The 72,089-nt window shown below is 42.2% G+C and overlaps 1 pseudogene across 1 annotated transcript; it reads right to left on the bottom strand.

The window, feature by feature from the left end:
- Window positions 1–22,619: 22,619 nt before the first annotated feature.
- Window positions 22,620–70,833, bottom strand: LOC146614570 (prestin-like; annotated as a pseudogene). The gene is made up of 26 exons (XR_014906993.1): window positions 70,705–70,833; window positions 69,472–69,735; window positions 68,285–68,433; window positions 68,004–68,114; window positions 64,351–64,532; window positions 64,038–64,202; window positions 63,723–63,958; window positions 63,470–63,617; window positions 62,890–63,003; window positions 62,698–62,775; window positions 62,513–62,608; window positions 62,165–62,271; window positions 61,985–62,054; window positions 61,818–61,910; window positions 60,313–60,419; window positions 59,948–60,148; window positions 59,771–59,825; window positions 55,339–55,510; window positions 51,853–52,077; window positions 50,154–50,272; window positions 48,664–48,803; window positions 34,285–34,426; window positions 31,828–31,980; window positions 29,295–29,666; window positions 25,637–25,705; window positions 22,620–23,095 (listed from the first exon to the last, which is right to left on the bottom strand). The product of XR_014906993.1 is annotated as a prestin-like (transcript).
- Window positions 70,834–72,089: the final 1,256 nt, after the last annotated feature.

Genomic DNA, 72,089 nt, shown 5'->3' with positions numbered 1-72,089 from the left:
CTGTTTGACAACTACTCTTTCAAGGATTTTTGATATGAAAGGAAGGTTGGAGATTGGCCTATAATTAGCTAAGACTGCTGGGTCTAGAGATGGCTTTTTGAGTAAAGGTTTAACTACAGCCAGCTTGAAGGCCTGTGGTACATAGCCGATTATTAGAGATAGGTTGATCATATTTAAGATCGAAGAATTAATTAATGGCAGGACTTCTTTGAGCAGTTTTGTAGGAATGGGGTCTAAAAGACACGTTGAAGGTTTGGAGGAAGTAATTATTGAAGTTAACTCAGAAAGATCAATTGGAGAAAAAGAGTCTAACTTAACATCAATGGTACTAAGAGTAGCTGTAGATAATATTACATCTGTGGGATGATTACTGGTAATTTTTTCTCTAATGATAAAAATTTTATTTGTGAAGAAGTTCATGAAGTCATTACTAGTTAACGTTAAAGGGATGGTTGGCTCAAAAGAGCTCTGACTTTTTGTCAGCCTGGCTACATTGCTGAAGAGAAACCTGGGGTTGTTCTTATTTTCTTCAATCAGTGATGAATAGTAAGATGTTCTGGCTTTGCGGAGGGCTTTCTTATAAAGCAGCAAACTTTTTCTCCAGGCTAAATGATGATCCTCTAAATTTGTGACACACCATTTCCTCTCCAGATTACGAGTCATCTGCTTTAGGCTACGTGTTTGAGAATTATACCACGGAGTCAGGTACTTCTGATTAGAGACCTTAGTTTTCACAGGAGCTACAGTATCCAGAGTCGTACGTAGTGAGGAGGTGAAATTATTAACAAGATAATCGACCTCTGTTGGGGTAGCGTTCAGATAGCTGTGTGTTGGTACAGGGCATTGAAGATGATAACAGTGGGTGGATTATATTCTTAAACTTAGTTACAGCGCTTTCAGAAAGACATCTACTTTGATAAAGTCTACTCTCCACCGCTGTGTAATCAATTATTGTAAATGTAAATGTTATCAGGAAATGATCAGACAGGAGAGGGTTTTTAGGAAACACTGTTAAATGTTCAGTTTCTATGCCATATGTTAAAACAAGATCTAGAGTGTGATTAAAGTGGTGGGTGGGTTCTTTTACATTTTGAGAGAAGCCAATTGAGTCTAATAACAGATTAAATGCCATGTTGAGGCTGTCATTTTTAGCATCTACATGGATGTTAAAATCACCCACAATAATTATTTTATCTGAGCTCAGAACTAAATTAGATATAAAGTCTGAGAAATCAGACAGAAACTCTGTGTAAGGCCCAGGTGGACGATAGATGATAACAAGTAAGACTGGTTTCTGAGTTTCACAGCTGGGGTGGAGAATGTTAAGCATCAGGCTTTCAAATGAATTAAAAGTCTGTCTTGGTCTTTCATTAATTAACAGGCTGGTGTGAAAAATTGGCCTGTGCTTCGAGGTTTCTGGTAGTTAGAATGACTCGGGGGTGTTGATTCATTTAAACTAACATAATCATCCTGCTGCAACCAGGTTTCTGTAAGGCAGAGTAAATCAATTTGTTGATCAATTATTAAGTCATGTACTAACAGAGACTTGGAGGAGAGAGACCTAATATTTAATAATCCACATTTCACTGTTTTACTCTTTGGTTCAGATGTGGATACTTTATTGTTCTTTCTTTGTAATTGTTTATGTTTAAGTTGTTTGTTGCTGGTTTTTAGTTTGTTTTTTGTCTGTTTGGGAGCTGACACAGTCTCTATGGAGATGGGTTTTTGGGGGGGTAGCAGAAGGAGAGAAGCTGCAGAGAGGTGTGTAAGACTGCAAGTCTGCTTCCTGGTCCCAACTCTGGATAGTCATATTTTGGGGGGTTTAATAAATTTGTCCATATTTCTAGAAATGAGAGCTGCTCCATCCAAAGTGGGATGGATGCCGTCTCTCCTAACAAGACCAGGTTTCCTCCAGAAGGTTTGCCAATTATCTATGAAGCCCACATCGTTTCTGGGACACCACTCAGACAGCCAGCAATTTAAGGAGAACATGCGGCTAAACATGTCACTCCTGGTCTGATTGGGGAGGGGACCAGAGAAAACTACAGAGTCCGACATTGTTTTAGCAAAGTTGCACACCGATTCAATATTGATTTTAGTGACCTCCGATTGGCGTAACCGGGTGTCATTACTGCCGACGTGAATTATGATTTTACTGAATTTACGTTTACCCTTAGCCAGCAGTTTTAAATTTCCTTCAATGTCGCCTGCTCTGGCCCCTGGAAGACAATTGACTATGGTTGCCGGTGTCTCTAGCTTCACATGTCTGAGAACAGAATCACCAATTACCAGAGTTTGACCCCCGGCGGGTGTGTCACCGAGTGGGGAAAAACGGTTAGGCACATGAACGGGTTGGTGGTGTACCTGGGGCTTCTGTTTAGGACTATGCTTCCTCCTCACCGTGACCCAGCCGCCCTCTTTCCCCAGCTGCTTGGGGTCTGCCGGGGAACAGCTAGCGGGGCCTATGCTATCTTCGGCTGCACCAGCTACAGGGGCCTGGCTAGCTACAGGTGAATGAAGGGTGCGAAGCCGAGTCTCCAATTCAGTAATCCTGGCCTCCAGAGCTGCAAATATGCTACATTTGTTACAGATATCATTACTGCTAAAGGAGGCCGAGGAGTAACTAAACATCTGACACAATGAGCAAGAAAGTGCAGGAGGGACAGGTGAAGTAGCCATGGTGCTAACGAGTCGGCTACGAGCTAAGCTAAGCTAGCGAAACAGTACAGAGACTGTGAGTGAATACTTTGGCTATAAATTAGGTAGTGAGTACACAGAAAGTGTGCTTCGGATGAAGCACGTGAAAATTATACTATGAAAGAAGAATGTATTTAAAAGTTGTTAATTAAATTGCTAAGCAAATAAGCTACTCAGAAACACCACTGTGTTTGAGCAGGAACAGGAAGTGATACTCTACCGCAGAGCGCTTCCTTCGGACATTCGTTTTTTTGTTTTGCCTTTGTTATTTTCGGAGCAAACCCGGGTGGGGATTAATTCTCTGAGGGTAGGCTTTTCGGTGCCTTTGACACTTGATGATTTGCCTTTAAAGTGGCCTCGAGCCTGGTACGCTCCAGAAGCTAGGTCAGGCTAAATTCTGAGTAGGCAGGACTGGGGGGAGTGTGGGCAGAATTTTAGTTAATGGTTGACTTGACACAACACATTTTATTTTGCCTGTTTTTGGTTCTGTGGTGAAGGTGTTGTGTGGCCCTTTAGTGGTTAGCTTGTGTTTTGCAGGTTGTTTTGAGTTTTCATGGCCACTTTTGATATTTCTGGGTTTACGGCAGAGCCGTCGCTTGCCCTGCTGGATGTTTGTAGGAAGAGGGATCCACATGAGGTGGCAACATATTACGGGATCAGTGTCTCCACTGGTCTACGCAAAGCGGAGCTGAAGGCCGCTCTGGTGTCTGGGTTGTTGGAGAAGGTGGTTGTAAGGCGAGAACCCCCGAGCGCACCTGGTCCGGCTGGACAGGTGCGCTCCTTCCTGGATTTCGCGAGGGAAAAGAGTGTCCTCTTTGACCGATGGTGTATGGCCTGTAAAGCTGCAGACCTAGTTTCGGTACGGGAGTTAATTCTCATTGAGGAATTTAAAAACTGCATCTCCGAGCGATGGCAGTATATCTGAACGAACAGAAGGTCTCCACGTTGCAGCAGGCCGCGACACTGGCTGACGAGTTCGCACTCGTCCATGTTAAGCATGAGCGATGCGACACACTAGTGAAGGCTAGTGGTGAGCAAGACACAAGGGGAGAGGTACCTGTGCCTCGTCCCAGGTCAGACCGGAAATGTTTCTACTGTTTTAAATCTGGCGCTTCAATAGCAGACTGCGAGGCCTACAGGCGAAGACAGCCAGCTTTAACACCACGTAAGCCAAAAGGGATAGGGCTGATTAAAATCACTTCTCCTGTTAGCAGACCCCTTAGCACTGAAACTCCTGATGAATGTTTTAAACCCTTCATTTTCAAAGGAGCGGTGTCACTCTCTGGTGAGCCTGAAGATGAGCGTACTGTGACCATTTTACGTGACACAGGTGGCTCACGGTCCCTCATACTGGCCAGTGCACTTGCCTTTGATGAAAAGACTGCCAGCGGCACTGATGTTGTTGTTAGAGGCGTTGGAATGACTTATGTGCCTGCCCCCCTCCATCGAATTTGGGTGCAGAGTGACCTAGTAAGTGGTATTTTTCCTGTAGCTGTGTGTCCTTGCTTCCCAATTGATGGTGTGGATTTCATAATGGGCAATGACATTGCAGGCGGGAAGGTTTATCCTACCCCAGAGGTCACAAAGACTCCTGACCCAAGTCCTTTGTCAGATGTTTTAAGCCGGCAGCACCCGGATGTATTTCCTGTAGGTGTTCTTACCCGGTCACACGCCCATCGGCAGGGAGAAGTGGTTGACTTGTCAGAGTCAGTGGTCGGCTCTATTTTGGAAAAGGATGTGATGCCCTCCGAGGAGGAGGTGGGTCCTGACGCCAAGGAACTGGCGCAAGAAGTAGCTGAGCCTGCTCCTGAACCCGCAGCCCCCCTCTCCTCACACGGGAGGCCCTTATTATCGCTCAGAAAGAGTACCCGTCGTTAGCCAAATGTTTTGCCGCCATAGATGAGAGTGATTGTCCGACAGGAGACAGGAAGCAGACGTTTGTTGTTTGTGATGGATTGTTAATGCGCAGGTGGACCTCAAGTCCAGGGGAGGACTGGAGTGTAGCCCAACAAATAGTGGTCCCGGCTAGTTTGCGTCAGCACGTGCTACAATTAGCCCATGACCATTCATGGTCAGGACATTTGGGGATAACTAAAACATATCACCGTATTCTGCAGCACTTCTTCTGGCCGGCAATGAAGGAAGATGTTGCGAAGTATTGTAATACTTGTCATACGTGTCAACTGGTGGGCAAACCAAACTGTGCCCCCCGCCCCACTATGTCCAATACCTGCTGTTGGTGAGCCATTTGAACACGTTTTGGTCGATTGTGTTGGTCCGTTGCCAAGAACACGGGCAGGTAATCAGTTTTTATTGACCATAATGTGCTTGTCCACGCGGTTCCCCGAAGCAATTCCTCTTCAGAGGATCACCACTGCAAACATTACTAAGGCGCTAATCAAGTTTTTTATCACCTTTGGTCTCCCAAAAACAGTGCAAACAGACCAGGGAACTAACTTCTTATCCCGAGCATTTAAACAGACTTTAATCTCTCTTGGTATTTCTCATTCTGTGTCCAGTGCTTATCACCCAGAGTCGCAGGGCCTGCTGTGTGTGACCAGCCCCACCGTGCGTGGCTCTTTGTGAGTAGTTCTTAGCTGAGTGGTGTTTTCCCTTAAGTGACGGCGGCCTCCATTAGTTTGTTTGGCCTGCCTGGGTATTGTTACTAGCAGCGTTGCTGTCTTTTTCCGTTGAAGCCTTGTTGTTTTCTTTTGTCGAAGTGGTCACTATCTCTTTGGGTTGACCTGTCTGATTTATCATTAAAGCAGCGGTGCTGTCTCCTTTTGTTGTTACTATTTATATGATTGTTGAGTTAATTGATTATAATAAAGATATATTTTGTGTTAACTACCTCTGCCTGGTGTTCTTTTTGTTTCACCCGGATCCAACTGTTACTGTCCCCCACCCTCTTCGCCTAGCTTTCATGTGGGGACGTAACAAAGTGAATGATGCAAAGCTACTTTAATAGAGTCTAGAAATAAATAAAGGAATAGCCATGACTGTTAAAACTAATATTCACATCGGAACTTCAGCTGCAGCATTATTACAGCACAGCAACAGTGCAGTAGATGCGTTGTTTATAACAGGCAACACAAATTTCTGATATTAATCCTGTGCATCCGTCAGCGTAAGATCAGCTGATGATTTTGATGGGACAAAATGTCAAATGCTTCAGGATATTCCACAGCAATCAGTCTCCTCTGAAGAGCAGAGTTCTTTTCTTCCACTTGTGGAAGCAAACATAATGAACAATTAGGAGTGCCAATCATCAGATAACCTTGATGATAAGCCATGTTAACCACTTGATTTCCTCAGGGGCAACGCCTGTGTGAAAACACCTGCTATCAATCAGCATTGTATTCTTCTTTTCTTAAAAAAAAATAAAAATTCCTTTGTTCGCGCTGTTGCCTGCGATTACTGTAGACTCGGTTTTCCCTCGTCTTTGATTCCATTAATGCTGTAAATGTTCTCCCTTATTGATTCGTTAGATTATCAAGTCACTCTAGGCAAAACATTTTTATGAAAAATACAGCTATTATAATCACTCTATATTACAAGTGAGGGCACAGTACAGAAAATGATCTAATTTGTACTAATGGAGGAAGCAGTGTGCTCTTTTAAAGTGTCGGTTTCATGGATATTAAAAGAAATGAAAATCAAACAAGTGATAAACTCATTTAAAGTGCATTTCCCTTCGATGGCTTAATGTTGACATTAAAACAAGGCAGCTACAAAGCATAATAAATTAAAGACTGACTTTCAAACCCTAAAAGCTCTTTATTTCATCTTCTTTACCGTTCACATTCTCCCAGATACAGCTGCAGCAAACAAACAATGAGACAGCAAGTGAATAAAGCTGAGCTGGACCGACTATTATATGCTAGTGTAAAAATTACATCAAATCTATTACGGTAGTTTTCTTATCATACCAACAATTGACACATGAAAAAAAAATCACATCAATAAAAATACTTAGTTGGGTTGATTTGATTACATCAGGCTGGAGATTGGTTTTTACAGGAGACAAATGGCTGTTTTACAAACAGAGAGGCGGGGAGTGATGAAGCTTTTAGCTGTAGTGGATGATGTACTGTTGTGTTTGAGTTGTTCCGCTTGCAATCATTTTACACAAACATCTTTTGCCCGTGTGCACAAATATACGCACAATAGTCCACGATTTTAAAGAACATTATATTAATTTAGTTTCATTTCCTGCTGACTTATTCTAACCCTAACCCTAGCATAACCATAACATCACCCTTAATCCCGTCCCCATACATCAATCCGTCCATCCATCCTCTTCCGGTTGTCTGGGACCTGGTCTTAGACTAGCAGCCTAAGCAGAGAAGTCCAGACCTTCCTTTCCCCAGGCTAACGGAGCGACGTAATCTCTCCAGCATGTCCTAGGTCTGCCCTGGAGCCTCCTCCTGGTGGGACATGCCCAGAACATCTCACCCAGGAGGTGCCTAGGAGGCATCCTACTCAGAAGCCCAAACTACCTCAAGTGGCTTCTTTTGATGTGGAGGAGCAGTGGCTCTAATCTAAGCCGCCATTGAATGACTGAACTCATCACCCTATCTCTAGGGGACATACTGCATTGTGCCATATGTCCATATTTTAACACCTGCTAAAGATTAGATCAGTGGTTCTCAAACTTTTCACGACGAGTACCACCTCATAAAATATATGGCTCTTAATGTACCACCCTTATGACCGACATTAAAGTACAGTAGTATAGGCCTGTTTAACAACATATAGTTTATATGAGGCAATTTTATTTCTTATATAAATGTTATCTATTTTAACTGTCATAAACAGGATGTGACAAGTTATAATAATAACAATTGTACTGCACTAAAACATTCACAGCAGGTGGGAAATCTGGTCTTTAAGTGGTGACGTATGAACAAACTACTCTGTGTTTATTAAGGCTGTTGTGTTTTTAACATGTTTTAATGCTTTGTATCTTGTTCTAGTTAATCTAAACAAGAAAATAAAAAAGGCATTGATCACTGTCACCCTCTCTCGGTTTTTATTACCACTTTTCATTTTAAAACTCAGTTTTTCAAACATTACGATGTAACTACAGCCCAGCCCATGCAGCAGTAAGTTAATGACTAACCTCATATTGTGGATGGATCTCAGTTGTTCTCCTGACTGAAGTTTGGTCCGTTTACAGCATCCTGCGATTGCATTTATCCCTAAGCCTTGGGAACCCTCACGTTAACGTTTACTGAGTGGAAAAGTTAGTGTTCATCCTCCAGCTTCACTGTGTTTATGTTATGCTAACATAGCTGTGTAGCTAGCCACCACATTGCACATCATTATATACCAGCTAGCCCAACTCCAGTAACCCTACAAACGTCACTGCTGTTTAGTTTTCCGTCTTAATTTATGTTGGAAGTGATAGCAGAGCTGTACATTTTAATTTTTCATAAAAAAAAAAGTTCCCTCAGTCCGAACATGGTATATTATTTAATCTGGAGACTTCCCGCGTACCACTAGAAGGAGCCCAAGTACCACCAGTGGTACGCGTACCACAGTTTGTGAACCACTGGAGTAGTAATAAAGGATAATAAAGGATAATGAATAAAAACAATCATCAGCAACTATTTAGAGGTCTGTGGATTGCAAAGATAAGGCTTAAGAGAAAAACCTTTGTTATCAGGATCTGAACCTCCTTGCCTTTCCCAGCAGGCAAAAAATAATAATTAGATTAATTTTTCACAATTATGCAAAATATAATATCTGTAGGACAAAAGGGTAAAATATTAGCTTTGTTCTTTTTATGTACCCCCATCTTACACATGCGCTTGTTCCTGCTGCTGACTGCGGGTGTGCACCACAGATCACATTTAGGAGGAGGATAAGCCCCTCACAGAGAGTGAAGAGTGAGCCCATTACAGACATCGCTGTGTAGAGTAAGGATGCCCTCAAACTCAACTCACACAGAGGCCCCTTACCAGCCAATTAAACTGATGTACAATGTTCATATTTGTGTGTGTGTGCACCCTCACACATGCAAATGCTCTCTAAGAGGCTGTTTTTTTTCCTTTCTTTTTTAAATTTCAAATGTGAATCTGTCGCATGGACAGGACAAGAGGAAGAGAGGAACAACAAGGGAGGCACATAGTGAATGCACACACATAAAGCGAACATGCAAGTGCTCCTAATCTGAATTGCAGATGTTCTTTGTGGCCTCTCTGTCTGCCAGCACCATAATGATGAGCCGTCCTCGTTAGAGACTTTTAGCTGTAATTATCTGGTAATGGCACTTAGCCCATCAACTCCTCCTCTCGCGTGTCCCACTGCAGGCACGGTAGCTCTCTCTTCTCTCTCTCTCTCACACACACACACACACACACACACACACACACACACACACACACACACACACACACACACACACACACTCACATTCACACTCAGACAGAAACACACATACTTGCATGTAGTTAGACAGAGAGACACATGTACACATCCAGCTGGGAGGACATCCATGAACACAGAGATGGAAAAGACAAATACTGAGAGCTGCACAAGCGGTTAATCAGAAATCCACAAATACAATCACAAAAAACACACACACAAATGCACACACGTGCTATGCCATATCCCCGCTCCCCTGTCTGCCCGCATGGCTAATCTGTGCAACTTATTATCCGGGAGATAATAGAAACTGTCATCCATGAGGCAGAGGGAGGAGGGAGACAGTGGCAGAGGGGCGGCTGTGTGTTCACTGCATTTTTAAACAGAGACAGACTTCATCGCAACAACTTTATGAGGCCAGATGTGGCATATTAAAAGCAAGCTTCCCAAAGCAGAAACACCTTACCACTGCAACAAATGATGCCACGGCGGGAAAGTAGGAAGCAGCAAAAACGCTGATGGAGGTAAAATGAAATGGACCAAGAGAGACCAGGGTGAAAGACGGCGCAAGAGGGAAAGCACGGGGAAGGATATGAGGGGATAAACTGAAGCAAATTGAAAGGGCTGAAAAGCATGATTCTTTACAATTAAGTTTTAATGCGATGGCTGTGAAACACTTCAATTGTTAATCCTGTGAAATTATTCTCACGCAGGAGCACCATAAACCTGCTTCTCAGTGGCAGAAACAATGGAAGACAGGATGATAATTAGAGGAGAAGAAATAAGGGAGCTGAGCAAGAGCAGGCAGTAACGTAGAATAATCAAAAGAGAGTTACTAGTGAAATGTAAGCACACAGATCCAGCAGTGTGTCACTATGTTTCCAAGTGTGTGATCTGAAAATAAAAGAGCAGATTAGTTGGTCTTTGGTTGGAAAGAGGCAATCAGATTAGCAGCCTGGGTCTTGTTGTGTTCCTGCCATCTGTGCCAGATGCTGCTGTTGAGTCAAAACCTTAGCCAAAGTATGCACAGGGTACCTTTTGGGGTCAGACATTAGCAGAGTGCCAGTAGGGGCAGCAAAGCATACAGCCTGCCTAAAGAAATAATGCCTAACTTAAGCTCATAAACATGCTTTTTCTTGCTGTCATACTTATACAGGTTGTTTTGTCTGTCCAAAGAAAGCAGGTCCAGGGTTTTAAAGATGTTTCTGGGATTTTAATTCGTGAAGCCTTTGAAGACTTGTTGTTGTTGTGAACCCTCTTTATTTGCACTTCTTCACTGAGTCTTCTCTTCATTGAAGATATAGATAATGCTATGACTAACTGCTGGAGAGAAAAAGGATTTCTTTGCATCTTCCATGGATGTCTAGGTCTTTATGACAAGGTGTGCGTTTCATTTTGTCGCGTATGTGCTCATTCAGACACTCCAAATGTTTCCACTGTCTCTCTGATGTTTTGTTTTTGCAGTATATCTTTGTCATTTACATTAACAGGTCCTTTGACTGCCTCATATGGTTTAACAGCTGCAGTTTCAAATCTGGAATTGACTCCACAATCAGATTCAGTGTATTTGTCTGCAATAATTCATAAACAGTCACTAAGTGGGGCACTCCCGTTCATAAAAGCATCTTTTGACTGAACTGTCCTCAGTGTGGAAACATGGCTGTAATTCCTCACCAGTTAGCAATGAAATTAAGGTGGAACATTTAAAAAATATTGTCATTGTTTCATTTTAAATGTACTGTGCAGGCACACAGAGTACTAGCACAACTACATAATGATTTGATGTTAAAGAATTCAGTTTGAAAAGATACTTCAGGAAATCTGTACCTAAAATTTTGCCAAAATTTCAGACAAAACAGTTTTCCAGAGAGAGCGAGGGAGGTTAGACATTGAGGTCAGCTGTGCTACTTCATTTTCATAAGTACAGGTGTCACTCCAGGCACCCCAAATATTTTATTCATTTTAAGTGACAGGTGGAGAGAGGAGATTTTTGCACTCAGACACCTGGATGCCCTACTAACTCCGAATGGTAGCTAATAGAGTCCGACATGAGCTCCATTTAGCAGAGGAGAGGGAAATAGTTGAAGAGAGAGAGAGGGAAAATGAGAGCGGTAGCTTGCAGGTGTGGAGTGAGGCTGGATTGCCACCACAGTGCTGTGAAAGTCGACTGCTCGAGGGATTCTAGCAGGTCAAACAGAGAAAATTAATATGTTCTTTAGTAGTGTGGATAGTGTTGAAAAATCTGGATTTTCTACCTCTTTCCACCATGAAAGTAGACGGACTGCTTTTAGGTGGATGAATATAAAAGGTTTAAATTTCCCACATGCATTAATGTGTCAATTTGTGACAGACTGGCTAATTGTTTGAGGCTTCTTCCCACTTTCTGGCCCTTACTGGAATCAGCGCCAATCCCCAGGGGACCACAGAAAGCTTTAGCTGTGTAATGATTGTTTTATCTTAGCAATGCGCCTCTGGAATTTTATATAATAAAATAAAGGCCTTAGAGACACCAGGTGCATTAGTAACAAAAAGATCAATGGAAAAATCCTGTTTGTGTTCCTGGATCAGTTTTGCGTGGCCTCTTCTCTCTTTATTTAAGAGTGTGAGAATTTTGAGATAAACTAATGAGAAGCTAAGACAGCGCCCACTCCAGCAAGGGGAGTAATCACAAAACCCAAAGAAGGGAAAGCAGGAAAGTCATAATGTTACTGTTTCCTGCCAAATTGATATCTAGCCATGGAAAGTCTCAGCATGTTGTGGTTTTCAAGGTGGCGGTCAACAATCCTGACTAATGTTATGCCAAGGACACTTGTTTTTAAATCAAAGTCTTCTCGAGGCCAAGAGCTGATTTAAAACACACATTTCAAACACAGGTTGAATCCTCAATGAAGAGCAACAGCAACGCCGGAACAACTCTTAGGCCAAATAGTGCCAACTCTTTTTGCTGGCTCATCCATCAAACTCCGAGTGAAATGTCACTCCACAAATGTCTCCATAGACTAGAAAAGTCCCCTATCTCCTTTCCTTCCCCCCATTACACAGTCAAGTCCATTTTACCCGATCATTCCTGCTAACCTTTAGAAAAAATTGTCTTTTTCTTTTCTCTGTGAGCCCGACAACATGGACAAAGAGCAAGTATCTCCAGTGTCCATGTATCATATATATTTTAGCACATAGAAAAGAAAGGAGAAAAAAGATGTTTGGAGGTTTTAACACCCTTTAGGACACACAAAACCCCTTCTTTCAAGCTTATTTCATTTCGTTTTATTTTAGGTGGCCATAGGCAATACTATTTATCTCTAAACATTCCTTTTTGCTAAAGCATATAGTGCTGGATCAGGAGACTGAATCCTCTCTTAGTTATGCTGCAATAGGTGTAGACTGCCGGGGGGATTCCCATGATGCATTGAGTGTTTCTTCTTCATTCACCTTTCTCACTCACTATGTGTTAACAGACCACTCTGCATTGAATCATACTTGTTATGAATCTCTGTCTCTCTTCCACAGCATGTCTTTATCCTGTCTTCCTTCTTTCACCCCATCAGGTCACAGCAGATGGCCCCGCCCCTCCCTGAGCCTGGTTCTGCCGGAGGTTTCTTCCTGTTAAAAGGGAGTTTTTCCTTCCCACTGTCGCCAAAGTGCTTGCTCATAGGGGGTCATATGATTGTTGGGGTTTTCTCTGTATGTATTATTGTAGGGTCTACCTTACAATATAAAGCGCCTTGAGGCGACTGTTGTTGTGATTTGGTGCTGTATAAATGATATTGAATTAATCACTAACTCATACCTATGCTAGAAGTGAAGTGGTCTTTGATATCAAAGGCATGGCAGGTCCACATCCTGATGGGAGTGCTGGTTAGACAACAAAAGAAGTGAAGTGAAAGAGCATGGAATTCATTTCTCAAATGAGTTTTCAAAGTAAATATATCAAATGCAAAGCATCTGCACTGAGTGAACTCAATGCCCTAAAAGAAAATGCCAAAAACACAAAACGTCTCATTGCTTTTGGCTCAGTTTGAGACAACATGTTTTGACCATAAAGGTCTGCACATAATCGTTGATCACAGCGCATTATTTTCTGTTCTGGACAATAAAATTTAATAGAAGTCATAAAAGCACACCCTGAGGACACTGATGTAAACCCTTTCTAAAGAATCTGCTTATTTAGCTCAGAATTGCATTCAATTTTATTCAATTCAGTCGACCAAATTTCTGTCTTTGACTTATACAACTCCTGGTGTACACTGTACACTCTTTATGTGAATGAAGAATAAATGTTACTTAGCACAGTTTAAAAAAAACCTCACTACTCAGTTTTCCTGAACAAGCTGGCAGGAGCCAGAAACACATTTTGGGTGGGCGGGTTGGGGAGTTCTGCCATGACTCAAAGCTGTAACTTCTTTACTACACCCGTACTGTATAATCAACAGAGTACATCCAAATGACCTGTGTATGTGAATTCACTGTAGTGTCTGTCTATATACTCTCGCAGTCCTACTATACCTGGTGGTTAGAAAAACATCTTTGATTATAAGCACTTAAATTTTCTGGCAAGTGCTGTTTTTGCAGAAAGATGATTTATTGTCCTAAAACCACAGGGTCATTTTAAAATTTGTTTCAGTTGCTTTGTTGTTATTGAAATTAAAAACAGGTGCACTAGAGGGGCAACAATGAGATAACCCCCAAAACAGGAATTGTTTTACAGGTGGAGGTCACTGAGATTTTGTCCCTAATCATTGTTTCTGGCTGTTTTTTCACAAGTTTTGCATTTGGCTAGGGTCACTGTCTCTGTTGGGAGGATGAGGCAATATCTGAACCCTGCTGAGGTTGCACACGTAGTCCGACTCCCAACATAGTCTCAAGAGCATGGAGGAGATTCCAGGAGACAGACAGTTACTCTAGGAGAGCTGGAACAGGCTTCAGAAGATCCTTAACCCCTTAGCAGGAGCGGTATTTGGACCTTTGTTCAAGGAGGAACAAAATGAGCACTACTAGTGTGACAAAATGACCTCCAGCAGGTCACTGGTGTGAAAAAAAAAAAAGTTTTAGGAGGCCCTGTGCAGAATTGTCAGGTCTACCACTGACGCCCTGTACTATTCAAACACTACTCTGTTCCAATTGATTCCTCCTGTACAACAATACCTGTCCCCGTGTGGCGAGAGCATGCATGCAGTTACTGCAGGAAGGGTATTAATACCACTGACTGGGATGTTTCGATCCATCCAACATTGCCAGGTTGCACTGCAGACTATCCAAGAGGTTGGCGATACCCTGGTCACACCAGCATTGTCAGGCATGCATACAAGCATGTGAGGGCCAAAAAACCCACAAAAACCAAAAAAGAATCACCTGGGATGCCATTAAACCATGTGGCATCCTTTGATTCCTAACACATTACGCAGTTCACGTCAGTATAGACATCCAGCATGATCTGATGTGTTTCTAAGTGTTCCTTTATTTACTTTTTGGAGCTGCACATTAATCCTCAGTAAAGTTTTCTAATCCTAGAGTCAAGATGTTTTAAGACATTTACTTTTGAATGAGTGAATGTGAGTGCGAATGGTTGCCTGTCTCTGTGTGTTAGCCCTGCGACAGACCGGCGACCTGTCCAGGGAGTACTCCGCCTCTCGCCCTATGACAGCTGGGATAAGCTCCAGCGCCCCCCGTGATCCTGAAAAGGATAAGCGGAAGCGAATGGATGGATGGATGAAACTAGTGTTAGGAAAAGTTGCAAAGAAGAGTGAGAGTAATAAATTTGATTAATACATTATGCTGCAACCTACAGTAGCTTTCACAGCCTGCACAAGTTGTCAGCCCATACAGAAAGACAAAGAAACGAAGAAACAAATACAAATGAAAACAGTATTCACACTAAAGGGTTGGACAGTTTTTATAAATTTAATATATCAATATATAGAGATATTTATCAACAGCTTGATTTCATAGAAACGTGAGTGAGACCATTTTGGCATACAGTACAGATATTCAATGTAAGTACAGAAGTTGCTAAGTTGTCAACACTCCCCCCCCCTCAACAACCCGCCCCAGTTAACCACCCAGCCCCCCCCTCCCTCCCTCAAACAGACACAGAAGACAGAAAAACAGAGTAGAAGTGTACAGGAGCACAAAACAAGGCACCAATAAATTAAAATGATTCCTCCTCCTTCCCCCCCCACCCCCACTTTAAAAAAACCCAAAATACCCCCCCCCCCCCCAAAAAAAAACCAAACTAACAAAAGACGAATTAAATTTAAACAGAATTAAATACAGTGGAAACTCTAAAAATCCGCATTGCTGTTAAAAAGCAGGAGAGTAAAACAGAAACGAACAAATGGAAGTGAAAGTAATACAGGAACACTTTGGCAGATTATTAAATTTTAGTTACAATCAAGTAGTAAAGAAATCCAGTGCTCGTGTGTACAAATAAATTCATACATCGTCTACACTCCTTTTACCCCAGAAGTTTATGTACATCTTTTTTCTCCGTTTTTTTGCCGCTGTTGTTGTTTTTACAGATACATTTAAAACATTATCAAAAGATTTCTGCAGTATGAAAACGTATTATTTACAAGTCAGGATTCAAAACCACTGGACTGTACCACTCACTGGACACCCCCCTTGAGCCCCAACCCCACCACACTTTTATTTCCTCCCTTACAAAGAACGTTATTTCTTTACACAGTGCAGAAGGCTTTTTGAAAAGTTTTGTGCAACAAACAGCATAAAGAAAAAATGCCTGTCTTATGGCTGAGGAATGGTTAGAGGCCCGAATGTTTTTTTTTTCCTTTTCTTTTCTTTTTTATCTTTCCTTGCAGACAAAGACATATCAGCAAGATTTCTGAGAAAATGTAGGTGGACAGTTTTGCCAAAAAAAAAAAAAATCTGGAGCCTTAGATTTTCTTTCAATTTCTTCATCTTGTTTGACTGTGGAAGGACCATAAAAACGTATCAAAACATTCCCCCTGTACATATCATCATCATCATCATCCCGAGCCATGAAAAGATTTACACAAAGATCACCTTCTTTCCCGAAAGCCTTCATTTTACACAGAGTGCTCGAAAAATCTAGGCAACTGAACGCTGCCCCTTCAAGTAATCAAACATCAAGTAGATTACACATGAAACTAGAAATAGTCTGGTGAGGAGATAGAGAGGGAGAGACAGAGAAAGGAGGAGAGCAACAACTACAACTCACTTACACAGTCCAAAAAAAACCCTCCCCACATAACAAAAAGAGGAGTCAGTGTATCGAGGAAAGTCACTGGGTCAACAAAAGCTAAGTGCCATCCAAGTAGAGTCACTGAGGGTTCCTTCCACAGTCCAAAACTGTAGCTCAAGGGGGAGGCCGCTTCTCCAAGCTGAGTGTGATTGTTCACCGGTTTGCTGGTTCACATTTTTCTTTCTATCTCTGGGGACTTCCTTATTATTTTTGTTGTTGTTTCAGGTTATTTCCTCCAGTGTTTTCTTTTTCTTTAATTCTTCCACTGTGTGCCTGTCTACCCAAAGACTGAGAGCCCTTGCCAAAGGAAAGATGTTCATGGGTGAGATGAAGATGAGAGGGTTGCAAGCGAATGAGAGTGCACAGAAACAACAGCGTGGACTTTGCCCTCGAAGCTAAAATTCAACAGTGCGACAGCCAAAGAAACACTTTAAAACTCAGTTGGAATTACATTTGATACAGTGCTCGAGGAGATGAAGCGGTGGAGCGATGTGAGAAGAGCATTGTGGTTAAAGCAACGTAAGGTCTCCGCTCAGAAAAGGAAAAGACAAGCAACAGTACGATAAAATGGAGAGCACAGATCAGGAAGACTGTATCGGGGTTATCAGGACTGTTAGTATTTACTATTTACGCTGATAACAAGCAACAACTTCCTCCCTCGATTTAGTAACAATTTGCACAGTTTATGCACTTAAGATGTCCATTAGGATTGTTCTGAATATTTGTTTTCTCAATCAGTGAACGAGTTAAATAGAGTTAAATATCAAGGAGTTAAATATTATAAATATGCCTATACATATGCTTTTGCTGGTGTAAACAGTATGCATTCTACATAAAATAACAACTTATATTCATTTCAATCCTGTCACCTAGAAACTACACTGAAGCAAAACACAGTCTCTAGCAACACATTTTATATGTAGTAGCTGTAGGCGTCTATACATATAAAGGGACCATATTAGTCCTTTTATATAGTTCTGATATGATATATGTAAATATTAGCTCTGGTTTCTATTTGGACTGTAGGTGAGAGCTGTTTGAGCAGCAGTCAACTAAAAGCTCTAAAACAGAAAGGAAAATAGCTCTTCTGTTGTTTTGTATGCCATCTGTTCACCTTGAACATCTGATTGCCAATTCTAGTATATAACCATAATGTATTCTCCTTCAAAGACAAACAAAACAAAAAGACAAAACAACCTAGCATCTACAAGCGTCTGAACGATATAGAATTCTTAATTCTTAAAACCAATAGTCAAAATTGCTGATTTAAATTTGATAAACTCATATCAGCTGATATGTAGTTGTTTACTCATTTACACACTGCCTGATGTTGTTTGGATCTGCTGCTTGTTGCGTGTGTGGCAGTACCGCCAACAGGGAAGTTGCGACCCGCCCTCTAGTGGACAAACTATGCAACATCAACCAATAAAATCGGCCTTTCAGATAACATTTTAGTATTAAGTACCATATAAATGTCATTTCTAGGTGACAGCATTGATTCTGTGTTAAAAGTAAAATAGCAAAGCGTTCACTTCACCAGAACAAATGTACCCTGTTTTCTTCCTTCAACAAAAGGTAGTGAGTTCCAGTAACTCAGAAATCCATACAACACAACAATGCTAAGACAAACTCATTTAATTAACTCATTTTTCTCAAAGATTTCAAGTTTACTAGCAAGACATTTTTAGACGTACATCAACATTTTCAATTCAGTAAACACAGTCTACAAGGAAAAAGTTCATTTTAGTGCAGTATATTTCCCCATTAATTGTTAAAGAACTCACAGTATCGTTTATAATGTTGCACTTTGTTCTCTAAAGCAGCGATTACTAGATCAACACTGAACTAAAAAACAAATAGTGACCCAGTGCACTCTAAGCTTATCTGACCTAGAGGAAAAAAGCTGTTATAGCCGACATCACACCAGTGGTTAGTCCCTTAATAGTCTTGTAAATATGGAACAACAGTGAAGCAGATGTCTAGAGAGCCTATGGTCACAGTAAGCCCTCCATTGCCACTACAATTACTACCTTGAATAGTTACAGACAAAGAACTGTTCCGGACTTCTTTCAATGTCCTTCAGAATAGACGAATGTTCTTGAGGTGACCACACAGTGGACCAGCCAATCTGTCTTCACACTGTAGCCATAATAAGTTTCCTACACCTCAATAAATAAGCAATTTATTCTCCTACCTGCACCCCCCACCTCCAGCATGGAACTCGATTAGACCTGAAGCAAACATGGACATGAAGGAAAGTGTTGGCACGCAGAGCTGACTCAGCTCAGGGAGCTGTGATTTATTTAATCTTAAATTCACAAAGATAGCTTACATCCAGATTTTTCCATCACTACCTAATCTCTCCTTTGGGAACTGGATCCTATACGCATGAAAACTGCAGTGGCTAATCTACATCATTGTTTTCAGTGTTTAATCAAATCTGTTCAATATATGTCAATTCTTAAAGGCCTAAAAAGCAGTCACTGGTGGAAACTAACAAACCAGTCTAACGTCATGCTGAGTGGAGTCCCAATCTTCCCCACTGTGCAGTGCATTACATTTTTCTTCATCTGTACAAGGTGAAGATGAAGGGAGATGGCCTCCCCCTTGCGCTCGATCCTCCTCCGTTAGATGGATGTAGGGGGAGCGCGCTGCTGGAGAGGACTACGATTTACCTGTCTAGCTTGCTATTTGTCACACACAGTTCACACAACTGTGCTTCATAAACTGAGAGGAGAGAGTGCCATCCTTTCGAGGGAGGCGAGAGGAGCGACTGTCAGAATACGGCGATGCCAACACTGGCAGAAATCCGGGAAAACAAACGACCCACCGTTCATCTTCCAAGTACAAACCTGCTCACATATGGCGGCGTATAAATTCTGGCAGTCAAGCCCTACACCACCTTTCATCTTTGTTTTCCTTGCCTTTCTGTTCCTCCCTCGTGGTTATCTGAGCTTCTACGCTGAAGCTAAGCCTTCCAAGAAATAGTGAAATCCATGAATAATAACCGTCATTAATCAACTGTTGCATGAATACATAATCTGAGACCGTACTGAGTCTAGGATGGAAGACTTTAACATTTGCATTGGGAACTTGTGTGTGTGTGTGTTATTTAGTCATATTGGATTTACTAGTCCAATATGTAGGATCTTACATGCAGCATTGATCAGATTCATTAGGCAAGAATGGAAGACGAGTGTTTCATGTATTTATAGTTTAGACCATCCAAAACTGCCTTACAGAGTATATAATGTGTTTTAACTGTGCTTAAAACTGTCAAATTTTCAATTAGGACACTAAACGATGTCCTGAATAAGAACGCTGGCAATTTGCCTCGACTACTTGTAACAGTTCTGCTATTCTGTCATCGCGGCCTCTAGTGATTCCCTATTCCAGCACAAGATGAGCAATTATTACAATATTCATTGGCATGAATCGCAACTGATTCAATAGGCTGGAAGCTGGTTCGAAGCAAGCCAAGGAAGATCAGGTCCCATTTTTCAAATCAGCGCTCAGCTCAGTCGGCCTCGGTGTGTTACTCATCTGCGCACCGCACAGAGACGGTGACAAGACATAAGAAATACAGCATCACATCCAGAAAACACACAGCTGCATTGTTAAAAAGGGGGAGTAAAGGTAGCCCCCCACCCCACCTCATCCCAAAAAACAAACAAACAAAAAACTCCAGCTGGGACTGATGTTTAAGGGGTCACTCAAAGTCAAACACCTCTGTGTTTTCTTGCTGTGATGAGCTTGTCATCTCACTCTTCATTTCCTCCAGGATTCCCATACAGCAAGTGCAGCATGCACTTACATGTTTTTAAATCCGATCACTAAACAACTATTTAACATCCAATTCCCTGCATCAATTCAAAAGAATATGTTCTCGCTGCTAGAATATTGACGCTGGCAGATGCAAATGAAGACTCAGAAACACATGTGGGATTCTTGCTACTCAGTGCAAACAGGAAAACAATCCCAAGTTCATTATTGACTGTATGTACACCTCTGATGGCAGAGGCCAGGGGATTACCCATAATCCTTTGCCTTTTCTACCCTGCTGCTTTCAGCCTTGAGGCACTACCCTCTGGTAGCACAAACCCTCCAATTGCAAAGGGAAAAAAAAAAGAAAGAAAAAAGTCTCCTTTATCCCCAAAATCACCTCTAAATGTACGACGACCTCATCAGTTTTCCTCTCCTTGGCTATATTTAGCTTTACAGTAAGTGAAAGGGCAAATTTGAGGGACTAGGTGTGAAAAAGGATGACACCCCCCTGCAACAAACCCCTTCAAAAAGGTCTCTTTACATGACAATGAAGAAATACAGCGTCCTTGCTTGCCACTGTACTGCACCATCCTTCCAAACTTGTCTTTCGTGCTGTGCACTGAGAGGTGCTGGTCACATATTTACAACAGCAAACGCAACAGAAATAAATACAGTGAAAGCACGAGGAATTTAAAATGATGCACGCCGCCTTCTCCTGCTTGCACGGCAGCCAGAAATCCTTTTATTTACAAAGTGCACTGAGACAGCTGAATGAGGTTAGTATGGACAATATCATCATCAAGCAGCATTTTGAGTAGCACTGGTGCTAACAAGAGGCAGAGAGAAGAGAGGAGTGGAGCAGAGGCTACTAAACTAATAGTAGTAGTAGTAGCTAATAATGGTAGTAGTGTTACTCCAGTGGAGACGGTAGGAGATGGAGGTGGGCTTTAACAGGTGTACATGTCATCCCTGCTCTTTAAAAACAGGGAGGCAAAATGAGGTCTCCTTTTCTTTTCTCCTCTGCGTTGTACTGGCCTCATTGTAGTGGTCTAGAGGCTGTGGTGAGAGGAGGGGGCCAGTATGGGAGCGCAGGGGTGCAGGCTGCATCCCCCTCCTCCCTCAGGGATAGCCATCATCCTCCAGACTGAGTGCCACGCGCTGCAAACAGCAGATAAAAAGACCGTTACCACAACAGGCTGGTTAAGGAGAAGGAAGTGAGATAGAACAGCGGGGAATGAAAATAGAGAAGCTCAGTGGAAAAAGAGGAGAAAGGGAGACAAGATTCCAGTCTAGGTGGAACCCAGAAGAAAAATGGCAGCTTTGTTATGTGATGCCCTCTCACTATTCTGCCTCCTCTCCCCAACCTTCGTCTTCGTTTCTTTCCAATTCAGCCCCCCCCAACGTGTTGTTTGTCCCCTCCTTCCCTGGCTGCTCGTAGCGAGGAATGCAGGCTGCCTGCCTACGGTTGCGAAAGTCTGGCCCACATAATGCAAGCCTGATTTCTCTGGCTGCCCGAGCTGCCACACTGAGACAAAGGGCAAGAAAAAGTTAGGACGAGAAAAGAAGAGGAAGAAAACCACTAAAGAGATAAAAGGCAATACATAAGATTTGTACAAATGTTTGTAATAAAACTGGGAAAACGAGAGAGAAGGAGTAAAGCCCCCTCTCTCGTTCCGCGAGGGTAGGTTGTTACTTCGACCTTGAATCTTAATATGACTCAGTCGTGCACCTGTTTCAGTGTCTGTCTGAGCGTGCTTCCCGCCTGTCATCATGCCAGTGATACCCAGAATTCTTTGCCTTCTTTCTCTCCGGGGTGACACAAAGAAATCTGTGTTACCATGCCAACAGATCAAAGCGCTAGACTCCCGTCTCGCCCTCCCTCCTTTATGCTTTTTGGCTGCCCTTCGCCGCTTGCTCTCTGACACCCAAAACAAGAAGCATATTCGGTAAATGTCATAAACTCCTAATGACGCACAGTCTGGATTTAAGGGCATTTTACTTTACTGCTACGTGTTGCAGCTGCCACTGTATCCAGGGTTTGTAGAAAATGCCGCTTCCAGTGACTTTTAAAACTGCATATACATCAATGGGAAGTCATCAGGGTAATCCTGAAATTGCGTTGCTGAGATTTATGGTTTCTGCAAGATAAATTGTATTTCGAGAGAGTCCTTCATCCTGATTTGTGCTCCTTTTTTCAAATTTTGTGTGACCTCAAAACAAAATCGCATTAGTTCAATGCTATGACGCAACTATCTACTCTACATGTCCAATTTATTTGTGAGCAGTGGCTATAGAGCAACTCCTCTTTCACCTCTCTTTTTTTGCATCTCATCTGCACTAATCATGATTTCTTGGCTGCTGAACCTTTCTGAAGCAAAGGAATAATGCTTTGCCTGTGCACAAGGGTTTTGTCAGGAAATGGGGATCACTCACTTCAACAACCAAAAACACTAACACGATGCACAAATAAATGGGATGGCGGGTCGGCAGCAGGGATGTATCGCATGAATATGGTCGCTGAAGGTGAACGAAATGTGTGTCGAGGGTTTACGTGTACGCATGACAGGTGTGTTCGGTAATTACTTCAAAAACATAAAGAAATAAAATGATATGTGAACGTGTGCGAGCCTGTTCTTTCTTTCCACCAGGCTGACATGTACAAGAAAACGGGCTTTTCCAAACCCTCGTGCCAACTCCCATTTTCCAAATATTTCACACCTCTTCCTTTCCTCCGCAGTACCTCTCACTTAGCGTTCGAGAGCATCGGCGCCCCCGAATACCAGTGAGAGTTGTTGTCTGTGACGCCGCCCCCTAGAGGAAGCGCTATGAATGGCTGACTGTGGCTGCCACTCACTGCTGGGTAGACGTGACCGATGGACTCGCTCTGACGCCCGATGTGGATTTCGTCGTCGTCATCCTCTGTGGTTTTGCGGTACACTGGGTTGTCGAAGTTCATGCTCTTGGTGTTCTTGCGCCGCCAGTTGCGCCAGACCAGGTATCCACCGGTGCAGAGCAATCCGATGACCACTGTGGCAAGGATAGGGACTGCATGTGTTTAACACACACACACACAACAACAACACACGGCGGGAGCGTTAACACAGCCCGGGGGACACAGAGCGGCGCTTTAAGCACTCACGCACAAACACACGTTGCACTGTTCACCTGAAGGCTCATTATTTTTCAGTTTTGGTTTTTGAAATGTTGTTTGCATAACAGCTTCTCAAAAATTTTAAAAACAAAACAAAACAAACAACAAAAAAAAACATGGAAATATTCGCCTTCTGGAAAACGTCCAGAGGTGCACAAGGAGATGAACCTGAAGGGGAAGCAGTCCACTTTTCTGAAACTGTTAGAAAAACTGGTGGCACTTTATGCATCTGTTTCTATAAATTTAGTGGGCTGAGCTTTTTATGTTTCATCCCCCGTATGTCTTCTGTATCTGCATTTTAAAAAATCTAAGCATTTATTAGAGAAACAATGAGCCTTCAAAGAGGAACTAATCATTCATTGCATTATATCCCCCCCTCAGTGTCACGAAACGATCAAAAACATGCACACACAATATGCAACATAAATGTCTGCATGGTACACATGCACATAAACATCATTCCAACACACACACACACACACACGTGGGCACACTGAACCAAACTGGCATTTTATATTAAATCTGTAACCATTCAAGCCCTGAAGACACTGATTATGACCTTGTTTTTGAATAAAAGCCCCACAAGGTTGCTTAATTGTCATCAGCATATAATCCTGGTGCGCATTGCTCAAAAAACAGAATTTTGGGCAATGATTTATAATTTTGTATTTTATTGCACCGAAAAATTAATATCTGGAGTGTCCGGATGGGGTTATGGGAGGAGAATAAGAAGAGGGTAAGAGGAGGAGAGAAGACGGGGAAAGGGTTGGGATTTGGAGGATTTGAGATAAGCGCCGTCTCTCCTCTTTCATTACCATATCAGCATAACTGCCCTGCAAGGACCTGTGTGTGTGTGTACAGTGCATGCTTTAGAGTTTTTATATAATGAAAGCGCAAACACCCAAATCAGAGGTAAGTCAAGGAGGTTTGGATATGTGTGCCTGCATTCATAGATGTGTTTTCCTACGCTACAGTACGCCTGTCTAATTGCGACTTTATTAGATAGACACTTGAGATTCCTTCGTGGCTGGGTTGGAAACCCCAGCTCCTCCTTTGTTCTTCTCTAAATGCTCAATGGTTTAAAGGGAAAAAAAAACAAAAAACCCATCAGCTTTCCTCTCATTTAGAAAATTTATCTCCAATGAGCGAGTGGCAAAACAGCCTGTCTTTGGCTAAAACTGATAATCATTGCTGGGCTGCTTCCCCTTACGGAGCTGTGGGTGGGTGTGGTGCATTGCTGGGTATGAGCGGAGAGCTGGGGTGCAGAAATCCAGCCCGTGTGGACCTCCAACATTAATGTTTCAAAGCTGCTAAAAAAAAAAGATTTGTGGTGGCAATAAATGGGAGAAGGACAAAAAAAGGATAAAGCGGAAAGGGTTAATAGTCTCCGGGGTTATTTTAATGAGCTGATATTTCAACTATAGAGACTGGAAAGAGAAAAAAAATAGCTTTACAATCTTTTAGCGCTCCCCTGAATTATCAAACTTGTTAATATTAGGGATGAAAGAGATCTCAATTAGTGGCATATGCTGCCACTATAAGGCCATTTGCACATTCAGCTGATTTCCCAGTCACGTTGGGCATGAAAGTATGAAATATTTCCATAAAATTCGATTTTCATTTTAATCGGAGCTAATAGAGTAGATTAACTTTTCTAAGCCGGTTTGATTGAAAGAACTACAATTGCCTTTTTCTGCCTTTGTAGAGGCAGCTTGATGGTTTTCTCTTTATGTTTCATTGCCTAAACAGACAACAGCATTATGTCTGAGGTCATTAGCTTCCTGCTCCAGGCCAAAAACACAATTTCATGGCATTAATCCACTTTTCTCTCCCCTCGTCTCCCGTAAAGCGGTATAACCCACTCTTAGTCCGCTCGGTCACAGAAATAGGTCAGAACATTGGCCTGATTGATACGATCTGATCAGAGCGGTGAACACGAGCAAAATGTACTAACAGCTGGTCGTGTGATGACAAAACCTGAATTGAATTTCACATTTGCTCAAATGTCATTAATAATGACATAATGTGCATATTACAGCAGCCTGGCCGTTTACTGACAGAGGGGCTCACTTCCATGTAATGGCTTTTTCTAGCCATAGGCCACGAGGATGTTGCTGGATAATACCATACCTCAGTACATTTTTTCAATAGATGCGATACAATTTTATGCCTGAATCTCACTATTGAACCAGATATAATGTGTTGAATTGTTATTATTTTAATGAGAATGTTTTAGATTTAATCAGCCAGGTGGAAACGCAAACATCCTAAAACCCAGGCACACGCACACAAACACTTAACCTCATACTCACACGCACACACATTAACAACAAAACGCACGCAACATGCAGTTAAGCAGACTTGAAGGAGCGAGGAGGGAGAGGCAGGCAAGCAGAAAGCAAAGACAACACAGTGAGGGAGTCAACAGTACTCACCGATAGGAATGACTATCCCCAGAACAGCTACTGTGATGTTGTTACCTATGAGGTAGTGATCACTCGCAGCTGAGATGAACAGAAAGATGGAAGACAAGAAAAAAAGAGAATCAAACCAAGAAAAAGTTTTGCTTCAAACCCCACCAAGTGCCCTCCTAGAGAGCAAGAGAGATTTCAACACGGGAACATCAAAAGAAAGGCTGGAAAAGGATATTTGCATAATATAAGGGCAGAGAATCCATCTGATTTCAGTTTGGACTGCTGACTTTGTCTTCCCCAGCAGCATGTGTAAATGAAAAAGCCAATGAATCACACAGGGATGGCATAAAAATGCAGTGAGATGCCTTTTAATACACGAAGGAACAAATGCGTCTCAAGAAACCAATGCATCAGAATTTGTATGAATATAAGCAACGAGCACATGATCTCGCATTACTCCATTCTTTTTCTACGAGACGTTTCAAAACTGTGTCACAATGCAATGCAGAAGACATTTATTCTGGACATGCTTTGCATCCTTACTCCCCTTCAGCTCTCATCCCAACAGGTCGGCGGGGGAGCTTTTGACATTAATCTCGCTCCCAACCCTCGTATTAGCAGCAGGCTAGCTGTTAGCCAAAAGTGTGATCAGATGGCTATAATGAAGTCTGGTAAGGAAGATTAACACAAGAGAGCACAGTGCTGGCCCTGCATACTGATTGGCTCATTCGACAAAGTGACTGTTCCAGTTCTATGGCTGGCAAAAAGAGACAGATGGCATGTGATGGATGTGACAGACAATGCAGATGCAAATCATTCTTCATAAATTAAATCATATAGTGAATGAAATGCAAATAAATGCACACACGTGCGCACACACGAGAGCCACAAAAGGTGAAGCGACTTCAGACAGCGAGTTCTGAGTCAGCAGAAGCGAATTTTGGCTTTTCTTAAGTGTGAGTGACGTCCAGTGGGTCCTACAGTAAGACTCAAAAAGGCAGATTAACTGAATCTCATTAAAGAAACTGCTCTGGAAGAAGGCTGTTCTGGAAAGGGAGGGCACTGAGAAAGGGAGAAGAAGAAGAAAAGGGGACAAAAGTCTCAATTTCATGAGGGTCATTCTTACTGGAGGGATTTTAATATCAAAACGTTTACTGCCACTTATTATTTAAATATAACTGTCAGGGTTAGAATGCTATATCCAGTACAATTAACAATGATTAATAAAACAGTATATCGTAAATATACTGCTCAAAAATATACTTTAAAAACACATCAGATCAATATCTGTACTGATATGGACTGGGTAATGTGTTAGGAATGAGAAGATGCCACATCGAAATGAAAATGATCAACCCACAGACGGCTGAATTCAAAGAGACCCTGAAAATCAAAGTGAAAAATGATGCAGCATGCTATTGCTGTTTTGTGGAAATTTCATTGCAGCATCTCAAAATGGTATGTGCTTGTACACATCCCTGACCAAGATGGGGCACACTCGTAACAGGACGACGGATGGTGTCCTGGGAGATCTGAACCAGGGCTTCACTGAACTCCTGGACAGTCTGAGGTGTGACCATACAGGATCGGATGAACCAAAACATAACATCCCAGAGGTCTTTTAGTGGATTTGGAACTGCCTGCACACTTTTATCACATGAGGTCAGGCATTGTCGCACACCAGAAGGAACCCAGGAACAAGTGCACCAGTGTAGGGTCTGACATTGGCTCCAAGGATTTCATCCTGGGAGCTAATAGTAGTCAGGGTGCCATTGCCTAGCCTGTAGAGGTCTGTGCCCCCCAGACCATTACTAACCCGCCACCAAACCTGTCATGCTGACGATGTTACGGGCAGCATCATGGCTTCTACAGACTCTTTCATATCTGTCACACGTCTGTTTTTTTTGTTTTTTCCCCCAAAATCTTGAAATTAATTTTTTTTAATGTCGCTGAAAGATGTGCAACATTACTACCGATATCAAAAGAAAACATTGGTTACCAGCTGTGTTTAATCTTTGCCCTCCCCAATCAGACTCCTGGTTCTCCCTCGCCCCACCATGCCCTCCCTCCCTCCCCCCAGCAGCGTGTAACAGCTGATGCCGGCAAACTTGACAGTGTGCACCGAGTTGAAAATTATAACACATGGCCCGTGGGTTTGGAGACTCGTCTTGTTCATGCCCCATTTTTCTCATCTGTGTCTGCTCCACCTCTCATCTGGAGCACTTGTGGTGTGCTGAGGAGGGCTGACAACTTCAGAGACCGGAAGAAACGTGCCTCTCGCCTCTTAGTAACTCTGAAGTACCGCGACCCCTAAAGTAATACAGCAGGCAACCTCTTTAATTCCCAGAAAATCACTTTCTCTCCCGCCTCTTTTTCCATCCCGTCGTTTCATATCCATGTAAATGCCGCCTTTCCTCCCAACAGTGTGTCATCTACAACTCCCATCCTCCCCGTTAAAGTGCTGGACTGTCATGTTCTTTTTCGCTCTCTGTTCACTCTTCGTTCTCTGTGGCTTTACTGTCTCACACTGCACGTTTTTGTTTTTTTCATTTAACATTCCTTCGTTTTACTCCTTGCTCCGTTTCTCATTCATTTCCCTGTCCTCCAACTCCCACTTAAAACTTTCATCATCTTTCCCTGTTTCTCTCCATCTGTACAGCTTTTTTTCATCCTCAACACCTGCTCTTTTAATTCTTTTTTCTCTCCTCTAAATTACTTGTTAGAATGACATAAAGATATACAAGTATTATGATAAGTGTTTTAGTGTTAATCTTTCTTTTAGGGCATTTAAATAGTGCACAGACCCATTATCTGACATAAATATATATTCATCTAAAGAGTCAGTATTAAAAAGGGAACCTTTTTCATTTTCTTAGAAACAAAAGACAAAATAAAAAGCTGCCTCGGCAGGTTGACTGTCTCAATTTAATATTGCCATGCAGTAAAAAAGCTAAGAAGACTTTCAAAACAACTGCTGAAAAATACTGATCTCACAATTTGGTGGCTTCATCAATTTTGCTGCGTGGTGCTATCAAGGATTCTCGTCCGCTTCCAAGTACAATTTAATTCTTAGCGTGGCTTTGTAAACCATTGTTACGGCTGTTAGTCTGCTGTCACTGTTTGTCTGGGCTGCAAAGTGGTATTTTTCTTGCGAGCCAGTGAAGCGTGATTGGCGCGAGAATGAAGAACACTGCCAGTTATAGAAAGAGAGCGAGCGAGAGCTAAAGAGAGAAGGGGAGAGAGGTACAGAGGGAGAGACCAAGACAGAGATAAAGACAAAGAGAGTAAGAGAGAGGCTGTCAGAAAGTGAGGATGAGTGATGAGTAGTTTTATGCGAGAATGGAGGGGACTGTCATTTCTTAGCTCTGACACTTCTGTTAAGACGCTGGTCGCGAGGGATCAACAGTAAGCAGACCGAGACATAGTGCAGGCCTGTGAAGCGTTCGGACGGGTGTGTGAGCAGATGAGAAAAGGAATAGAGGAGGAGGTCGTAGGGCCAGTAAAGCAAATGATCAGAGGGAAAAGTGGAGGGGAGGAGAAGCTAGAGAAAGGAGGGATAAAAGTATTGGTTTTTAGCTTCCTGCTGATTTAATGATGGTGGTAACAGCAGTGATGGTAGCAGAGCAGAAGAAAACACTCGCTTTACACACATCCACATTCCTGTCATCATGTCACTTACCTCTGTGGGAGAGGTTGGCATTGCTCTCTTTCTGAATGCTGTTGGGAGCCACGGCAGCCAATAAGGGGGTGTGTGTGGACGTGGACTTCTGACTAGTGCTGCTCAAACTGGTCGTCTCTGTACTGGTAGCGGCGGGAGTCCGAGGGTGCTCTGTGATTCTGCCGCTCCTGGTGGTCTGAGGAGGGGCTGGTGTTGTAGTCTTGGCTGTGGGTGGTAATGTGGTAGTAGCAGAGGTGGTGGTGGTGGTGGTGGTAGAGGGCGTTGTGGTCGTGGCAACGGTTGTGGGAGTTGTTGTTGTTGTGCTTGTTGTGGTGGTCGTCGTGGAAGTTGTGGTTGCGGTGGAGGCAGATGTCGTGGTTGCTCGGGGTCGAACTGCGCAACAGAAAAACAACCAGTAGGATTTGAGATTTCTCTCCAGACTGCTCAGCTGTTGCAGCCATTTCCACTTGTAAGCTCTGCATCAATATTCAGCATACAACTGCAGTCAACAGCAATGCCTCCATTGTCTTATAAGATGAGATCTATAATCTCTTCTGAGGGTTCTGGGTCTACCATGGGGTCTCCTACCAGGAGCGCGCCTGCAAAACCTCCAAAAGGAGGCATCCATGAGGCATCCAAAATAGATGCTCAGCTGGTGTGTTTGATACGCAGGAGCAGCGGCTCTACTCTAAGGTCCCTCCAGAAGTCCAAGCTCCTCAGTGTCTCATCTCTAAAGCTGAGCCCAACCACCTTATAGAGGAAATTCATTTTAGGTGCTTGTATTCATGATCTTACTCAGATTTCATGACCATAATCTCATAATTATTTATTTATAGGCTTTGAACTGAAGTCTGTAGATCTTACATCACACCACAGGTTTGGATTGAGACATAAATGGATCAGTAAATGAAAAGCTTCACGTTTCAGCTTTCAGCTGCACCACAGCAGTCCGGTATAACACCTGTGTTACTGCTAATCGGAAGTGTGACACTTTAAAGTCCTGTACAGCACCACATAGGTACCGTGACAGGTACTGTGATATTTCTATGTACATACTGTGCTAAAGTGCATTCACACATTCATAAGTAACAAGTTGCCAGATGGATAAGTTGCACAAGCGCATAATAAGCAGAATTTAGTGCAAGCGTTGCAGTCAGTTGTTGCAAACATCATATCACATCACAAGAAATGATCTGAGAAAACACTACGTTGTTAAAGCAGATGTACTACACCAGTACGTTTGGTTCATAGTGTACTACATGTACTAAAAGAAGTATTCAAGTCAGGGATTTTAGCTGAAGCTAAATTACACCACATGTCACCCCAGGCTCTTCCTCTGATCACTGTTTTTTTTTTTTTTTGGTGTATCAGATTTACACAAATCCCAGTGCACACACTGCTGCTGATATAACATTCGGGTTTGTGTTTTCTAAACATTATTTTTAATATAAGTGATATGCGTTTCTTTGTGGTTGTAAAACTGAAATTTTGATCCAATACAGTCACAATTAAACCAGTGAGTTTTTCCACCAGAAATGTTTGTGTTACAGTAAGAATCCAAAAAGCTTTGGTACAAATGCACTCACTGCCCCTGCACCTACTCCCAGCCTCTCTCACAGGGATTCTTTGAAATATTGCCTCAATACATCTTCATCGTCTCTTTCCCCCCGTTTCTCTGTGTCAGCTCCTCCTAGCTCACCTATATAGACATTAGGTGTAGGTCTAGTAAAAATAGCAACGTTACAAATGTAGTGACTCTATAAGGGCAGGGGGACAAGCTGACTGATGAAATAAGGTCAGCGAGGTAGGTTAGAAGTGCAGGGAAGAGTCCCTGACCTAGTTCCCAAGATAGTTTTACACAACACTTAAGGTTCAGATTCTCTGAAGGATCCAGGGCACTTTTAGCTTTGTAAACATTGTACTGTTAAATTGCAGACATTGAAAAATACTGTATTTGGAGTATCCAAAGTATTATGACTTAAAACAAATGAAACAGTATAAATAGAAACGCTTTATATTTAGAATTTTAAATATTTGTGCTTAAATATGACCTAAAAGATGATCAGACTTTAACACTAGTCACACAGACGAACATAACTCAAATAAATAAATGAGACAAAAATATTCTTGGTAATTTAATCCAGTATTACACGGCTTGCATGTTTGTGGGTTTATTCAAATGAACTTCAGGTCTTTCCAAAATATTTCTGTCAGGTTAAGTTTGACTTAGAAACAAGCTCATTCCAAATAATTTTACTTATACATAGAATGACTTGTGTGCTTCGTTCTTGCAGCCTTGCTGTGCACCACTGCTGTTCTATGTTGTACTGATGGAGTAGCTGAGAAGTTAGCCTGGATTCTTTGTGCTCGTAAAAGAATTTAGGAACCGGAGAAAATTCAGGCCTTACTATTGGACTGATCACTGTTAGCCAACGACCCCTGAGAATGGCAACAATGCTCCTGAATTTCACTGTGATCCTAGCAGCGTGAATCTCATGTGACATTTATCCACACGAATCATTCATTCAGGTGTGCCTGTGGAATGTAGACTTACTGATCGCGCAGCGTCTCATGTCTGGTCCTAGCTCCATGCCGTCAGGACAGGCGCAGGTGTACTTGGGGGAGTGGTCTGTGATCTGAGGCGCCTTCAGGCAGAGGTACTCGCAGCCACCATTAGGCAGTGTGCCCATATTACAGGTATCAGGACCTTTGGGAACACAGGCAGAAATGTAAAAATATTAAAAAAGACTTTTGGCAACACATTTATCTCTTGGAAAACAATAAAACCCCAAATGTTTTATTAACGAGCTGTACTGGAAAAGGAAAAAAAAACTTGCACAAAGCCCAAATCTCAACAGCCCAAATTTTATTCAAATTAGAACAAAGAAAATATATCAAAGGTTTAAAATTACAGAATGTACAATTGTAACAAAAAAATAAGGCCACTTTGAATTTGATGGCAATAACTAGTCTTAAAAAAAGTTGGGACACGGGTAAGAAAAGGCTGCAAAAGTAAGTGCTAATGAAAAAGAACCAGCTGGAGAAACATTTTGCAACTAATTATGTTAACTGGAAACATGTCAGTAACACGACTGGGGATAATCATGTTATATTATATCATCTCGCAGATGCTGAGGTTCATCAATCTGCAGAAAAAAAAACACATGAAAAACTGGATGAACCTAAGAAAAAGAAAAACCAGCATCAAATTTGACACGTAGGCGCCGGTATCTCATCAGTAAAAAGTTTCTGCTGCCATCAAACTATTAACTAGTTTGATGCTAGATTTAGGAATCTAATCTTTATTCCACACACTTCCTCTTGCTGACTTTAGAGATGCGTAGGTGAATGCAGGAGAGTCTCAACTGCTTTTAATCTCTGTAACCCAAATAAAAAATTTACATGTAGTTTCTTAAGCACAGTTGCAGACTCATGGAAAAACACTGCAGTTTTGTGTCATGTGGGGAAGCGCGAGAATTAGGTCAGGTCGCAATCTTTCCTGATTTCTTATGTAGCTTTGGAGAGCAGCACGCCATCAGCTGTCAGGAAAAACAGCAATATCACTTGCTACACAGAGTGAGATTTTAATAAGCTGGGAATACATTTATACTTGATGTACAGTATCTCAGCATAATGACTATGTAATGAGAACAGCTGTCTAAGTTCTCAAAGCTCCAAATGTGGTAAAAGGTTTGGGAAGGAGTCATCAAACTGGGGAGGATGGGAAAAAAAGGTTAAGGAAGAGTGTAGGAAGGAAAGAAGAAAACAGAGGAGGAGAGAGAGGGAGGCAAGAGAAAAGTGAACGAAAATGATGAGGATGAGGATGAAGAAGGAAAAAAGAAGGACCGAGATGATAACAACAACAAAATTATGTTGGTTTTAAGCCATAAAAGCGTCACTTTCTCCTCCTGCGCTGCCTCTCTTTGGTCTCCAACTAAGAAGAGTGAACCTAGGCTTCAAAGACCCACTGAGCGCACAAAAAATTAATAATAAAACAGACACAACTTGGGAAGGATCGGATGAAAGCCTCTTTTAAGGAAGTGTGTCGATAAACATGAAAGACATCTGAGCGTCTCGAAATATGTGGAGACGCACAGTACTGTACCAAACCACACTTACAGATAATATTCCTCACTGGGGTTTTCCTTAGGTGCAGTACACTAACAAATAAGAAATGATACAAAAATGCAAGAGAAACAAAGATAAATCGGTAAAAGACAGGGCAGAGAGGAGTCTGAACTCACCAAGCGTTGCAGTCGAGGTCACATTTTATCAAATACTTTGCTTATCAATGCTACTCGTGTGCTTGGGGGGGGCTACTCGGTGCACCTTCACTTAGCCTTGCAGTGTTTTGTCTTGCTTTTGTTGGCATTTGGGAGAAAACATTTTCCAATTCTGTGACTTCTTTTTTTGACCAGGACTCTTGATTTATTAATGAGGGAATGCAATTAGCTGCCTGCTGGCGCACAGACAAGATTGCTTCTGAGCGCTCAGTGAGTGAGGAGAGAAAACAAAGCATGAAAACACTCGCACAAACACATTTCTGGCACGCAGTGTCAAACACACCCAGGTATTCACAAGCAGAGGTGTTGACAGGCACACACGCGTGCGTGCAGTCACACACATCGAGAGTGCAAAAAAAAAAAAAGACAAACATCGTTTTGACGTGCCCGTCACATCCACCGGTCTAATCACACTCATCAGATTATCTGTTTATTGTTTCAGACTGTTTCACTAAGTGGATCCTCGTGTCTATGTGCTGATAATGCAATGCTTTGTACTCAGGAAGGAGGTTAGATTTTGTGTATCCTGTGTGCACATACGCCCCAAAATCCTGCTCATTATACCGAACAAGATCCTGCACACTTACGAGTGGCAAACAGCACCTAGACAGAGACTGGGCAGTATGACAGACTGAAAACGAAACGGACATTTTGACTTATTTGAGGTCATCTGGGACAGCCCCACTTAGATCACCTGTGCTAAGCTTCTATGCGTTTCTTCTTCTTACCCTTGGGCTGCCTCTGTTCATGAAACACCACCAGGTCCAGGGGGTTGTTAAGGTCCTCTGCGACCTTGGCCACATCGTGTCCCGTCAGTCGGTTGGCGCTGTATATCGCTTCATCTTCCAAGTCTGTCCAATACACGCGATCCTGGGTTAAAATAAAGCAAAGTCAGCTTGAGAAATACACAAATAAATAAAAAGCCCTAAACCAGCCTTGATGATTAACGATCAACCTATTAAAAAAAAAAAGAAGAATAAATGAAAGATATCTCAGCTAATGCCACAGATAATGTTATAAAGCCACATGCATGTTGCAGATCCAGAACTGCTTGCGCTGTACCACTTGAGATCGGACACTTTCCTAATCAAATGGCAGTGATGACGAGATATATTTCATATTTCAGTAACAGAACACTTACAAAAATGTTTTCTCTAAAGAGAGCGTCATTCTAGGGTTTTATAAAGCTGTTGTTGCTTATCATTTTCAGAGTCCAGTGATTCTGTAATTCAGAACCGTGAGACCTCAAGTATGGAGCAAACATGCTGCAAATGAGCATAATCTGCATACAACTTTAGAATAAATGGCTTTTCATAAACACCATTTGTCTCTGCTTAGAAGCTGTGCACTGATATTCATTGTAGTCACCGTTAATTAAAAAAAAAAAAAAGGAAGTGTTGGGGGAAAACTCTGTAAAAGACCCAGGAGAAATAAAGACACAATGAGACAAAGTTACTTTCTTTATCAAACGTGTACACGGGTGAGCTGCTAAGGACAACTCACACCATGCACAGTGGCTTGGTAATTTTTATAGGAAAGACAGTGAGAACAGGATAAGAAAATACAAAACAAATAAAATAAACAACTCCATATGTGGCGCTAGTCTCGTCAGCAGAGAGCTGGGAGAAGGCTGTGAGAGATAAAACAATCTAAAACAATATGTCCCAAAACAGTATGTCTTTGCTGAGAAAGTCTAAAAAGATAATTCTAAACTAATCTAACCATAGACAAAAGGGCATGTTTGCACATTTAAAAGAAGGTAAAGAAACATAGAAACATTTTTCCTGTAACATTCCCTCCTGTTTAACTTATTTTAAATGTATACAACAATTGTCTGTGAAGGTTATTTATTAAGTATCTTAAGCAATTTTTAATTTTTCAAAATGTCAGCATAGCAGAAATGGCAGTCATTTGGTCTAAAGAATAAAACAAAAGAAAATAATACAAAGAAAAACATAGTAAATGAAATAACAAGTGGAATAAACAAGAAAAATAACAAAACTAAAACTACAAAAAATAAAGGAAAAAAACCTTATATTTTAAAACGAAAACTTACAAAAAATAAAAGAATGAAAAGTAAAATGAAAACTTTATATTTTAAAAATGATGAAAACCTAATATGTAAAATGAAAACTTCAAAAAATACAAGGATGAAAACCTTATATTATAAAATGGAAACTTCAAAAAATACAAGCATGAAACCTTATACTTAAAATGATGCAAACCTTAAATTGAAAACTTTATGTGTAAAATAATGAAAACTTCATATTTAAAATGGAAACTTTATGTTTAAAACTGAAGACTTCAAAAAAAATAAAATAAAAGCATGAAAACGTTATATAACCTACTAATGTTTTAATCAGTGCATGATCACTTGACAAGTCATTTTTAATCACCACGTCATTTATTAGCAGCTAGTACAAGTTCTCCTCTAACAGAATTGCAACGGGATGTTGTTCTTCTTGAGGCACGGCAACATAAGCAGTCATTGTAGTTGTTATCATCTTTGAAATCATTACTCTTAGGCATGGCAACACACACAACACTAATATGAGCAGTGCTATCATGATGAGACCTAGAAGGAAAAATGGCTTTGCTACAGCAGCCAGCCATGAACCGCTGAACAGCCAGTCCAGCCAGCTTTGTGCTGTAGCTGCTCCAGGTGTGTGTTCAGTGACATATTTTTGCAGAGCGGTCAAATTCTGCAAAGCTTCATAAATGTCTCCTCCAGTTTCGTATCCATCAGGGATAAAAGTGCAACATGTTTCCCCGATCAGCTTGCAAACTCCTCCTTGTGATGCTGTTAGCAGGTCTAGTGTCAGTCTGTTCTGCAGCACCATCGTTCTGATGGCCTGCTGTTCTCCTGCTAAGGCGGTTCCCAGGGTCTTAGTCAAGTTGATGTGTCGTAGCAGAGCATATCGGTTGATTTCCACGTGATCCCGCACCTCGGCAACTCCAATGCCGGGGATCAAGCTCTGTAAGAATTTCACTCCTCCTCCCCAGATGCGAAACTCTCCCGGCACTCCAGTGTCCACGGTAATGCCGAAAGAATTGGGGGAGGCGATGTCCACTTCACGTCTCTGCCGGCTGCTTGGGTGATGTGCAACACTTTGCATGAAGAAAACGTGATCTGATAATTCCACCAGGGCGCACAGACCTCCCCAACCTTCAGGGAGTGACAGATAAGCCTTGTTGCCACATAGGAAGTACCAGTCAGCCAAAACTCTGGTTCCTCTGCTGCTGGGTGCCGTCCGTGCACATCCTGTCTGGTACTGAGTCTTTGTTTGTAGTGGCATTCGGTAGCTGTAGTTGGAGCGACAGTTGAGGCTCATCAGTGTCGCGTTACTGGCACAGGTTTCGTTGAGTGAACAGTCCATACACTTCCTCTCGTTCCTTGGTGGGCAGAAAGTGTATATGTATTTGCATAGCAGTCAGTTTTATTATTCAAGTAAGCTGTAGTGTTCATAAACTGCCACCAGAAATTAGTGGCATAGCCATGGGGAAACGTGTACTTTCCTTTGTCATACAGTGTCTGCCTTTTCTCCATATAGCGTGACTTGTTGTCCCTCACGGAAACAAAGGTGAGGAGCCCGGCCATGGTCAGGGCCGCTGCAGTTGATAAGAGCCACCACCTCATGACGACGGAACACACCCTCCTGTCGCGAGTAGACCCCCCGGCCAGGAAAGCTGACCCCTCCACCGGGCGAGATCACAACAAGTAGGCAAGCCTGCCGTCAGCTGTGTTTAGATGGCTTCACTGACTCGCCTGCAGTGACTCTGATGGACCCAGGATGGTCGTTCCGCAATTTTGCAAGCGGTCGGTGTAGTGAGGAGGACTTGGTATGGCCCCTCCCACCTGGGTGTGCTCCAGTTTTTCCTTTGGAGCACCTTGATCAGAACCCAGTCACCGGGCTTTAGTCTGCAAGACACTGGAGAAACATCATCAGGTTGTTGATTATGTACAATGATCTCTTTGTTTTCTAACAGCTTAGACATCCATTCTGCTAATGTGTTTTCTCTGATTGCTTTGTCTATTGGTTGACTGGTAATAGGCAGTGGAAACGGCCTGCCATGAATGATTTCAAATGGAGTTAGTTTATGGGAGCCTTGTGTTAAGCGCATCCACATCTTCACTAAACCCAAACATTCAGGCCACGGCCTTCCTGTTTCTGCCATGCATTTCCTGAGCCTTTGTTTTATAGTGCCGTTAGTTCTCTCTACAAGGCCTGCGCTCTGAGGGTGATAAGCACAATGGTGTTTTATGCTGAAACCGAGTGCTTCAGAGACCTTAGTGATGACATCATTTACAAAATGAGTGCCGTTGTCTGATCGTATCAAAGCTGGAATGCCATATGTGGGTATGAAGTGATTGCACAGGCACTTTGCTACTGAAATTGCATCTGCCTTTTTCACTGGATAGATTTCCGGCCACTTTGAGAACACGTCTATAACCACTAGGGCGTATTTTGACCCTTGACATTCGCTTAGTTCAATAAAATCCATATGAATTGTGTGAAAAGGATGAGGCGGAGTTGGAAAACGGCCTCTTCTTGGTCGCAGGTTACCTTGAGCATTATATTTTTGACACGTCATGCACGTTCTGACAAATTGTTTTGCTGAAGTTTCAAAATTTACAGTGTAGAATTTACAGTGTAGAAATGAGAGTTGACAATACTGGTCAGTCCCCCCGTTGACAAATGCGTACAGCCATGAGTCACTAATGCCGCCATTTTGTGGAGGAATTTTGGCAACACTGGCTTGCCATAACACATCATTAAGTCGTTTGTCAGAACTGCACCGTGTTTTAGCCATTTTGCCTGCTCTGCTGTGCTTGCTGCTTTTTGTTCATTTTTCAACACATCCAGTGGAATCTGATGTGTGTTTACTGCCATCAATGTGATGTTTGCCTGTTGTGCCGCCTATTTTGCTGCTCTGTCAGCAAAATTGTTGCCTGTAGTAATGAAAGAGTCAGTAGGCGTTGTAAGAGGTTGGCATACTGGTTTGCCAGTTGGTGTAATCATTCCTCTGGTTTTCCAGATTTTTTGCAAAATGATGCACAGCAGAGAAAACATACTGGCTGTCTATATAAATGGTTATTTGTTTATCTTTGTGTATTTCACATGCGCAACAATCTCGTGTGAAGTGACCTTCCTCTCCACGGTTCTAGCAGGCGTTGTCTCTATGTTATCTGCTGTTTCTGCGTGGCTGTCTGCGGCCTTGGTGTTTGTGACTTTGCTCGCCTCTCTGTTCCTGATAGCCACCTGCGAATTAGTGTTTTAGTCTGTTGTCAACAGTCAGCCTTATTTTTAAGTTACAGAATGCTTCTCCCTTTTTTTGGTTTTTGTTTTTTTTTGTTTGGGAGAATAGATGCAACTCTACATTTTCACTTAAGGCAGTTTTAGATAATTTCTAGTTCTTCAAACAATGCATGGATCTCACACATTTCAAACTTTCAAGTTAGGGTTGTTTCCCATTTATACAAATATATATATTTAACTTTGCATTGCTCACAGCTCATAGCTCACAGCTCTAAACCTAGGCATTTTTCAATCATTTGCCTAATCACTATGTGTCACTGTGATTCTCAAGTATGGTCACAAGTTCGTTTAAATTCGTTTCCAAAACCAACAAAATAATCAAACAAAACCAAAAAACATAAACGTGTCAGGACACAAAAGAAAAAGAGGAAAAAAAAAAAAAATGCTGCCACCCGAACAAGGCAGAAGTCTGCATATGTTGGCTTTTAATAGCATGCAGCTTGTAACATACTAGACTAATGTGCCTGTGTTAATTCAGCTCCATATTATTGTGTGAAGTTTCACTGGGTTGGGAGTGGTTTTGTGTGTGTCACATTTTTGGTGAGCCAATGGCTGGAATGGGGTTGGACTAATTAGAGGCAGGTGTACTTGATTGCACTGATACACTGGTCTACTTATAGCCCACACTACAACCACTGCTGTTTTGTTTTGTCTCTCTGTGCAGGTATGTAATGTGATGAAATCAGATATGATTGGGATGGATTGGTTTTGCGCTATGAATTTTATATTAAGTGTGTCGTTTTGTCTCTCTGTGCAGTCCAGGGCCTATTATATGCCACAGCCTAAAGGCAGCAGAGTTCCAGAGGCTTGAGTGACCACTGACTATATGCTTGCAGGGTGGTGGGTCTCCAAGGACAAGTTCTAACCCTGTTAAAGGCAACATGTGGGGTGCAACTTGGCTGTGTGGCATAGCTGGCTCTGGCCTTGGGACTGTGTGTTTTTATACAATTCTTAAGTGGGACACTGGACTGTTTTATCTTTTATCTCTTGATATATTTTTCGTCAATAAATTATCTTTTAGAATTTTATTGACTGACATCTTTTTGCCCATGACTGAAACGGTTGGTCAGACCTAGAGTCTTTCTTTGGGCAGAATAGCAGCTTCTGCTCTAAAAGAAACAAATAAATAAAAAGAAAAGAAAATGTGGAACATGCTCATCAGCTTAGCAGTGTCTACATATTTAATTCAGCTTCTCAATCCTGTAGTTGTAGCTGTTGTCTACAGGGTTTTGCTTATTGGTTGTTATTATAGGTGTGCTCTATCTCAGCAATGTGTCATTCTAGAATGATAAGTTTCAAGCTGGTCAAGTGCCTCTATGCACTTCATTAGTTTAGTTATTCTCCGTATTGTCTTCATCTCACATGTCATTACACTGAGTTTCAGCAAACCTTAAGCTTGATGCAGACTACTGCTTAACAATTATCCACCTCACATCATAACCGATTAAGGTGCCTCTTCATATTAATATTATGTCATTGTTAATATTATCCTTTGTCTTATATAACAGTAATAGCATATTATAATATTTTATCAGTGTGTACCATTCTACTACTACTGAGCCAATTTGTTAGTTAGGATCATCTTATTCAGCAAACAGATAATTTAGAATTCATCCAATCTGCGGTCACATTTGTTCTCTCTGTTGCATGGCGGACCAGGCAGTTCTATTATAATATATTATTTATATTTTATTTTGTATCCATCAAGGGCTTCAGATGACCTGCAGAATCATCCTTTTCCCAAGGTGGAGACAGTTACCTTTTCACACACTGTCCTTGGCTGAACAGTGACACAGCCTTAATATACTTTATTTATGTTATTAAAATATTTTCGTGTGAATTATTTGCTTTATATACATTTTATACATTGTGGGCATGGTCATCATGCCAACTGTGTTTCATTGTTAATATCACTTTACAGGTTGTTATCCTTGCTATTATTAATTTCAAATATTCTAAAGATAATTTCTACTGTAACTTTCCCTTTGTTTATCTTTATTTCGTACTTTTTATATTTATATCTACTCAGTGGGGTCTGTTTTCAACCCTTTTAAACTACTTCAAACTACTTTGATCTCTAGTTTTCACTTAATAAGGGATTATTAAGTTCTTCCTGATATGGGTGTTGCTGCAGATGCGGCTGCAGGAATGAGTGATGGCTTTCTAAAAGGGTTGTGGGAACTGCACAGTGTCTCGTCTTCTGGTTTTACTAAACTGGCAGTTGAGTTCTGTTCTTCTGACTGTTTATATTTTGTTTTCTTAAATCTCTCAGTTTACAGACACTGTTTTTGTCCGGCGTCTGGACTTTTCTTTTCTCACCACTGCTCGTCAGCAGGAGTGAGTTTTAATTTCACTTGCTTGATTACCCATCTTATTTATGTATTTACTTATTTTTGTTTAAGTAATATATACACAATACAGCTGCTATCACCTTCGCTGGTATTAGAGACGAGAGTGGTTGCTCACACGCCCTTCTACTTTCGGACTATTTCCAAAAGCGGTGTGAACTTTACGAGACGGAACTCGACCGTTCTCTCAACTCACCAGCACGTCAGTGAATAGCAGTAAAAGAAAAACACAGTAGGAGCAGCTCAGTCTCTTATTGGACCGTGAAAATTCAGCTTGCTCCGTTAATTAAAACAATACACACACACATTCACATTCACACCTATTCGCGCGATCGGAACCCTTATAATAAGGGGAGCTGCCAGTCTTTCTGTAGACGAGCTACTTATTCCCTTGACCCAGCTGGGGGAGCTACTCAGAGCTCCAAACCTAACCCACAAGAGTGGGGAGCTTCCAGTCGACGAGCTCCAAGCTACCAGCCGACGAGCTACTTTAAACCCACAGAAGTGGGGAGCTTCCAGTCTCGACGAGCTACTTTCGCTATTTTAAATTCCCTGAATTTAAAATACGATTTTACGCAAGATTGTGTCAGTGTGTCTGTATCTACCTGGTCAGTGTCGCCGGGTCTGGTCCACCTCGATCGGGCCCCACCACCGTGGGTCGCTTTCTAAGAACGTTGGCCAAGACTCGAATTTAACGCCCTTGGTCTTTGACCACACACCTAGTGTGTGGGCTGTCGACAGACGAGCAACGTGGACTGGTCACGGAGATGGGACACGATGGAGGCGATCCGGCTCGAAGGACCAAGAAATGTTGGGGGAAAACTCTGTAAAAGACCCAGGAGAAATAAAGACACAATGAGACAAAGTTACTTTCTTTATCAAACGTGTACACGGGTGAGCTGCTAAGGACAACTCACACCATGCACAGTGGCTTGGTAATTTTTATAGGAAAGACAGTGAGAACAGGATAAGAAAATACAAAACAAATAAAATAAACAACTCCATATGTGGCGCTAGTCTCGTCAGCAGAGAGCTGGGAGAAGGCTGTGAGAGATAAAACAATCTAAAACAATATGTCCCAAAACAGTATGTCTTTGCTGAGAAAGTCTAAAAAGATAATTCTAAACTAATCTAACCATAGACAAAAGGGCATGTTTGCACATTTAAAAGAAGGTAAAGAAACATAGAAACATTTTTCCTGTAACAGGAAGAAAAAAAGCCAGTCTGCTGCAAAGAAATGTCCTCATCCCAACAATGGCTATTTGATTAAATTTACGATTACATTTGAGGATGTGTTGTGGTTTACTTGAATAGAGAGGTGTTTTATATCCAAGGTAACTGGTTAATTTTTCAAAAATGCAATAAACCCCCCCCCCCCCAAAACATGCCATTTAGCCCCCACTCTAACATCTTTACCCTCCAGCACTCCAGGTATTTAAGATTATAGCCAGTCTCTCTCTTCTCTGGTAAGAATAATCAGCCCCAAATAAACTTAAAAACAGAGTCACATTACTCCAATTTGCCAGAGAAGAAAGCCCAGGTGGCACTCTTTGCTAATTTCTATTTTTAACCACCCTAATTATAACAGCTACTTAACAAATACAAGGACACAGAGGAGGCGTGGCATCTCTTGGAGACGGTTTAGTTAAAATAAGCCACCTACTCTGTGCTCGGTGGGTGAAAAGGGGAGCAGTGTTTACTTAAAAAAACAACAAAAAACAGTAAAAACACCGTTTTAAGTCTGTAAGGAAGTTGCATGCTTGATAAGAAAAAAACAGCCCCGGTGTTTTATTGGAAAAACGTCTGTACCTTTGACTCTCTGTTTAAGCTTTGTGCCAAAGCAGAAGGTAGTGACTGCTTTGGCGGAGCGTACGGTGTCTTTGTAGTCCTAGCTCAGCTTCCTTCTCAATTTCCCTTCCGCTCTTTCACACCTGCTCATTATTCTCTTTAATGATACTACACGATATAACCGCACAAGTGCTCACGGCACTTGGTTTCCACAGCAACCCCAGACGGCTTTGTCTTTGCAAGCACACATCAATTAAGAAAAAACAGAAAAATAGAGCAAATGACTGCACGAGAAAACACAGACAGGCTGATATCATGGAAAGCTCGATAAAACAATGAAGAGACGATTTAGGAGGTGAGTGTGAGACGGAGAGACCAATCAGGAAGAGTGTCTGCAGGTTTTTTCGTCGTTACAGGGAGGATGTATTTTTATCATCTTTTTAAAGGCAAAGACCTGCAAGACTTGTATGGTGTGCGGGTATGTGTGTGTCCGTGTGTGTCCGTGTGTGGGGCTTAGTCACAGCAGCCATCCATGCTTTTTGTGCCGTATTATCAGTGGACTTGACCTCTCTCTCACCTTCCCCCCCCATCTTTCAGTGAGCTCTCTATCACTCAATCTCTCCCTCACTTAGGTTCTGATAACCTTTACTCATATGACAGTAGTTCTGAAACAATGAAAGACAAATATCAGCCACGCTGATAAAACACTACTCAAATCTATTATTCCATCTCTTCTTTTTGCTTCTGTCGCTCTCTGTCTTGATTTCCACCTCAGCAGTCAGTCTCTGACATTGTTTTCCCCTTTTTACTTTCTCCACTGTCAATCTTTCCGCGCGCCGCTTGTGACCTTGAAGCTTCAAACAGCAGCACAAAACCTGAGAAGGGCAGTGCTCTTCAATTGTAGGATCAAGGTACATCTTTTATGTTTTGAAGGATAGGCCAGAAGTTATACACAAAGCGCACGCAGACTTGCTCCCATGAACACATGGCGCCACGTCACATCAGATGGAGCTGCAACTCGGGGGGAGTGAGAGCACGTCTAAATTTATATGGAGCCATTTTTGAGTCGAGGGAAAGCAGCCCTTTATGATTTTGCTGCGATTCTATCCCAGAAGAATATGCGTCGGGGCTGTCTGACACATCTGTCTGATGAGCTTCAGGTGCCTACTGGATACCTGGATGTTATGCATGAAAACTACAAATGAAAGCTCAAACAAAGCCAACCCACTCGCCTGTTGAGGATTTGATTTGATTTTTTTTTTTATGGGTTTGATCTGCATTCTTTGGCATAATTAGCCAAGTTCTGAAAAAATAATGTGGGGGCTTTTTCGGTAAATCATTTAATCTCCAATAAGCTGCAAAAGAGAATTTTTTCTCATGTGCACGTTACAACGTGTCTCTAGTTATGTGAGCTGACTAGTTTTCTTATTTGGGCTGTAGATGTGGACAGAGAGGGCCTGACGGACGTCTTTGTCAGGTTTTTAGAAATTAAAGCTTTGATCACATGTCATTTGACTGCCCCTGTTTTCACATAGAGCCTTTAAAATTTAAATCTTTACATATTACTCCAGTTTTTATTTCTTTCAACCACTACTTCTCTTCTCAATCCCATCCCACCTTCTCTTCTATCTCCTTCCTGTCAAGAGCTGAAAAAGAGACAACATTACTCTCTGCAAGCTTCTGCGATCTACATCTCCTCGGGGCTTGGCATGTAGGCAGGCGGTCGGCACTAACTGGTAGAGTTTACATGCGTGTGTCTGTTCAGGGTTTGATACAGAGGCCCTGCATCTTTCTCTTCCAAACCCGTTCGCTCATCAGCATCAAAACGAAGTCTGCAGATGACACACTCGAGTGTAATGACTTGTAGCGTTCACTGTATCGCTCAGGAATATGAGGAGCTGGAATAAACCGTACGCCGCACATGAGTTGACAACTCATATCTCACATGCTCAGAAGAGCATCTATATGGATGTGCATGTGAAAGAAATGGATGCTTAAGAGCTGTGGGCTTGTGGTTTTTGTTATGCTTGTGCATAATCAAATGTGGCTAAATGTCAGAAACATTTTCTCTGCATGCGAGAAAACATGTGAGGATGACTGATTTGGGGTTACACAGTCGCCACAACAATTCCCGCTCACAATAAGTTTCTACAGTTTTCACAAAGTTTTACATGTGATCCCCCAGGTCTTATTATTGTGGATTTGTCTTAACTGAAACTTACCGAACAGTGTATGAGCTAAATGTGAACATTTTACAGTTACTTTGTTTTTAACTAAAGAATAGGAACAGTTAAACTAACGTTTGCTTAATTTATACTATTTAAGAATCAGCTGCAACACAAGTAAGTGCACTCTTTGTTAGCATGGCTCCAATATTTGATTCACCAGTCCACTTTCTTCCACTCAGGGACAGACACTATGGGCAGAGAACCATTCGTGCTCACATTCACACCTACAACCAATTAAAATCACCAACCTAAGCTTCACCCAACCCCATACATGACTGTGAACTGTGGGAGGAAGCTGGAGTATGTGGAGGGAATCGACACAGCCACAGGTAGATCGTGCAAATTCCACACAGAAAGGCCTCAGCCTAGATTTAAACCCAAGACCAACTAAAGCGAGGCGACAGTCCTACCACAGCAACACCGTGCAACTCGTGCATGCTGTAATATTTTTTACTCTCTCTTCTTTTACGTTTAATAAAACTCAAACTTCCTGGGCATGGATGACACCAGTTTTAAATATTTTGCATGAGTGACTCTGTGGAAATGTGTTCTGCCATTCTCGACACAGATGATTCTTTGCAGGTGCTCTTTGCTGGAGGTGTTGTTTTTCTTGCTCCACAGTCCACCTTAAAATACTCCAACTGTTCTGCTGAATTTGAGGCAGGACACACAGGCCACAGCTTTCACTTTTTTCATTCTATAAAAACTTGTGTTTGAAATTGCTATGTTTCGGCTGGAGAAAATGTTGTCCCTGCAAAGCATCTTCACACTAGGAGTCTGTTCATTCAGTGTAAACTTGGGTATAGACTTGCCTTTGCTATCCATCTACAAATGGCTACAAATGGTAGATTCATTTTAAAGAGAGCGACGTAACATCAACCAAAAATACAGAAAAAACACATCACATAAAAGTTCTAAACTGATTAGTATGTAATTGAGTATTTGATCCCCAAGCAAAACATGACTTAGTTCCTGTCTTGTTGTTTCATGGAGTTGGTTTGCACACATCTCAGGAGGGATTTTGGCCAGAAACTCTCTAAAGTCTTTAGGCTTCTTGGGAACTTTTCTATAGGACTTTATTCTGTCTCTCTCCATTAAAATGAATTATATCAGTGCATATCAGTACACTGCACTCCATATTTTCTGCACTGTGCAGTAAGTGTGCTTGTCCTGGTCAGGTCTATGCTGCAGGCTTACCTTGTATCACATCTGCAGGACGGGCACTGTGCCTTCTGTTATTGGGAGTATGCACCATCCTGTCCCTCCTTACTGATGCTGCAAGCGTGTTTCTGTTTCTGTTCAGTAGCCTAGAACAGTAGCTCTTTTATCCTATCCTATCTTTATGAAGTATCACAGCTGGTGCCTTACTTGTTAGAGCATTTCCTTAAAGCCAGAATGATCAAAAACGTTCAGTGTTTTAGTTCAAAATTTGAACGATGCAATTCTAAAAGTAACAAACTTCCCATTATCGGTCTGTAGGCACCGTGACATCCTCCTGTGCTGCTAAAGGTTTTTAATTTGGTCTATATCATAACCAGAGCAGAAGAAAGACCAGAAGAGCCGAGAGCTATTAATCTCCTGGGGTGAACTTTCACTGCTGCTCGAAACATCGGTTTTCTTTCTCTCTTTTGCACGCAAACACACAGACGCGCACACCCTCACGCGCTCTCAGCTGGGCATGATGGATGTCCCTTCTTCCCTTTGCTTTCCCATCATCACACACAGTGTGTGCAGCAAAGAGGGGAATGGAGCAAACACTACTTACTGATCACATTTTCACCTACCACTTTCCCCACCTTCATCCTTGCTCTCTCCTCCCTCCTCCAGTTGTTTTCCACCTTCCACACCATCATCTATGCTTGATGGGCCCTAACGTACCGATTCACTCCCACCTCAATAAATACACCCAAATTAGTTTTATTGATTGATGCACTCTATTGTGACTCTACACTCGTCAGCAAACAAACAACAATTCCTTCTCTGGATTTATCCTGCTTCTATACTTCTATAACATCTCCATTTCTTTTCAGTCAGTCAGCCATGTCCCTGCACTGACTCATCTCTCCCCCTCTAGTTCTCGCACGTCTTTTACCGCTAGTACACTTTGAAAATGTGTGTCAGTCCTCCATTTATGACGATGAACAAGCATAGTAATAAATGGCATCAAAACAGTATACTTAAAAACCCACTGCTAAAATTTTGCTCACTGCAAGTCTAGAAATACGCAACCATGTTGGGAATCAACAGACAAGATATGATTGTCACTTACAAGGCAGCGATAACTGATCTGAGACCCCTTTGGTGTGTGTGTGTGTGTGTGTGTTTACATTTATTTTGGGAGTGAAATAAGAACTTCTGGATCTTGTTTACCTTCCAGGTAAAGCCTCCCACTAACTCTATTAGGAAATAAAGAAAAAGCGTGCTGTGTATGTCCATATATACTTAAAAAGAGTTCTGCATTCTTCACATTTATTTAAGAAACTTTAAGCAAACTGATTTCAAATTAAACCCAACCCTAAACCAAAATTATATAAGACATACACTGAGAAATTTAATCTAACCAAGGACATTAACCAAGACAGAAACCCTACGCATGAACATATTTTACTGTCAGCTAAGAACAGGAAACTGAGGCTACAGCGTACACAGGCTCACCAAAACTGGACAACACAAGATTAGGATAATGATCCCCGATCTGATGAGTCTTAGTTTCTGCTGCTACATTCGGATTGTAAAGTCAGAATTTGGCATAAATAAAATGAAAGCAAGAATCCATCCCGCCTTATATCAACAGTTCAGTCTGGTGGTGATGAAATAGTGCAGGGGAAAGTTCTTGGCATTCGTTGGTCCCTACCCTCTACTAACTTATGAGTATTGTTGGTGACCATATCCATCCCTTTACGACCACAGTGTACTCATCTTCTGATGGCTGCTTCCAGCAGCATAATTCTCCATACCATGCCACTCAAATAATCTCAAACTGGTTTCTTGAAAATGACAGGGAGTTCGCCATACAAAAATGGCTTCCACGGTCACCAGACCAAAAAAGGACCTTTGGGATGTGGTAGCACAAAAGATTCACATCTAACTGTTTGATGCCTTCATGCCAATATGGACCAAAATCGTAGGAATGTTTCCAGCTCCAACCCTTAGTGGCAAGGTGTACCTAATAAACTGTTCAGCATATATTTCAATAGGTATACAGCTAGAGCAGAAACTATATCCTTGTATGATGATATAGTCTAATGATGAATTATTACATTAGCATAAACTAAAATTTGCCCAAAAGGTTGGAAACGAAACAAAACACTGCACACTTTCAAAAATGCATATTACAGAAACAGCTGTATGCACCAGACCAGAGCTCTGGCATTACCGCCTGGTCTGATTCTTTGCATTTGAATCTCAATTCTCAACTGCTATACCTCAAAGACAGTGAGGGCAAAGGGATGGCCCAGGTGGTGATGCGAGGAGAGCAGCACTTTGCGGTTGTCACCATTGAAATCCACGCTGGACAGCAGGTGCAGCTTGGAGTCCACCCAGTAAAGTCGTCTGTTGGACAAGTCTGAGAACATGCAGGGAAGGGGGAGAGCGAGAGAGAACAAAATCAAGAGGGGGTAGGGGAGAAGGTGAATGGAGAGAGAGAGAGGTCACTCAGAGTGAAACGGCCCAGGGTGAGGGGTATATGGATGTAATGGCCCAGTAGCTACACAATCAATCTTCTTTGACATGACGACCTCAGCCCCGTACTAAGAAAACACAGATGTGATTGTAATATTGCCGCTTGACTTCTTTGCTGGAGAAAATATATGTGCCCTTGAACAGATTCATTAGTCTTGCTGGACCTATTTTAAAGACAAACTTTGCTGTTTCGCAAATCTCAAATAACTCCACATTTCAGCCACTGCTATATTATTTATATTAGGCCCAAATCATTGTTGTGTCCTTGCTATGAGCGGCAAAGTGTTGTGGTGTTTACTTTGAAATCGAAACACCACATTGAATTTAAACAGCAAAGGAAATAATCCCTGTATTACTCTTTTTTTCACCAGACTCTAAGATTATGCTTTTAAGAAAAACATTTAAAAAACAGAAAGCAAGAATTTAATTAGTAATTAATAAAGAATTAAGCTTTTGTGTGCAATAAGCAATTCGAAATTGGTAAAACACTGGAAGTATATGAAAAAAAAGCATCCAATAAAAGCACCAAAGTAAACTGAAGGGGGAAGAGAATTAACACGATTCTCTGTCCCCATTCACCTCTCCTGACTCAATCACCTGCACTGTTCGGTGGTCTCTATGAAATCAATGACCAGGGGAACACAATTCACCCTCTCTCTCCCACAGCCGCCTGGCGCCAAACCTCTCATTCGCCTTATTCCAAAAAATAATTTGTTTTCATACAGATGCGGCGACACCTCAATTCCACAGAGTGTGGCGACTGTGCTTCTATTTCTCCTCAGGCAAGGGCAGCTGAGAGGAATTGGCTGGTGCTTCGGAGGGAGTTGAAAGGGATGAGGGGAGGTATCGACAGCACAGAGCGTCTGGCTTATTAATTCGGAGCCTCATACTCACTGGCTTGATTGATGAGAGCCAGACACAAACTGAGGTATATAACAATAAGAGCTACTTGGGTTTCAGCACCCATAGACTATTTTCTTCTCTCAACTTGTGCTGTTTGTCTCTCTCTGGCTTTCCTCCATGTGTTGTTTTTTTTCTTTGTGTTGAATTCACTCGAGACACTTTTTTCTCTCTCTCTCTAAAAGCAATGTCAGCATAATAACCTTTTTTTTTTTTTTTTTAACAAAACTGCTGTCAGAACTGATTGATTTTTTCTATCTGGGCATCATCTTCTAGCTTTTCATCCTTCTTCCGTGGGCTTTGAATGTTCAAAGCTACATGTTTTTTTCCTTACCTAGAGTTATTCCATTGGGCCATTCAATGTGTTCAGACACCAAAATTTGTCTATCCACTCCATTCATCCCAGCCTTCTCAATTTTGGCCTGACCTCCCCAGTCTGACCAGTACATAAACCTGCGGGAAGATACACAAGTTAGATTAAATTGAAGCAGCAACCTCGGAGGCTGAGAAATCAAGCCAACGTGACCTGCCTGCATTCTCTCTGAGGGCCACCAGATGGTGATAGCTGTGGTTGTAAAAGAGACCTGAAGTCTTACAGAAGGCTACGAGAAATGGCTTTCTGATTTTACTCATTTGTTTTGGGTCATACTGAATAAAATATCAACTGAAATATTTTGTAACCATGTTACAAAATGATATAAAAACCGCACACTTGATGGCTAATAGCTGTCCATCAGAAGTCATTAGCCAATGATTGTGCGGTTTCACACTTGACTTCTTGTCAACTCGGGTTTTTTGCCAACCAAGCTGGTGATGGCAAAAGCTTCAATACAATATGGCACTTCAGAAACCAATGTGTGGCTATCTGTGGCTGAGTGCCTAGCTTTAGAGCAGGGGTGAAAAAAGTTTCTAGCTTGGTATAAAAAGTAATTTTCCACCTTTGTGACATCTTTACATTTCATCCCTTTATAGGGGCTTAAAGTATTAATACTTAAAGTTGTGAATTATTAGTGCTGTGGAGCGTGACGCTTGAATGCAGGCGGTTGTAGCACCAACTCGCGGCAAGGCTTCAACTTCCGCTACTTCAAGTCATTGAACTGGACCTTTTTGTTTCTGCGTTTGTGACCTTTTGAACTTTTAATACAATCATCTAACAAATAATATGGCTTCCTGTGTGCTCTACTTTTGGTGAGTGAAAGCTAGTATTTTATTTGTCTGTTACTTAATAACTAGCAGCTTATCTGTGTGTCTAGCTAGCATTAGCTGATAACTTAACATACAGCTTATCACCCAAATACAGTCCAAAACCAGTGAGAGATGCCATTGTTCATCTTTATATACATGTTGTATCATTAAGGCACGGCCAGTTCAGTGTCAGAAATGAAAGGAGTAACTTTGCTAGGACCAGTGAAGAGAGGTTAATATGCAATGTCAATTGTTCTGAAAAACTCTTAACTGACAAAATCAACTGTACTCCGTCACACGATGTTCCACAGACATCTTCTCTCATTTTCTTTGCAAAATGACTGTATTATTAGTAAGACAGGCATTGAAAACATAAAAGGGAAAGCACTGTGCAAAACAGCAGGTACTGGAAACTTGGACCTTATCTGAATATGTGTGTCCATGATAAAACTGTGAAATTGTGGCTTCATTTGCATGTATTTCATGCTAGTCTAGCTTTGTAGAGCTGTGAAAAGACGTCTTTGGGGAGCTCAAGGCACCCGAGACAAATGGAAAGAGTTAGAAAGGGAAGACAAAGTGTTACATCCCATCTCAAGAAAACTGTTAAACTGCTTAATCTAACAGATGGGCTCAGTGCTACAAATAGCCTTTACTGACTTTAGGCCAACTTCTACACCCAATCTCTTTCTACTATAACAACACTGGCTTTTACAGACACACACACAATGACAGTAGGACCTCTTACTCGCCCTCCCTCCTTCCTGCCTTTTTGCTCAACTTCTTTGCAATCTTTTGCTCCTTTGTGCATCTTTTCAAAATCCCTTTACCCTAAAACTAACCCAACTCACCCTTGGTGCGGATCCACAGCGATGGCTCGTGGCTCGTTCAGCTCGGTGGTTATGAGCATTTTCCTTTTCCTGCCATCTCCCGTAGCGACAGATATGCTCTTATTGCCTGAGTCCGTCCAGTAGATGTTCTTGTGGACCCAGTCGACAGCAAGGCCCTCCGGGGAGTGGAGCGAATCGATGAGCGTCACCTGCTGTGATGAGTCACTGGCCTTGTTGATGTAAGCGCTGGTGGGCGGATGGAAAGGAAATGTATCAGTAAGTAATCTGGAAATTATAAAAGCCTAATCCATCACAGAGGTGCTGGCACGATGGATTTACTACCGTCTGGCTTCCTTTCCTTGGGAGGAATGACTTGATTGTGAGTGGCTTAGATATCTTGTTGGGAACATAGATTCTTCACTCTATTCAGGTGTGAGGGGCACCCAATCCTGACACCTTTATAACAACTTCACCAAACACAGCCTCCCAGGGAGAATGAGTCTGTCTTTTTCTATCAGCACCACATGCCTATATCTCCCCTTTAACCGAGTGTCCCTTTCTTGTCTTCAGTTTCTTTGATTTTCCTCCTCCGTCCACTTACTCTGTCAACTCTTCTATCCCCATTCCCCACTGACATTTCCTTTACTGGTGAAAAATGTTAAAACTTAATAGATTACTGCCTCGACAATATATGAATGCAAGAGCAAGATGGAAGAAAAAATGCTTGATAAAAGGTTGGGACAAGCAATGTCCCAAGTTGCACAGTGCCTTCACATTTTAGCAACGCCTACAGGAGTAAGAGGAGACGGGAGGTGCATCTTAACTAAAGAAGAAGGTTGACTGGTAGTCAGAGCTTGGAGATGCTCACTGTTACATTTTGCCAACCCAAATGTCTTCATCTTTACAGTCAGGTGAGTGTGGGATGTTATTGTGTGAGTGTGATAGATAATCTATGGGTTCTCAAGAGTGCCTCAGGGTTTGCAACATGGATCCAACGCCACACTGTTTCACCCTCGAGGGTAAAACGGCTCAAGCATTGTGGACATGAAGGAAACCCATCGTGTTATTGATGCAGCATGCAGCTACTGAACTCTACTGAAAACGCCAGAACAAAAATTACATTTGACACAAATTCAATTTGAAACAATTTTCTTTTGCATTACATTCTGTTCTTTGATACTGAGTAATCGCGAGTTCCACTAAAACATATTTTCTGTTTAATCTCTTGTTCAATTTCTCCAATATTTAATTTTTACGAACACAGCGGATATAAAAATTCAACACATCAGGTTTTCATGATGTATAAAAATGAAGAAAATGAGATCAAGGTAAACGATTTAAGAAAATCATTTCCACCTTTAAAGTTTAACCTGCACAATTCACAGTCACTCTTCAATTCTATTTGGGTGGGGGACAATCACTGAAAAACTTACTATTACCTGGCTGCACAAATGTGCGCAGCCTTAGACTAAAATACTGTTAAATACCTCTTTTGATTTTACTACACCGTTCAGTCTTTTTGGCTAGGAGTTTGCCACAGCACTGAGTCTCTTGATTTGGCAATACTTAACAGTCTTCTTTGCAAAAGTACCACAAATCATCGTCAGGTCACCCCACAGGTTTTGATTTGGATTCAGGTCTAAGTCTTTCCAAAACTTTAATCATCAGGTGAAGACATTCTTTTGTAGAATTGGATGATTTGGGTCATTGTTGTGCTAAAGGGTGAAATTCCTCATCATTTTCATCTAGCAGCTGCTTTAAGTTTTTGTGCCAAATTGGTATCAGTATTGGAACTGCTCATATTTCCGTCCATTTTGAGTAAAACACAATGTATTTTATGGTATATTTTACAGCTTGGACATTCTTGTGTACCCTTCTCCTGACTGATACCTTTAAATCATGAGATCTCGTTAACGCTTTATAAGCTTTTTCTGGACCATGGCTTTTAATTTATGCATGTCACATTAAAAATGGACAAAGTTCTGAAGTCATTTTTCTTGGGGTCATATTTTCTCAACATCACAAATCCAGATATTTTGACAGTGCTATGAAGATGTTTTATATCCACTTTATATTCTTTTACTCACTCTAATTTCACTATGTCCTTAATTTGAGTTAGAAAATCTTCACATAGACTTAGGTTGAACAGGTTGGTGGGCTGAACAGAGGCTTCGGGCACAGTGAAGAATAAGACAGAGACAGATGAGTCCAAGTCCACTGAGCAGATTGCATGTTTAATTGGTTGAACCATTGTTTGCAACAGACATCTCCATCATTGGGAGAAGGTAACAAGTCATCGACCCGTGGCATGCTAATCACTATGAATTAGTCTGGAAAACCACATTATCACATTGAGGGTGAATGAGTAGTGCAGACTTTAATAAGCCTAACTATTTCGTATATCACCTTATCAGGGAACAAAACAAAATAAATAAAAAAAACCCCACAATTTACTGATAGTAGTCCAACCTAATAAGCTCCGATTTCTAATTTCATCTCTACCTGGGGTTAAGATCTGTCACCAAGGCAACTTGGACAATTTGCTTACATATATTCTACTGTGGCGTTACAGGAGAAAAGAAAACATATGGTAATGTCAAAAAGAGCAGATATTCTAAACAGCAGGAAAACTTGATTCTGATGCTATGCACTTGGGTGCAAGTGCAGAAGATTTTGCTTTGAAAGATTAGAGAAAAGAAAACACCATCAAGGACAACGCCAAGTAGATTAAGCTGTATAACTTCCCTTGCTGTTTGCTACTTAAAGCAACTTTTGATATGTGAGTTTATTTACGGCATCGAAAAATAGGCTTCGCTGTGAAAAATGAGTTCATTTGTCCGTTCCCTGTCACAAGCCCTTGACTGTGTTACCAAGTTTGTGTGGGAAAATGTCTGCGTGTGAATGTGTGTGTATGGAGATGAATAATGGCAGCGTTTATTGAGGCAGTGAAATTAGTGAGAGCATATGGCTCAGCTGAGATGATAGAAAGCCCCTCCCACAACCTGTCAGCCATCAGGGTGACACAAACACACACACAAATGTATGTGCAAAGCTATGATATGTGCACACACACAGACTCACACAGTGTGTGTGAAGGACAAACAGGTGCGGCTGACTCACTACCAGAAGGTGTGACAGGTTGAAGCACACAAGATGGATGGACAGAGGAGAAAGATAATGAACATGTTGGCTGAAGAATGACAAAAGTGAGTTATCTAACTTTAAGGTCCTGCGTCTATACAGTGGCTTTCATCGTTTTATATGGGCTTCCTCTGCCTTTATAGACAGAATATATACACATCATTTACAGCATTTCAATAATTACACTGAAATATACAATTATAGATCTTTTTTCTGTCGATTAAACAGAATGATCCAGCAAAATCTAGTGGGTTAGTGACGCAGTGCGTTTTCAGTTCTGTGTAGCAGTACCTGATAGGGTTAAATAAATAATTTAAAAAATAAATATAACTTGTCATTGTGTGTGCGTGCTGTATGTGTGTGTACCTGTATATTTTCTGATGATACAGATCACACCAGAACATCTTGTTGGTGGACACGTCCACATCCAGGGCCACGGCATTCTTCAGTGTAGGGACCACTTGTGTGTACTCACTCTTCAGCGGGTGAATACGACGGATTTCATGACGGTTAGTGAACAGCAGGTACGGACTCTTTCCTGTTGGAAAAGGAAAGATGTTTATGTTACCATCAATGAAACCACTGGACAGAGAAGTTATACAGAACAGCTCATCTGCCCTGTAACCCACTGCTGTGACTCTAAATTAGGAACCTACCAAATATGGGCCGTTTGTACTGCTTTTGCTCTTGGTATGTCACAGGGAAATATTTGTTACCCTTGCAAAATACCTGTACGTGAAAGCTGAACTTGTGAATCTGTACTGTTATAGGCATTTGCAGCTAGACTGCTGACTAGAACCGAAAGTATGAGCACATCACTCCAGTCCTGGCCTCTCTGCATTGGCATCGTGCCTCATTTTAGAATTCAGTTTATGGTTGTTTGATCAAGGCTCTTAATGGGCGGCCCCTAGCTTGTATTACCAGTCTTATTCATTTATATTCACCAATATTTCCCAGTCTCACAGACCCACTGGTGAAGGCCTCTTACTGTACATGTCTCAAGGTCATGCCTCAAGCAAAGAGGTGACAGAGCCTTTGCAGTCGTTGCTCCACAGTTTTCAAATCTACACAATCACGTGAAAGCAGAAGTTCTGATAGGACTCTATGCAGTCCTCTGAAAAACTAAGTACTCTTCATGATTCAGTAGCTTGTAGAATCACCTTCGCAATAACTTGAAGCTACTGAAGAACTTTGGTTGACTGTTCACAACGTTGGTTGAGTTTTGGCAGGATGATGCATAACTCGGGTGTAGGTCTGGATGACCTTAATTGGACCTTTGCAACACCTTCATTCTTTTCTTTTTCATTCTGTTATAGATTTGCTGCTGTGTTTGACATCATTGTCTTGTAGCATGACTGAATTTGGGTAAAGCTTTAGCTGTCAGTCAGATGGCCTCATATTTGATTCTAAAATACTTTGGTATACAGCATCGTGCTTGACAGTTGGTATGAAGTGTTTGTGTTGATTATGTCGTGTTTGGGTTTTGCCAAACGTGGGGCTGTGCATTATGGCCAAACATTTCCACTTTGTTCTCATCTGTCCACAGGACATGGTTCCAGAAGTCTTGTGGTTTCCTCAGATGAACTCTGTAAAGCTAAGGTGTGTTTGCCGCTGTCTTTCTTAAGAGAAGAGGCTATCGCCACACTTGTTCAATCTTTTTGTGGCATCATGAACTGTCATGAACTTTGACATTTAACACCCTAATAGGGTTTTTTAAAGTCTGAGATGTAGCTCTTGGGGTTTTAAGCAATTTCTCTGGGCATTGCATGGCCTGACCTTAAGAGGAATTTATTGGGACGCCCATTCCTGGGAACATTGTGACATTTTGTTAACACACATACAAAATAGGCTGTTCTAGTGTTTCCCTTTGCTATTCTTCACCAGTCTAATAACCTACATACTGTTGTGTACAAAGATACCGTGGGTAGTGCTGAGTGTTTAGCCTTATTCCCAAAAGGGAACATAATGTAAGCCAACTGTACTTTGCATTTGTACTATTTAGGTCCTTAAAGCATGTATTTTTGATGATGTGAACATAAATTATGTATCCAAACAACCCCTTTAAAATAATGTTTCCCATCTACACATAGATTTTAGAACAACATCATATTATTGAGTGAGTTTTTCACACAATTATGCACAACAGGGAAAATGATGTATGTGGTATGATTCAGTCCACATGGAAAACACACACCCCTTTTTAAAGACTATTGTTTTGGAATAAAGATGCAAGTGTGGTGTCCTACTGTTGGAAAAAGTTACATTACTCTTGTTAGTGAAGTGACCCAACAAGAGCCATGCCACAGTCTATTTTAAGTACAACAGTGCATTGCTGGGTTCTCTTTTTCAGGGGCATTCAGGATGTGGCGTTCACTGGCACTTAGTTACCTGGTAGCGGACACACTTCAGCTGACTGAAGGTGAGGATGGCTCAAGCATTTGAATAATTCTAGGTAGGTGACAAGGTCAACTCTAGCACACAGAGATACCTTAGTTTGTGAGCATGGGAGCATTGCTGTGACATCTATATTTTTGTCATCAAGCACTTTCAACCTAAAATACAAGAAATGTAGTCCTGGACTCTCACTACAGTGCAGCTAATAATACATTAATGTTTCTTTTAATTTAGCAGCACTGGTGTGTCCTGGATTGCCACTCCCATTACATTTTCCAGCACGTTTTTTCACATTTGTTCTCTGTCCTAGCTGTCACGTCATCTTTATTCTCCACTGTCCACAAAAATCAAAACAGCATTCAAACAAGACAAAGCCGGCCGGCAGCAACGTTCGAGCGTGCACAGACAGCACAAACTCCTACTTTCACACAGACTCAACCGTGCTTTGACAGGTTTCCTCAGCCCTGGTTTATTACAGGCCACTGCACAAGGAGAAAATATTACAGTTCTACTACTGCTAGGATCCAATCATTTTTCTCTTACTACTGGGTTTGTAATCATCAATTTCCCCTGCTGAGAGGGCGAGCGAGCGAGAAAGCGAGAGAGAGACAAAGGAACAGGCAAGCGCAAGTAAATCTGACAAATGCAGGTAAAGTCAGGGAGAAAAGATCATTAAGAGGATGTAATTAAGGAAGGACGAAGGAAAAAGCCATCAACAAAACAAGTGAAAACATGGGAAAGTGGGAAAAAGAGAGAGAAAAGTAAGAACATTTTGAAGCCTGTATAATGAGGACATGGATAACTCCGACATGTCTTTCATCAATCCCCACAGACTCACTTTTTCACGACAATATCTCTTATCCCTCATCGGTGTTGTCACAGCAATATGTCCTTCTGAAGTTTTTTTTTTTTTTTTAAAAGAAGCTGAGTCACTGTTTTCCAAAAGGCCCCAGCACTACAGATGTCATCAAAAAGTGCAAGATTATCTCTTCTACAAGATATTGCAAAGCTACAGTCAGCTATCTGAACAGCAACATGGTTCCGTAAATATATTTTAATCTGCAGTGCTCGTTCAGGGCTGCTCTGCCCCATCAGCCAATTAAGATAAAGCTGCAAAAGGATAAGTGCAGCCTGGGAAACACTGTTATTGTTGAGTTAAACACTGTTATATACATGACATTCCTGCAGTGATACCTTTGTTCCATTTACAGGGCACACAAAGCAACTAAAGCAACCTGCTGTGTTCACTTTTTGGACAGCAGCTTCATTACAGTGTGAAACAAGCTGCTGCAGCTTCATCCCTGCCTTCTTCTGGCTAGCTGCCACTCTGAAAACATCCTGAGCGCTCGTGAGCCAATATACTGAAAGTGAACTGTAAATATATCGTGTGACATCATGTTTACCATTTGGTTCCAAATGATATCTTCTCATTTTCAATCCCAAATGTGCAGAACAGGAGCGTCCTGTTTGTTACTGCAGGAATGGCTTCAGTCTGTGAACCACAGGCTGTGTCTGTCAGGACCCACAGGCTTAATCATTCAAACCAAAACTTTCAACAGAGTTCTGTCATAGTGCTTGTTGCCCGTTTCCATCCTTTACATTATGACCCCAGTGTGTGGAACTTGTCTTTATTATAGGTCTCCACTTACAGACCTCATGTTCTCATTCATGCAAACATCGAAATCAGCCAATCACATGGCAGAAGCTCAATGCAGACATCAGCTGGAGTTCAAGGCAAGCATCAGAATGAACATGGCATGACTAGATATCAGACGTGCTTTAGAAGTTGCTGGGACTTTCCAACACAATCATCTCCGAGGTTTACAGAGGACGGTCTGAACGTAACAGGCGAGCAGCAGTTCTCTGGGAGAAGATGCTTCAGTGATGTCAGAGAAGAAGTGTGTCGAGCGTGACAGGAAGGTAAGAGTGACTCAAATAACCACCTGTTACCACCAAAGAGCTTCTCTGAATGCACCTCATGTTGGAAAGCAGATGGGCTACAGCAGCATCAGACCACAGGGCGCCACATCGCCCAGCTACAAACAGAAACCTGAGGTTGCAGTATGCACAGGCTTTCTGTAGCAGACTTTGGTATAAACATCATAACTGCATGGATTCCTCCTGCATTGGATCAGTGGTGCTACAGTGTGAGGGATATTTCCACGTCCATGCCTTTCTAACCACAGTGTACCAACTCCTGCAGGACGATGTGTAACAAAGCACCAGTCCTCTAACTGGTTTCATGAACAGTTCATGGTCCACAAATAGTCCCCACAGCTATTTGTAAAGATAAGAGGATAGATGGGTGGACGGGTTTTAATTGCGTTCTGTACGTAGTGCGTATAAAACAGAGCATGTGTACAGATATTTTCAGATCTAATGAAAAGTCTTAATAGTCACTTACTGTTGCAGCCAGCTATGACCACCCGGACATCTACGGCGGCATGCTCTTTAATGATCTGCACAAACAGATAATAGTTTTCAGTATTTGGGCTCTACACCATGAAACCGTGACTGGAGTTCAGTGAAAATATGCAGCTGGTGCTCCTGTGCAGTGCAGCGCTGGAGAAAGGGCCAGAACCTGTCTGATGGCTTTAGCTCCCACTGAGTCAATGAAAGTTGCAGACGTCCAGTCCAGGATGATGGAGTGGACTGTGCTGAAAGGCTCAAGGAAGACCGCCTCCTCTGAGTCGCCATGTCTGTCGCCAAACTGGCCGTTCTTCTGATCCTCCGCCACGTGGCTCTGGGACAAAACGTCATGAGTCACTGCCTCATCCTTGTACTAGAAACAAAGCAGCACCACAAAACTGTGTGTGTGTATATATATATATATACACACACACACACACACACACACACACACACACACGACCGTCACATGAGTGTGTATTTAACCTGTTGACAAAGCTCAAAGTTTGGATAGACAAAAGAAAAGCAGTGACCCACCTTGGCACAGATTTTCAGCGGAGACGACCGATTGCTGTTCGTCTTCTCCTTTCTTTTTTTTTTTGGGCTTTCCGAGCAGCTTGTAAGTGTTCAGGGTTTAGCCCCGTCTGTAAAGATCAACATAATCACAACAGAGCTGTTAACATCCAACTCAGCACGTCATTCTTCCTCACTCATTTACCTCTACCATTACCTCACGTCTTATTTTGGCATTTTCTCTGATAATTATTCATATTACATTACATAATACACTTGTTATTAATCTCATGTCTTTATCCTGTCTTCCTTCTCTCCCCCCAACCAATCACAGCAGATGGCCCCGCCCCTCCCTGAGCCTGGTTCTGCTGGAGGTTTCTTCCTGTTAAAAGGGAGTTTTTCCTTCCCGCTGTCGCCAAAGTGCTGCTCATAGGGGGTCATATGATTGTTGGGTTTTTCTCTGTATCTATTAATGTAGGGTCTACCTTACAATATAAAGCACCTTGCGGTGACTGTTGTTGTGACTTGGCGCTGTGTAAATAAAGCTGAATTGAATATGAAAAACAAAAATGAGAACTGAAACAATGTTTACAAAACAAACACATATCGACGTCTTTACTTTTGAACTTTAACACAATAAGCATGAAGCACATGATCAACTGCTTTCAGTAACATCTGTGCTTCACCTGATTTGTCACAAAACAAGTGTTAATCTTGCACAAAGATAACCTGAGTAAAAGCAAAATGCAGTTTTCAACGTGTGATTTCATTGTTTAACCAACACAAGCTATCTAAACCTGCACCTAGGTGAAAACGTAATTACCCAGAATTCATAGTTCCATCAACTGTCCAAGCTCTGAAGCAGTAAAGTAATGACCCTGTTACCCTTTGCAGCTGATCGTGGCACCGTGTTGCTTTTTGAGCTCTTGTAGCGTCTCTTTGTGTTATTGATGCGATCAGGCATGGCTGTGACTCGTAAACACTGAGCTCAATCCATGATCTTACAACGGGACTCTTTTCCCCTTTAAGGACTCAACATGCCTCCACAGTAGCAACAGAGACTGATCCCTAGGAATCAGGTGTTGCTGGTAAAGCTGGCACAGTTACTCCTTAGGTTAAGACTGGGAGAGGCTGGGAATATTTCCCACACGGTGCTTAGATACTGGATAAACCTTTAATTCACACAGTAAAGTTAAAATGTATTCTTTGCTCTTAGTTATTTGAACACACAGAAAAGCAGAAATGACAAACGTAGAAACGTTTTCACTGAACTGTTGAAGCTTCAGCTGTAACGTGAACAGGCTACAACTGCAAACCTTCATTTGTAGCCAAGACAGTGAAAACACAAGCAAACTGACTTCCTGCTCATCTCAAAGTAGAGCTGTGCTCGCATCTACCACCAGATGATTACACGCTCACGCTGCTCCTCTCAGACTGAGTCAGGTAAGACCCAGTGATAATAAGTGCTTCACATATTTCCCCCACAAAAGGGTTTCTGTTTGCTTCCACACACTCAAACACACTGCTACCTTCTTCTTGAGGCTGTTCACATACAGGTCACTGTTAGCAAAGTAGATTGAAGAGTTGGAGTGGAAGATCTTAATCCCCTCATATTCAGCCGCCTGAGAACACAAACAGCAGGCTTGGTCAGTGTGGATGTTTCACACGGAGCAGGTTTCTCTCCTCACACATTTACCTCTTCATACTCGTCGACGTCACAGTAGAGCCCCGTGTTAGCGACGTGACCCAGGATGGAAGTTTTAGGGCTGGAAGAGAAAGAAAACAGCTCAGAGCACAAATCAAACCTGCTCTTTGAAAACTCTCACAGCTGCCTTTAAGCTTCAGTTCAAGGAAAAACACATATCCGAATCATTACCTCTGTGTCCTGTATATGACTGTCAATATGGCAAATGTGACGGCCACCAGGAGGCCGTAGTCCAGTCCCAGCAGCACAGAAGCGATAAAGGCGATCACCCAGATGGCCTGAGAGGACAAAAAGGAAAGTAACATGAAACTAGCATGAAGAGGAAGCGTTTTGCAAGACCAAAGCAGTTTTAACATAAGCAAATGTCTTCAGACGACGTGCATTTATCTCCTGCACATTATAGTCACACTTCTGTCTGCAAGCTCAGCTTCTCCACCGTGTATTCACTCGGGTTCACATAAACACCTCTCAGAGTAACGGTGCACTTTAAGTCAGCTAAGCTTGGTTTTAAAGACTGACCAGTTCAATCTTGCTGGTCCTCCACAGACTGGGAATGTCTCTGAACTGCTTGAACATCCCTATGAGGTTGACCATGATGATGGCAGCCAGCGCAGTCTGAGAAACACAAGCAAACGAGAGCCAAAGAAGACATATAGGTGTGTGCGGTCTCACAGGTCACGCCCAAACGTCAGACGGGAACTCACCTGAGGGAGCGGCTCGAAGACAAAGCCGACGGCCACCACCACCACCAGCACCAGCAGCGACGCCAGGAGCCCTGCAATCTAAAGCACACACATAAAAAAGCAATAACTCCATCAACACACCTCTCACTCTAACAACAGCTTTACAGCACCAATTTAGATAGTGTAATCACTCCTGCAGCTCGTGTGTGTCACCTGTGTTTTGCCTCCTGTGCTCTCCTGGACCAGACTCCTCGACATGGAGCAGGTGATGGCAAACGTTTGGAAGAAGGAGCTGATGAAGTTACACAGACCGAGTGCAATGAGCTCCTGAAAGTGGACACGTGGAGGAAAACCGTGAAAAAGAGAGGAAAGTCCTTCTGCAACAACATTTACACACGTCAGCTTTGGACAATTTCAGGAAAATGCGACCCGTATATTTTCCACAGTCGTGCTTTACTAAATGCGTGACCTGCATTTATGTGTCAGCTATGTGTCACTGGAGGACACGCTTTGCTCAGTCTTCAACGAATAGTACAGTCAGGCAACTATACAACGCTCCAAACAACTCAGTGTTCAATGAAATGAACACGTTCCAACAAACTGGAACAATGAACCTTTTTGTGAGCAGCATTTCCAATATCAGCGTGCAGGATAAAAATATAACTTTACAAGATTTGCAACAAACAGCTAGAGGACGTCCCATCATCCAGAAGATCCAAAGTGTCCTAACCAAACATTTAGTCACACACAGTGCCAGAGGCTCATCAGCAGCTCACCCCGTGGACACACTCACCTGGTTGCCATCCACACTGTAGCCATGTTTCAGGGCAAAGATCTTGGCCAGCGAGACGTCCATGGAGAATCCTACAATCGCTATAGCAAAAGAATCTGTGACCAAATTGGGCAGCAGCGAGATGTTTGGGGCAGCAGGAGGGCGAAGCCTGTAACCAATAAGACAACATCTGTATACCTCTGTCACATACGTGTAGAGAACACGAGCTTAAACCAAAAGACACTTAAACAAATCCATAGAGTGTGCGGCCTACCCTGTTGGTATGTTCCCAACCACATGGACCTTGTATTCCTTTGATAACGACAAACCATAGGAGATGCCCGTGGACACGATGACCACAATGATCTCTCCAGGAATGGGAATGGGCAGCTTCTTCTTGAAGCGCTCGTTGAGAATTTTGATCACGTAAAGGAAGATGATACACCCGAGCCCCAGAAGGAAAGTGGCAATATTGGTGCTGGTGATTCTGCTGAGCACTGCTTTGACACTCTGCAGTGACAGAAAGGTAAGTGTTAGCGATTCATTGACCATTATGGGAAGGAGAAAGACAGGGCCTCTCAAAACTCACATAAATAGCAGAGAGAAACCCAGAATAACGCTGCGTTTCCACCCCCAGCAAGTACTTCAGCTGGGAGATGACGACGTGCATGGATGCTGCTGTGGTGAAGCCTCGCACCAGGGGCTCGGTGAGGTAGATTGCTACAAAGCCAAACCTGAGAAGACCTAAAACAATCTAAAGGAATGCAGAAGAAGAGGGGGGTCAAAAACAATGTTTCATACAGAAACATTTAAAATCGAGTTGATACATCAACAGTGATTCAGACATGCTGCTGCTGCTGCTTTGGATAAACAGTGAGATTAGCCACGGCTGCTCTGCAGGCGGGAGGCTGACCTGGATGAGTTGTGACCATCACGGCCACCTGGACCCTGCTCTTATCACGAAGCTCCACGTTGATGGCATCAGATGCGTTGGATCCAGTAGCATTGATATTCATAAACATGCTGTCTGGTGCCTCCCTCACAGCGACGCCCCCAATCATCAGACTTATGACAGCAAAGGTACCTGCAGGTCATCGACACAAACGCAGCGCTATGATAGGCTGGGGTCAAAGCTGATGTCGAGTACAACGAGCGCTCAAACGCAGCACAGAAACTGCAGACTTGTGCTCGCACCGGCCTTTCCTCTCACCACCCTGTGACGGTAAAGGCCGTCCTGCCTCACACTTGAAAAGCAGCCCAATAATTTCCTCTCGTTCTCTGCCAGAGGGGACTGTCATCATTCCCACAGCAACCTGATGTCAGGCCAGATTTTGGCCAGCGGTGATTTACAATCTTTGCAGATTAGCTTCTCAGCTTCAAAGGGTTGAGCAGGTCTAGTTTATTGGACCCATTTGTTGGACGGATTTAAACTGACAATCGAGACAAGCGTGACAGCGTTGGAGAAAAGAAAGCAGCCAGATTGGTGAGACAACTGAGGCTGGGTTTAATGAAACCTGCTTATGTCAGTCTTTACGTAGTTAGAGGCAGCGAGTTTTACAATCCCAGTTGTGGAAGATGTTAGAAAGTGAAGTTTTACAACATCTGTCAAGCTCAAATTTTAAAAACCTTCCACAGGACACACGTTCTGAGGGGTTATAATGTTACAGTTTTTGCTGTTTTGTTTTTACATTTACTAAACTTTCGAATTCACAAAAATGATGTGGGTACATGCTGATTATCACTTAGGCTACGTTCACACTGCAGGCAAAAGCGCATCAAATCCGACTTTTCTGACCCTGTGCGACTCATATCCGATCATGGTGTGACAGTGTGAACGGCACAAATCCGACCTGGGTCACTTTCATATGTGGTCCTGAATCCGATACATATCTGATGTTTCAGAAATCGACTGCTGTTTGATGGTCATGTCGCATTAAATCCGTCTTTTACGTCACTGACACAAGACAGACGCCAATTATCAGCGCCGGAGAAGACATCGCGAACGTTTCCTGACCATCCCGTGAAACTGTTTGGAAGACAACGTTGGAGAAACGTGAACATTTTATTTGTACCGTATAATCTGCAGATTCTGACAGAAATCTATCCTCTGAAGCACTGCTCCTCTAAAACAGCAATAAGGATCATTATTAGGTTATCTACATTATTATGTAAATAACAAAATAACTTAAAGCAAAAATTGGGAAACATGAAGTCCGAAGTCTTTATATTAAGGTCATCAGTCAAACATACTGTTGCTCTGGGTCTAAACAGAGCGCGTTGTGTGTGACGTCTTCTTTTGCGCGTTTGCTGTCACATTTTATTTGTAGTGTGAATGAGCAGACAAAAGAATCGGATTTGATCAAAAAATCTGAATTGAGCATCAAGACCTGCAGAGTGAACATAGCCTAAGAGACTAAAAACATTTAAACCTGCTTGGATTGAAACCAGAGCACAAGGTTAAGCCTCTGTGGGCAGTATTTACTTTAAAGGTAGAGGTCAAAGGTGACATTTGGATGCAGATGTGAGCCCCAGCATCACTTCCTCAATGTTAATCAGAATTTTAAAAACATTTTAGGAACGTTTGAAGATCAGGTAATAACGTCATATTTACAGTCCCCATAAACACTCTCAGTGAGAAGGTAAGCAGCATGTATACAGCACTGTCTGTATAATATCAATACACATGTATGAATGACAGTTTAAGTTAGAAGGTTTTGTCAGTTTTTAACCAATAAAATCATTAGTGGAGCTTGAAGACCTCGGTGGATGTCAGTCAAATATGAATGGAGTCTTAACATGACGTCACTCCACACACACACACACACACACACACACACACACACACACACACACACACACACACACACACCTCGTCTATCATGTGATAACGGGGTTTTCTTATTTGCTTTCAGAACCTGCACCTGTAGGTAGAGTTATCCACCCTCACGTGCACACAGACAGAGAACCACGGTACAAACTACTGCAAACAGAAGAACAAACTGTAACCTACAAAGTAACACAGCTGTGACGAGATCATCTGCACTGTGGGAGCAGAAGCCTTCGTCTGGAAGGCAGAAACTGAATCTCACTATGCAAAGTGTGTGAGACATGAAGCACTGTGGTTTAGTCTGTGGGACCACGGAGCTCTTTCAGCTCTTTCCGTTCTTCACAGAGAAATATCCAAACCATCGCACATACGAAGAGGACCACGAAGGTTTAATAAAAGCACAGTTGGCTTTAACAAAATGAAACGTAATATTTTTATCGCACCTGTCCTTTTTCAGGAAAACCTCTCCCACACACAGTTGCACTAAACCAAACATCACTGCAGCACTTTGGTGCTGTTCATCAAGTGTGCGCTGTCTGATGACAGGCTCATCTGTGTCTTATTCTGCCATAATGTGACGTGTTGTTTCCTCACCATGTGACAGTTTTACAGGAACACTTCCTGTTTGTGAGGTGCTTCATTGGGTCCAACTGTCAGAGGGACTCATAGGTCACAGCTGGCATTTGAGACTTGGACCCATTTCAAGGAAAGGAAGCTGTCACAGGGTGAGGTCGCTGAAATGCCTCCCGTGAAAGCTAAGCACACAGTTAGCACACATACAAACATTTCCTCCACACCTTTCATCTCATAATCTGAATCACTGTGTAACCCAGTACACCTCACAGTCACTACAGACACAGCTGTGTGGAAAGTGACTAGTTGCCTGCAAGACTTGGATGTGACACCATTAATGTGGATTAAGAAATCTATAAAAAGCTCAACCATGTAAAAATGACATCATCTTAACTACATTTGTCTTCTCTCAAAAAGCAAGCGAGAAAAGAAAACAGCTCGGTGCGTCTGAACGTCACCATCTTGGTGTTTTGAAAGCAGACATGGGGAACAGAGGGGGAGCCAATGAGAGACAAATTCTGGACAATGTCAGGAGAGTCAGGCTGGAAACAAATCAGCTATAGTTTCCTATCCTCATAATAGGCAGCAAAGCATTACTGGAAATACTGTTAGACGTGAGGAAGCAGCCGTGGCCGAGCACACAGCTGCAGTGAACCAGAGGAGCTGGCTTCCATGGTTTCTTTATTCCAAACGAACATCAAGCTGGAAAATGAAGAAGCTAGCAATCAGTGACACATCCAGGAAGCAGCAGTTTCCTTCATATACAATCATTTTCTTCTTATACATCTTATTTAAAAGCTTCTTTCTTGGCGAGAACCTTAACACCAACTTTACATTTAACACTAAACTGAAAGGAAACGTCAGACCGTGTCAGGGTGTGTCTGTTTGGATCGATTTCAAACAATAAATAAATATTTTGATAAATATTTAGGTCGGGGCATCGCCATGGCGGCGGTACCTTTAATTTCTCTCCTCTGTACATGTAGCTTCAACAGCAGAACATGAAATTTTCTGTTGTGTGTGTGTTGGGGGCAGGGAGTAAATAAGAGGGTGGAGCTTATGGAACAATGACGAGCATATTGTAACTGTTTTCTTGTACGTGGGCAGAGCCGGTCACACAGGGCCATGAGGTCAGAACAGAGACGGCTCTCTCACCTACTGATATGTGTCTGGACGTGCCAAAGAAGGTGTACAGCAGGACCGGGTAGAAGGAGGAGTACAGACCATAAACAGGAGGCACCGCAGCCAGCATAGCGTAGGCTAGTCCTGTGGAGCAGGGAAGATAACACGTTTCCAAATAAACAATCCTGGAGGTTCAGTGACTCCATCACAGTGTCAAAGTGTCAGCATGAAGCAGAAACTGCTCCTCTGGAGCCGCAGCCGGCCCTGCTCGCAGCCTCGGTGCTTCACACGGCGCTGCTGCACAGTTCACTGACCTTGTGGAAGCTGCACGACTCCCGTGCTGAGACCTGAGACTATGGCGACCACGTCTGAAAAGAGGTACTTCTTGACTGGATACGACGGCAGCCATGAGAGAATAGGCATGAAGCTCAGAGCTGCTGCCTTGGCCTTCTCTGAAGAACACCTGTGGATATTCAACACCAATCAGATTTTTAAAAGCCTCCACAGACAAAGTTTTTCTGGAGTCGCTTTCATGTTGTTGACTGCAGGATTCAAGAAGCCCCCTCGTGTTAGCTGAACTTTGGAATGACTCGTGCTTACAATATCCCTACTATACCTTTAATAGCAGCACCACGTGAGTTACACTGGTTAACAGATATTTGTTCTTTCTTACACCACAGAAATATCATTTCAGTGATAATGTTTGTTCTGCTGTTACAGATTTAAGCCCCAACATTCACCCTCACTCTGCACTATAGCCAAGAGTTATTTAAGAAACATCAATGTTTTACAACTTTATGACACTTTTGTTGTTCCCTCTGCAAAATGACAAGAAAGCATCTCTATAAATGACTCTAACGTGTCACTGTGTCGATTCCCACCCTGAGCTCTGCCACACCCTCTGCCTCGCTCCCTTTTGCCCTGCGTCCTGTGGATGGTTATGAGTGCAGACCCGTTCTTCACTAACTCCCGGGTTGCTCGCTGTACGGTTCCAAAGCACATCTCTGCTTTTGTATGAAGACCTCCTCCTCCTCCTCAGCTCCCCTCAGTAAGCCCTCCCACCTGTCTCAGTCCCAAATTGCCAGCGAGCTGGCATTAGCATGTCATTTCCCAGCCTTGTTCGGGCGGCTTATTTAACCCCCGACTTCTCCCCCTTTTTGCTTGCCCAGCTGCATCAGTTCCCAAATAAAAAGCAGGGACAGAGGATCCCGGGTTTGTGCAGTTTAGCTCTGAATAACTTTTTCATTTGTTTTTAAATGTTAGAATGCAACATGATCTATTTGAAGATCAGTGTTGGAGCTTTTTTGCATTTTAATGTGTTAAACGTCTTATTTTTCCACTCATCTAAAGGACATTCGAAGGTTGCACATCAACTCCCACAGATTTCCCACTGTCTTCTGGCTTCAGTTTATACAGCACACTGGGATCTTGTGTGTGGATCTATGTCGATGCTGATCTGTTCAACGACATGTTGACAGGAAATGTCCAGAGAAAGACTTACTGGAACTTTTCTGCCAGCTTCTGACAATTTGTGGTGGTGTCTTCTTTGCGTTTAAGAAGCTGTGCCTGGATCAGAGTTTCATTGTAGACAGGACGCTCGATCCTGTAAATCAGCTGGGAGTCTTCATCCTCTCGAGCTGCTGCAGCCACCACTTCTTCTTCTTGCTCCATGGTAGAGGCCGGAGGGCTGGCGTAGAATCTATGTCCCGTGTAGTTTATCTCTCCCGCTTTTTCTTCTCGGCTGGTATATCCTCATTCCTTAAACCTTTTCAGAGCAAGCGAGGACAAGACATGACAAGATAGTTATGATTTCTACAAGCATGGGTGACGATAATAAGAAAGCCCTTTGCTATGCTGACAAAGATTTCAGTTTGATTTGCAATGATGCAACTTTCGAGTAAATATTTGGTCTCTGACCAGCTTATGTAATGGCTTGCATTAAGTCTGATGTACTGGGGGAAAGGTTTGCTGAATAAATCATAAGGCATAGAGTTTCCTCAGGGTAGGTGTGCAGTGTTTTACAGCTACAGGCAAACCTCTCTCCCAGAAGTCTTGCAACCACACGTCTTCATGGACCACGATCCAGAAACAAAGCCATGCATGTGGGTAACGTTTATAAAAGAGGAAACACGTAGCTGGTCTGGTTAAGTACTTGGATTACACCTCGACATGGTGCCTTCAAAGTCAATCCAAAAAAACAAAAAAAAATCAAATCTCTGGCTATGCAGATAAATAGTGAATGAAACTACTGTGATACTGTGAGAATAGCAGGCGACTGTTAGAAAGGTTAGAATACAGTTCTGTATTTGATATTTACATTAATTATTTATTAAATCTATATTTATTATTTTATATATAATAATATGCAAATGAGTAACACTTGCTTGTTTTTCCCCGTGTGTGGAACAGGTCCTGAACATTAACAGACTTATGTCAGAGGTTTTATATATCATGCAGAATAAAGTCTCCTGTTCAGTCATTCTCGCGCCGACAGTTGAACGCCTCGCGCTTCTTCCCATTTCCTCTCCTGTGCTAGCTCGCTCACATCACATTGTAAAAAGCAGCTTTGATAAATTCAAAGCGGAGACACGAAATTTTAATTAAAGGGCCAATATGTACTACAGGTACGACGGCGAGCGTAGCTACAGCAGCTCCCGTGGCTGTGACAGAAGCTTTCACCTCCTCACAGGGAAACAAGCTAACTCAAAGATAGTAGCAAAGACACTTCGCTCACCTCCATCCTCCTTGTTTCCCTCCAGCCGCTAAGATGCTGTCGGCTCAAGGAGAACACAAGTACATACACTGACCTCTTCGGTTGAAGTTTAACAAGGGCAACGTCCTTTCGAGCACCAAACGCTGACGATAAACCACAGATAGGATGTGCGGACAGGATGAGTCCCTCTGCTTAAAACTTTCTTGCAACTTCCGGTCCGCAAGAACGGGAGTAGCTCTGCACGCATGCGTTGTTGTCTTTATCATCCCACTTTGTAGTCCTAAAACAAAGGGCAGGCCTACTTTATGTTCTTGCTATGCTTTATTATCAGTGCTAGAAGACAGAAAGGAAAGGGGACCTTTACATTTTAGCAGTTTTTGTCTAAAAGGTTTTCCAAATCTGGCATTTCCTGTTCTCTCTCAAGATAAATACCAAATATGGCAGGCACATTTATTACAGACACACAACACCGCTGTAGACACTCATCTACTGGAGTCAGAGTGGGAGCTCTCGTGTTTGGGGACAGGGGGTGGATGATGAAAGCAGAAAGTGTTTGATGTATGGCAGGCCTGGCCCCCTCCTCCCGGTGCCACACGTGCTGCAAGCCAGGATTCGGCTTTGGAGTGAGCACTCGCGTAACTGTAAATGAGGAAAAATGACTTTAGTTTAAGTTTATTTATGGTCTGTGTGAAGTCACATGAATGCAGTCAGAGAGAAAGAGCGCTCAGAGAAAGCTGCCGTGCTTCCAGGGAGACTTTTCCCGTCTTGTGTGAAGTTACTAAGGATGAATCCGTCCACACTCTGACCGTCAGCTGTACTCTGCGCAGCCGCAAACTGTTCGTATGCCTAAAGAAAAGCCACGTCCAGTTTATTACAGGTGAACTATGCCTTAACAGCTGTGTGGACAAATGTGTCTTTTTTGCACTGAAAAAACTCTGGGTGGTAAACATCTCATGAACAACAGCAGAAAGTCACACAGCAGTGTGAGTCTAACCAAATATCCCAGCTCCAACAGAGTCATGCAAAAAAAGTAGGTTAAGCAAAGTTTGTTTGTCCTCTGCTGCACAACCTCTGCACAGGGGTGTGCTTGCTCAGGTTTAACAGGTATTGGTCAACGTGAAATGGCTAGATAAAAAATAATACTAAAAAAAGTTCTTAGTATTTTATTTTGAACTAAGTGAAAATAAAACCAGAGAAAACTCTGCTAATAGTCAGTTAAGTTGCTGAAGCAGAGACTGAGGGTGCTGCAGTGGTGCTCTCAGCTGAGTTTAAGTGGCTGGTTTGGCTTCCACTTTCCCCTCCTGGATTATGGAACTAACTCATGTTTAAAAGTGTATTTTTATATTTAAATGTATAATTATGAACAATAAAAGTAATGCATATTAATATTGTTGCATATATATGTA

The sequence above is a fragment of the Diplotaxodon limnothrissa genome, linkage group LG17 (assembly GCF_057381915.1).
Source record: "Diplotaxodon limnothrissa isolate DT_005_m linkage group LG17, D_limnothrissa_male_GT1.1, whole genome shotgun sequence".
NCBI classification, from domain to species: Eukaryota; Metazoa; Chordata; class Actinopteri; order Cichliformes; family Cichlidae; genus Diplotaxodon; species Diplotaxodon limnothrissa.
The sequence above is the reverse complement of the archived record's forward strand: the minus strand, read 5'-3'. Positions and strand labels throughout refer to the sequence as shown.